The 72,089-nt window shown below is 48.1% G+C and overlaps 2 protein-coding genes across 2 annotated transcripts; both read right to left on the reverse strand.

Moving 5' to 3' along the window:
• Window positions 1-32,559: 32,559 nt before the first annotated feature.
• LOC123054908 (receptor-like protein kinase BRI1-like 3) lies at window positions 32,560-35,975 on the reverse strand. The gene is made up of 3 exons (XM_044478783.1): window positions 35,859-35,975; window positions 33,463-34,869; window positions 32,560-33,378 (listed from the first exon to the last, which is right to left on the reverse strand). Exons 2-3 carry the CDS (start codon window positions 34,820-34,822, stop codon window positions 32,819-32,821), a joined length of 1,920 nt encoding a protein of 639 aa, XP_044334718.1. The 5' UTR covers window positions 34,823-34,869; window positions 35,859-35,975; the 3' UTR covers window positions 32,560-32,818.
• A 6,808-nt stretch (window positions 35,976-42,783) lies between these two features.
• LOC123054907 (disease resistance protein RGA5) lies at window positions 42,784-47,568 on the reverse strand. Its single transcript, XM_044478782.1, has 3 exons — window positions 45,443-47,568; window positions 43,221-45,314; window positions 42,784-43,093 (listed from the first exon to the last, which is right to left on the reverse strand). Exons 1-3 carry the CDS (start codon window positions 47,515-47,517, stop codon window positions 42,994-42,996), a joined length of 4,269 nt encoding a protein of 1,422 aa, XP_044334717.1. The 5' UTR covers window positions 47,518-47,568; the 3' UTR covers window positions 42,784-42,993.
• Between the last annotated feature and the right edge of the window lie 24,521 nt (window positions 47,569-72,089).

Here is a 72,089-nt window from a genome sequence, read left to right on the forward strand (position 1 = left end):
GGGTATTCTATTGATCCACTTGATGTATGTTTTGGTGATCAACTTGCGGGATCCATGACCTTGGGAATCTATGCATAGGGGTTGGCACACACGTTTTCGTATTGACTCTCCGGTAGAAACTTTGGGGCACTCTTTGAAGTTCTTTATGTTGGTTTGGATAGATTAATATGAGATTGTGTGATGCATAGCGTATAATCATACCCGCGGATACTTGAGGTGACATTGGAGTATCTAGGCAACATTAGGGTTTTGGGTTATGTGTGTCTTAAGGTGTTATTTTACTACGAATTCTAGGGCTGTTTGTGACACTTATAGGACTAGCCCAATGGATTGATCAGAAAGAATAACTTTGAGGTGGTTTTGTACCCTACAATAATCTGTTCGTTTGTTCTCCACTATTAGTGACTTTGGAGTGACTCTTTGTTGCACATTGAGGGATTGTTATATGATCCAATTATGTTATCACAGTTGAGATAACTTGCACTAGTGAAAGTATGAACCCTAGGCCTTGTTTCGAAGCATTGCAATACCGTTTTCGCTCACTTTTACTACTTGCTACCTTACTGTTTTTGTTGGGGAACGCGGTAATTTTAAAAAAATTCCTATGATCACGCAAGATCTATCTAGGTGATGCATAGCAACGAGAGGGGAGAGTGTGTCCACGTGCCCTCATAGACCGAAAGCGGAAGCGTTTAGTTAACGCGGTCGATGTAGTCGAACGACTTCGCGATCCAACCGATCCAAGCACTGAACGTACGACACCTCCGCGTTCAGCACACGTTCAGCTCAATGACGTCCCTCGTACTCTTGATCCAGTTGAGGCCGAGGGAGAGTTTCGTCAGCATGACGGCGTGGTGACGGTGATGATGAAGTTATTGACACAGGGCTTCGCCTAAGCACTACGATGATATGACCGAGGTGTGTAATTGTGGAGGGGGGCACCGCACACGGCTAAAACAATTGTCAACTTGTGTAGGACTCCCCCTTTTCCTAGTCCTACTAGGAGAAGAACGAAGGAGGGCGAGGAAAAGGAAGGAGGGGGCGCCGCCCCTCCCCCTAGTCCAATTCGGACTAGGCCCAAGGGGGGGAACGCGGCCAGCGCCTGTCCACCCCTCTCTCTCCCTTAGGCCCAATAAGGCCCATTACTTCTCCCGTGGTTCCGATAACCCTTCCGGCACTCCGGTTATATCCGAAACTTCTCCGGAACACTTCCGGTGTCCGAATATAGTCGTCCAATATATCAATATTTATGTCTCGACCATTTTGAGACTCCTCGTCATGTCCGTGATCATATCCAGGACTCCGAAAAATCTTCGGTACAACATATCACATAAACTCATAATGCCAATCGTCATCGAACGTTAAGCGTGCGGACCCTACGGGTTCGAGAACTATGTAGACATGACCGAGACACATCCCGGTCAATAACCAATAGCGGAACCTGGATGCTAATATTGGCTCCTACATATTCTACGAAGATCTTTATCGGTCAACCCGCATAACAACATACGTTGTTCCCTTTGTCATCGGTATGTTACTTGCCCAAGATTCAATCGTTGGTATCATCATACCTAGTTCAATCTCGTTACCGGCAAGTCTCTTTACTCGTTCCGTAATACTTCATCCCACAACTAACTCATTAGTCACAATGCTTGCAAGGCTTATAGTGATGAGTATTACCGAGAGGGCCCAGAGATACCTCTCCGAAACACGGAGTGACAAATCCTAATCTCGATCTATGCCAACCCAACAAACACCTTCGGAGACACCTGTAGAGCACCTTTATAATCACCCATTTACGTTGTGACGTTTGGTAGAACACAAAGTGTTCCTCCGGTATTCGGGAGTTGCATAATCTCATAGTCTGAGGAACATGTATAAGTCATGAAGAGAGCAGTAGCAATGAAACTGTAACGATCATAATGCTAAGCTAACGGATGGGTCATGTCCATCACATCATTCTCCTAATGATGTGATCCCGTTCATCAAATGACAACACATGTCTATGGTTAGGAAACATAACCATCTTTGATTAACGAGCTAGTCAAGTAGAGGCATACTAGGGACAATATGTTTTGTCTATGTATTCACACATGTACTAAGTTTCCAGTTAATACAATTCTAGCATGAATAATAAACATTTATCATGAAATAAGGAAATAAATAATAACTTTATTATTGCCTCTAGGGCATATTTCCTTCAGTCTCCCACTTGCACTAGAGTCAATAATCTAGTTCACATCGCCATGTGATTTAACACCAATAGTTCACATCTGTATGTGATTAACACCCATAGTTCACATCGCCATGTGACCAACACCCAAAGGGTTTACTAGAGTCAATAATCTAGTTCACATCGCTATGTGATTAACACCCAAAGAGTACTAAGGTGTGATCATGTTTTGCTCGTGAGAGAAGTTTAGTCAACGGGTCTGTCACATTCAGAGCCGTATGTATTTTGCAAATATTCTATGTCTACAATGCTCTGCATGGAGCTACTCTAGCTAATTGCTCCCACTTTCAATATGTATCCAGATTGAGACTTAGAGTCATCTGGATCGGTGTAAAAGCTTGCATCGACGTAACTCTTTACGACGAACTCTTTATCACCCCCATCACCGAGAAACATTTCCTTAGTCCTCACTAAGGATAATTTTGACCGTTGTCCAGTGATCTACTCTTAGATCACTATTGTACCCCCCTTGCAAACTCATGGCAAGGTACACAATAGTTCTGGTACACAGCATAGCATACTTTATAGAACCTATGACTGAAGCATATGGATTGACTTTCATTCTCTTTCTATCTTCTGCCGTGGTCGGGCTTTGAGTCTTACTCAACTTTACACCTTGTAATACAGACATGAACTCCTTCTTTGACTGGTCCATTTTGAACTCTTTCAAAAACTTGTGAAGGTATTTACTCATTGAAAAATCTTATCAAGCGTCTTGATTTATCTCTATAGATCTTGATGCCCAATATGTAAGCAGCTTCACTGAGGTCCTTCATTGAAAAACTATCATTCAAGTATCCCTTTATGCTATCCAGAAATTCTATATCATTTCTAATCAACAATATGTCATCCACATATAATATTAGAAATGTTACAGAGCTCCCACTCACTTTGTTGTAAATACAGGCATCTCCAAAAGTCTACATAAAACCATATGCTTTGATCACACTATCAAAGCATTTATTCCAACTCCGAGAGGCTTGCACCAGTTCATAAATGGATCGCTGGAGCTTGCACACTTTGTTAGCACCCTTTGGATCGACAAAACCTTCTAGTTGCATCATATACAACTCTTCTTCCAGAAATCCATTCAGGAATGCAGTTTTGACATCCATCTGCCAAATTTCATAATCATAAAATGCAGTAATTGCTAACATGATTCGGACAGACTTAAGCATCGCTACGAGTGAGAAAGTCTCATCGTAGTCAACTCCTTGAACTTGTCGAAAACCTTTTGCGTAAAGTCGAGCTTTGTAGATAGTAACACTACTATCAGCGTTCGTCTTCCTCTTGAAGATCCATTTATTCTTAATGGCTTGCCGATCATCGGGTAAGTCCACCAAAGTCCACACTTTGGCCTCATACATGCATCCCATCTCAGATTTCATGGCCTCAAGCCATTTCGCGGAATCTGGGCTCATCATCGCTTCCTCATAGTTCGTAGGTTCATCATGGTCTAGTAACATGACTTCCAGAATATTATTACTGTACCACTCTGGTGCGGACCGTACTCTGGTTGACCTACGAGGTTTGCTAGTAACTTGATCTGAAGTTTCATGATCATCATCATTAGCTTCTTCACTAATTGGTGTAGGAATCACTAGAACTGATTTCTGTGATGAACTACTTTCCAATTTGGGAGAAGGTGCAATTACCTCATCAAGTTCTACTTTCCTCCCACTCACTTCTTTCGAGAGAAACTCCTTCTCTAGAAAGGATCCATTCTTAGCAACGAATATCTTGCCTTAGGATCTGTGATAGAAGGTGTACCCAACAGTTTCCTTTGGGTATCCTCTGAAGACACACTTCTCCGATTTGGGTTCGAGCTTATTAGGTTTAAAACTTTTTCACATAACCATCGCAGCCCCAAACTTTAAGAAATGACAACTTTGGTTTCTTACCAAACCACAGTTCATAAGGCGTCGTCTTATAGGATTTTGATGGTGCCCTATTTAAAGTGAATGCGGTTGTCTCTAATGCATAACCCCAAAACGATAGCGGTAAATCAGTAAGAGACATCATAGATCGCACCATATCCAATAAAGTACGGTTACAGCGTTCGGACACACCATTACGATGTGGTGTTCCAGGTGGTGTGAGCTGCGAAACTATTCCGCATTGTTTCAAATGAAGACCAAACTCGTAACTCAAATATTCGCCTCCACGATCAGATCGTAGAAACTTTATTTTCTTGTTATGATGATTTTCCACTTCACTCTGAAATTCTTTGAACTTTTCAAATGTTTCAGACTTATGTTTCATTAAGTAGATATACCCATATCTGCTCAAATCATCTATCAAGGTAAGAAAATAACGATACCCGCCACGAGCCTCAACACTCATTTGACCGCATACATCAGTATGTATTATTTCCAATAAGTCAGTGGCTCGTTCCATTGTTCTGGAGAACGGAGTTTTAGTCATCTTGCCCATGAGGCACGGTTCGCAAGCACCAAGTGATTCATAATCAAGTGATTCCAAAAATCCATCAACATGGAGTTCCTTCATGCACTTTACACCAATATGACTTAAACGGCGGTGCCACAAGTATGTTGCACTATCATTATCAACTTTGCATCGTTTGGCATCAATTTTATGAATATGTGTATCACTATGATCAAGATTCAATAAACCATCAACATTGGGTGCATGACCATGGAAGGTTTTATTCATGTAAACAGAATAACAATTATTCTCTGTCTTAAATGAATAATCGTATTGCAATAAACATGATCTAATCATATTCATGCTCAACGCAAACACCAAATAACATTTATTTAGGTTCAACACTAATCCCAAAAGTATAGGGAGTGTATGATGATGATCGTATCAATCTTGGAACCACTTCCAACATTCATCGTCACTTCATCCTCAACTAGTCTCTATTTATTCTGCAAATCCTGTTTCGAGTTACTAATTTTAGCAACCGAACAAGTATCAAATACCTAGGGATTACTACGAGCACTAGTAAGGTACACATCAATAATATGTATATCAAATATACCTTTGTTCACTTTGCCATCCTGCTTATCCGCCAAATATTTGGGGCAGTTCCACTTCCAGTGACCATTTCCTTTGCAGTAAAAGCACTCAGTTTCAGGCTTAGGTCCAGCTTTGGGATTCTTCATGGGAGTGACAACTTGCTTGCCATTCTTCTTGAAGTTCCCTCTCTTTCCCTTTTCCCTTTTCTTGAAACTAGTGGTCTTGTTTAATCATCAACACTTGATGATCTTTCTTGATTTCTACCTTCGTTGATTTCAGCATCACGAAGAGCTCGGGAATCATTTTCGTCATCCCTTGCATACTATAGTTCATCACAAAGTTCCAGTAACTTGGTGATGGTGACTAGAGAACTCTGTCAATCACTATCTTATCTGGAAGATTAACTCCCACTTGATTCAAGTGATTGTAGTACCCAGACATTCTGAGCATATGCTCACTAGTTGAGCAATTCTCCTCCATCTTTTAGGCAAAGTACATGTCAGAGGTCTCATACCTCTTGACACGGGCATGAGTCTGAAATACCAATTTCAGCTCTGGGAACATCTCATATGCTCCATGATGTTTCAAAAACATTTTTGAAGTCCCGGTTCTAAGCCGTAAAGCATGGTGCACTAAACTATCAAGTAGTCATCATATTGAGCTAGCCAAACGTTCATAACGTCTGCAACTGCTCCTGCAATAGGTCTGTCACCTAGCGGTGTTTCAAGGAAATAATTCTTCTGTTCAGCAATGAGGATACACCTCAGATCACGGACCCAGTCTGCATCATTGCTACTATCATCTTTCAACTTAGTTTTCTCTAGGAACATAAAAAACATAGGGAAGCTATAACGCGAGCTATTCATCTACAACATAATTTGCTAAATACTATCAAGACTAAGTTCATGATAAATTAAAGTTCAATTAATCATATTACTTAAGAACTCCCACTTAGATAGACATCCCTCCAGTCATCTAAATGATCACGTGATCCAAATCAACTAAACCATGTCCGATCATCACGTGAGATGGAGTAGTTTTCAATGGTGAACATCTCTGTGTTGATCATATCTACTATATGATTCACGCTCGACCTTTCGGTCTCCAGTATTCCAAGGCCATATCTGCATATGCTAGCCTCGTCAAGTTTAACCCGAGTATTCTGCATGTGCAAAACTGGCTTGCACCCGTTGTATGTGAACGTAGAGCTTATCACACCCGATCATCATGTGGTGTCTCGGCACAACGAACTTTAGCAACGGTGCATACTTAGGGAAAACACTTGTACCTTGAAATTTAGTAAGGGATCATCTTATAATGCTACTGACGTTCTAAGCAGAATAAGATGCATAAAGGATAAACATCACATGCGATCAAAATATGTGACATGATATGGCCATCATCATCTTGCGCTCATGATCTCCATCGCCGAAACATCGTCATGATCTCCAAGGTCACCGGCGCGACACCTTGATCTCCATCGTAGCATCGTTGTCGTCTCGCCACCTATTGTTACTACGACTATCGCTACCGCTTAGTGATAAAGTAAAACAATTACATGGCGATTGCATTGCATACAATAAAGCGAAAACCATATGGCTCCTGGCAGTTGCCGATAACTTTGTTACAAAACATGATCATCTCATACAACAATTTATATCACATCATGCTTGACCATATCACACCACAGCAAGCCCTGCAAAAACAAGTTAGACGTCCTCTACTTTGTTGTTGCAAGTTTTACGTGGCTGCTACGGGCTTCTAGCAAGAACCGTTTAACTACGCATCAAAACCACAACGACTTTTCGTCAAGTGTGTTGTTTTAACCGTCAACAAGGACCGGGCGTAGCCACACTCGATTCAACTGAAGTTGGAGAAATAGACACTCACCAGCCACCTATGTGCGAAGCACGTCGGTAGAACCAGTCTCGCGTAAGCATACGCGTAATGTCTGTCTGAGCCGCTTCATCCAACAATACCGCCGAATCAAAGTATGACATGCTGGTAAGCAGTATGACTATTATCGCCCACAACTCTTTGTGTTCTACTCGTGCATATAACATCTACGCATAAACCTGGCTCTGATACCACTGTTGGGGAACGTGGTAATTTGAAAAAAATTCCTATGATCATGCAAGATCTATCTAGGTGATGCATAGCAATGAGAGGGGAGAGTGTGTCCACGTACCCTCGTAGACCGAAAGCGGAAGCGTTTAGTTAACGTGGTTGATGTAGTCGAACGTCTTCGCGATCCAACCGATCCAAGCACCAAACGTACGGCACCTTGGCGTTCAGCACACATTCCGCTCGATGACGTCCCTCGTACTCTTGATCCAGTTGAGGCTGAGGGAGAGTTCCGTCAGCACGATGGCGTGGTGACGGTGATGATGAAGTTACCGACGCAGGGCTTTCCCTAAGCACTATGACGATATGACCGAGGTGTGTAACTGTGGAGGGGGCACCGCACATGGCTAAAACAATTGTCAACTTGTGTGTCCTAGGGTGCCCCCCTGCCCCCGTATATAAAGGAGCAAGGGGGAGGCCAGCCGGCCCTCTAGGACGCGCCAAGGGGGGAGGAATCCTCCTCCTAGTAGGAGTAGGACTCCCCCTTTTCCTAGTCCTACTAGGAGAAGAAGGAAGGAGGGGAGGAGAAAGAAGGAGGGGGCACCGCCCCTCCCCTAGTCCAATTCGGACTAGGCCCATGGGGGGCGCGCGGCCAGCCCCTGGCCGCCCCTCTCTCTCTCTCTCCCTTAGGCCCAATAAGGCCCATTACTTCTCCGGTGGTTCCGATAACCCTTCCGGCACTCCGGTTATATCCGAAACTTCTCCGGAACACTTAAGGTGTCCGAATATAGTCGTCCAATATAGCAATCTTTATGTGTCAACTATTTCGATACTCCTCGTCATGTCAATGATCATATCCGGGACTCCGAACAATCTTTGTTACAACATATCAAATACTCATAATACCAATCGTCATCGAACGTTAAGCGTGCGGACCCTACGGGTTCGAGAACTATGTAGACATGACCGAGACACATCTCCGGTCAATAACCAATAGCGGAACTTGGATGCTCATATTGGCTCCTACATATTCTATGAAGATCTTTATCCGTCAAACTGCATAACAACATACGTTGTTCCCTTTGTCATCGGTATGTTACTTGCCCGAGATTCGATCGTTGGTATCATCATACCTAGTTCAATCTCGTTACCGGCAAGTCTCTTTACTCGTTCTATAATACTTTTTCCCGCAACTAACTCATTAGTCACAATGCTTGCAAGGCTTATAGTGATGAGTATTACCGAGAGGGCCCAGAGATACCTCTCCGAAACACGGAGTGACAAATCCTAATCTCGATCTATGCCAACCCAACAAACACCTTCGGAGACACCTGTAGAGCACCTTTATAATCACCCATTTACGTTGTGACGTTTGGTAGCACACAAAGTGTTCCTCCGGTATTCGGGAGTTGCATAATCTCATAGTATTAGGAACATGTATAAGTCATGAAGAGAGTAGTAGCAATGAAACTATAACGGTCATAATGCTAAGCTAACGGATGGGTCATGTCCATCACATCATTCTCCTAATGATGTGATCCTGTTTATCAAATGACAACACATGTCTATGGTTTGGAAACATAACCATCTTTGATTAACGGGCTAGTCAAGTAGAGGCATACTAGGGACAATATGTTTTGTCTATGTATTCACACATGTACTAAGTTTCCGATTAATACAATTCTAGCATGAATAATAAACATTTATCATGAAATAAGGAAATAAATAATAACTTTATTATTGCCTCTAGGGCATATTTCCTTCAGTTTTTATATTTTCAGATTACAAAAACCTATATCTACCATCCATATTGCACTTGTATCACCATCTCTTCGCCGAACTAGTGCATCTATACAATTTACCATTGTATTGGGTGTGTTGGGGACACAAGAGACTCTTTGTTATTTGGTTGCAGGGTTGTTTGAGAGAGACCATCTTCATCCTATGCCTCCCACGGATTGATAAACCTTAGGTCATCCACATGAGGGAAATTTGCTATTGTCCTACAAACCTCTGCACTTGGAGGCCCAACAACGTCTACAAGAAGAAGTTTGTGTAGTAGACATCACTTTCCCGTGTAAATAGTTTTTCTCGTTCTTGTTTTACTTTCTCCAGAAAACAAAAACTTCAAAAATATGTTAGTGTGTTTCTTTGAAATTCTTTTTCCTTTCTTTGGGTTGAGAGGAGAAGACCACGATGAAAATGATGAGTGGCTCTCATATGCATTATTGTTGATCTAATGAAGAGCCATATTACCTTGTCTTCTCCTTCTTGCAGATTCCAGCTTTGTCCAATGCACGTGCACGCTTATTATTATTCACACCGTTCGGTCGTGCAAGTGAAAGGCAATAATGACGATATGTGATGAAATGATCGAGATGAGGAAAAGCTGGTACGAACTCGACCTATTTTGTTTGTGTAAATATGATTTGTTCATCATTCTTGATTCAGCATGAATGAAACATGTTTGCAATGACAATTAGAGATTATAGTGACTCATGCCATGCTTAATTAGCTAGGAGTTTGTAATGGTTAACCTTGCGTGTCAACATGCTTTTAAAATGGTTGTGATGTAGTATGATAGGATGGTATCCTCCTCTGAATGATTTGAGTTGATTGACTTGGCACATGTTCACGCATGTAGTTGAAACAAAATCAACATAGCCTCCACGATATTTTTGTTCATGGTGATTTATATCCTACTCATGCTTGCACTCAATGTTAATCTCAATGAATGTTTATGACTATTGTCGCTCTCTAGTTGGTCGCTCCTCAATCTTTTGCTAGCCTTCACTTGTACTAAGCGGGAATACTGCTTGTGCATTCACTTCCATAAACCCAAAGTTATTCCATATGAGTCCACCATACCTACCTATATGCGGTATTTACCTGCTGTTCCAAGTAAATTTGCATGTGCCAAACTCTAAACCTTCAAATAAGAATCTATTTTGTATGCCCGAATCACTCATGTAGCGACTGGGGGCTGTCAGTATCTTCCATGCTAGGTGGGTTATTCCACGATGAGTGTTGATTCACTTGTCATTCACAAGAAAGTGGTTGGTATTCGGGATGCCCAGTTCCATGGTCAAATCAAATCAAAATATAATTTCAAACAAAACTCCCCCAGGACTGTTCACTACTGGAATCAGCTAATTTGCCATCTGCCAGCTCTTTGCCGTCTGCTAGCTGACAGCAAAGAAGCTCTTTGCCATCAGCTACCCAAAAGCAGATGGCAAAGAAATGGCAGACGGCAAAGAAGCTCTTTGCCATCTGCGATCTCTTTGCCGTCCGCTGGCAGACGGCAAAGAGAGAGGTGGCCCCCACCCCCCGCCCGTTTGGAAAAAACTTAACGGCCCACCTCTTTGCCGTCTGCCAGCAGACGGCAAAGAGGCAAAAGGGCGGACGGCAAAGAGGTGGGTACCTAACGGCCCGTACCCCCCCCCCCCGCCCGTTACTCTGTTCTCTCCTCTCCTCGCCAAACCCCGCCACCACTTCCCACCCCACCACCGTCGCCGCCGCCCGCCGCGCGCCGCCGCCCCCACCACTCGCCGCCGCCCGGTCGCCCCACCACCCCGCCGCCCCACCGGCCCCCCGCCCCGTCGCCACTGCCGCCCGGCGCCGTCGCCCCCGCCGCCCCATCGCCGCCGCCGCCCCGACCCCCCGCCGCCCCACCGCCCCGTCGCCCCCCGGCCCCCCGCCGCCCCAGGCCGCCCCCGCGCCCCAGCCACCTCCTCCACTGCCCCGCCCCCCTCCTCCACCGGCCTCCTCCTCCACCGGCCCTGCCCCAGGTGAGCCCCCCTCCTTTTTTTCTTTTTTTCTGTTTTTTTCTGTTTTTTTTTCTTTTTAGTTTTAGTTTTAGTTTAGATTTAGTTTTAGTTGTAGTTTTAGGTTTAGTTTTAGTTTAGTTTTAGTTTTAGGTTTAGTTTAGTTTGAGGAAAGAAGAAGAAGAAGAGAAAAAATAGGAGAGGAGGAGAAGAAGAAGAGGAAAAAGGAAAGGAAGAAGAAGAAGAGGAGGAGGAGAAGAAAAAAGAAGAAGAGGAAGAAGAAGAAGAAGAAGAAGAAGAAGAAGAAGAAGAAGAAGAAGAAGAAGAAGAAGAAGAAGAAGAAGAAGAAGAAGAAGAAGAAGAAGAAGAAGAAGAAGAAGAAGAAGAAGAAGAAGAAGAAGAAGAAGAAGAAGAAGAAGAAGAAGAAGAAGAAGAAGAAGAAGAAAGAGGAGAGGAGGAGAAGAAGAAGAGGAAAAAGGAAAGGAAGAACAGGAGGAGGAGAAGAAAAAAGAAGAAGAGGAAGAAGAAGAAGAAGAAGAAGAAGAAGAAGAAGAAAAAAGAGGAGAGGAGGAGAAGAAGAAGAGGAAAAAGGAAAGGAGGAGGAGAAGAAGAAGAGGAAAAAGGAAAGGAGGAGGAGGAAGAAGAAGAAGAAGAAGAAGAAGAAGAAGAAGAAGAAGAAGAAGAAGAAGAAGAAGAAGAAGAAGAAGAAGAAGAAGAAGAAGAAGAAGAAGAAGAAGAAGAAGAAGAAGAAGAAGGAAAAAAGGAAGAAAGGGAAGAAAAGGAAGAATAGGAAGAAGAAGAAAAGGAAAAAAAAACCGACCCGACACGGCACCCCGACCCGACACGGCACCCCGACCCCGACCCGGCACCCCGACACGACACCCCGACCCCTAGACCCCGACCCCGACACCCCGACCCCGACCCCGACACCCCGACCCCGAGCCTGACCCGACACCCCGACCCCGACACCGACACGGCACCCCGACCCCGACCCGGCACCCCGACCCCGACCCCGACCCCGAGCCTGACCCGACACCCCGACCCCGACACACACACGGCACCCCGACCCCGACCCGGCACCCCGACCCGACACCCCGACCCCGAGACCCCGACCCCGACACCGACACGACACCCCGACATCGACACCCTGACACCACACCCACCCTTACCCCGACACCGACACGGCACCCCGACCCCGACCCGGCACCCCGACCCGACACCCCGACCCCGAGACGGCACCCCGACCCGAAACCCCGACCCGACACCCCGACCCGACACCCCGACCCGGCACCCCGACCCCGAGACCCCGACCCCGACCCCGACACCCCGACCCCGAGCCTGACCTGACACCCCGACACCGACACGGCACCCCGACCCCGACCCGGCACCCCGACCCGACACCCCGACCCCGAGACCCCGACCCCGACCCCGACACGGCACCCCGAGACCGACAAGACACCCCGACCCCCGACACCTCCCGAAAAGGTGTTCTTTGGCCTTCCAGAAGCCGACGGGGTCATATATTTGTGAATTATTAGTTAGGTCATATGTTTTTCGATTTTGTTATGAAAAACATCATATATAATTGTGTTGATCGGGTAGTTTTAAATGTGCAGTTGTTTCATCGCTGCGAGATTTGGTGCTCAACGACCTCGCCGTGCGTTTGACGAGCTCTGCCCCTTCGTTCGTGGGTGAGCACAAATGACATGTCCTCCTCCCCCATTAATTATTTGATCTATTCCGATGAAACTTGATAGCTAGCTATATATGTGTCTTGAATCATCAGTATGCGTAACCAATATGTGTCTCCTGTTCGAAAGCGTCATAGTTATAAATATGCATGCATTTGCATATTTATAACCTTGATTCTTTCGAATTGTCCAACGCTATCCATGGACAGCCCGAGTATGTTTAGATTGGGTTCGTTTTCCCATATGCTTTGCTCCGGATCCGACGCATAAATTTCGTCAGTGCCTCCCCTGTTGTTCTCCGAATACACATCCTCTCTGTTTATTGCAGAGACGTGTATCGGGAGAACAGCGGGGAGGTGCTGCCGAAATTTTGCGTAGGATCCGGAGCATAGCATGGGAAAATGAACCCAATCTAAACATACTCAGGTGGGATTAGGACCTATCATTACCTATTAGAGTGTAGGTTGCATGGACGTAATAAAATTGACAATGTAGATCAACTGATGAATATATACATGGTGAATTATATATATATTTGTTGTGTGTCTAGTAGCTCTGAAAGTCAAGATGAGTGACCGTGCGTGGATGTACACCGGTCACACTGGTCAGAACAAATGGAGCACTGAATGGTTCACAAAAACCAAGGGGTTTGTGCGAGCCGCATTTGCAAATGGCCAGAGGAAAACCTGGTGCCCCTGTTTACGGTGTGGCAATTGGGAAAAGAGGACAGAGGCTGAAATGGGCAAACACCTGCAGAAGAGTGGTTTTACGCCCGATTATACGGTGTGGACATTTCATGGTGAGTCTGCCCAACGTGACCGAGCTGAGGTGGATCGTCGTCGCACCGACGAGCATGGTACCGGGATGGAAAACATGGTGCAAGACTTTGATGATGCTCGGGATTCGGACGAGGAGATGGAGCAATCTGCAAAGGCCTTCAATGAAATGTTGGAGTCTTCAAAACGTCCGCTCCATGAGCACACTGAGCTTTGTCAGTTGGATGCCATCTCACAAGTAATGGCTCTGAAGGCTCAGTTCAACTTGGGCAGAGAAGTTCTTCTTTGTCGCAAGTTTTCTTGCTTCGACATGCATAGACAGTTCCTGAATCCTCGCCATAAGTTCAGGGAAGACAAGAAGAACTTCATCAGAGGTAGAGTTGTCAAAAACTCTGCACCACCTGCATTGACAGGCCAACAGACCCTGATCAGTTAAACGCTCTCGAGCCAGATCCAGAGCGTCCAGGGTACTTCAAGGGGTATAATTCTAAGCACGCCTGGACTCACAAAACATGCTTATGGGATCTGCCTTACTTCAAAGACCTCCTTTGCCCACACAACATCGACGTGATGCACACTGAGAAGAACATCGCCGAGGCACTTTTTGGTACATTGTTCGGCATAGATGGGAAGTCAAAGGATAATACTAAGGCTAGAGTCGATCTGGAGGCGCTATGTGATAGGCCGTTACAAAACATGAAAGAACCGAAAGGAAAGCATAACTGGACGAAGCCAAAGGCATGGTTCAATCTTGGAAGGCCAGCTATGAAGGAAATTATCTTGTGGGTGAAAATGCAGTTGATGTTCCCCGATGGGTATGCAGCGAATCTACAGAGGGGAGCCAGTCTTGATAAATTGAAGATATTTGGTCTCAAGAGTCATGATTGGCACATATGGATTGAGCGGGTAATGCCGGTGATGTTGCGTGGCTTCATCCCTGAGGATGAATGGCTAGTACTGGCAGAACTCAGCTATTTCTTCCGTGTTCTTTGTGCGAAAGAACTATCGCCTGGCGTGCTAGAAGAAATGGAAGAGTTGGCGCCGGAGTTGATCTGCAAGTTAGAGAAGATCTTTCCACCGGGCTTCTTTAATCCAATGCAACATTTGATTTTGCATCTCCCGACCGAGCCAAGATTGGGGGGCCCGTGCAAAATCGTTGGTGCTACCCAACTGAGAGGATGCAGAAGACGCTTCGACAAAAATGTAAAAATAAACGTAGAATTGAAGCATCGATGGCTGAGGCATTCATCACTGAGGAGGCGGCAAACTTCGTGACAGCACACTACGAAGCCAAAAATCGTCATTTGCATAATCCGAAGCCTCGGTACAATGCTAACGACCCTAAAAAGGGTGGATCCAACCTCAGCCTATTCAAAGGGAATCTCGCACCAGCCAGTGTTTCAAATCCAGTATCTTTGGATAACGAACAATGGCGGACCATTTCGTTGTATATCTTCAACAACCTGATAGAAGTGCGGCCGTACATCGAGTAAGTTCTTGGTACATAGTTTCGCAACTTCTATTTCCTTTGAACTGCTCTTATTCCTGGATATTTCATACAGTCGATACGTCGCCTTATTCTCGTATGGAGCGGTGATCCAAAAGGATTCTGTCGAAGAGTATGAGCTTCTCGCAAAGCAAGGAGGCGGCTATCCCGGTTTCATCTCTTGGTTCAAACAAACGGTAATTTCTATTAGACTTGTAGGCTAATTTGTAGGCGGCTATCCCGGTTTCATTCGCTAATTTGTGCGTAATGCAACAATCCTTTCATATTAAACTTGTAGGCTAATTCAAAGTCTATGGACGCCGAATTGAGACAAGTCGCTAATGGTTTTGACTATAAGGTCCGTTCATTTGACAAATACGACATCAACGGGTATTGCTTTCGTACCTATGGCAAAAAGCTATCTATGGCCGACCGAAAGTCTACAAATTGTTGTGTATTTGCTATCGGCGAAGGAGGTACCGAGTATTATGGGAGAGTTGAAGCAATTTATGAACTTCTATTCTATGGTGAAAACCCACCGAATGTCGTAGTCTTCAAATGTTATTGGTTTCAGCCGAAGGAGACTAGAAGGACTCATGAAAATATAGGGCTAGTTGAAATCAACCAAAGCACCCATTTAGATGTTCCTGATGTCTATATTACGGCTCAACAGGCGACCCAAGTATTCTATCTACCGTGGGCCTGCCAAACTAATCCAAATCTGAAAGGTTGGGATGTCGTTTATGAAGTGCCGCCACGTGCTAGACTATCTCCCCCAAAGGAAGAGGATTATGAACCTCACATTAACCCAGACACATATGAAGGAGAATTCTTCCAAGAGACACGTCTTTCCAAAAAGCGTTTCAAGAACCGCTATACTTCACCCCAAAACATTGAAGTAGACAGCGACAGTGAATCCGACATCACCCCAGAGGAGGAACAAGAAGAGCCGGAACAAGAAGAGGTTACTGCTGCGGATGACCTGTCATTGCTTGACCGATTATGTCAAGGTGGCCTTCCACATGTTGATGCCACTGAACCCTATGAGCCCGTCATTGATTATAGTGATGATGATGATTATGCATTTATTGATGATACTGATCGAGATTATTAGTAGTGTCAGGTATTAAAAAAATTTATGTTGTACTTGATGATGATACACTTAAGTGATACACATATTATTATTCATGTCGGTCTTTCTTTTATGTTGTACTAATTTCGTTTACTGTTTGTCATGGCAGGTGTTGAAATATGGTGGGCGCTGGTCGGGAGCGCGCCAAGGCCCCTTCTTCGTCGGCGCGTGGTCTGAGGTCTTCCATTCCAGACGCACCTCTCCGCCGAGCGTTGCTGGACAGTATGGCCACACCGCCAGGCCCTTCTTCGTCGACCGCGGTGCCCAGCAGGGGACGAGGTAGGAAGAGAGGAGGTGGGGCACGTGGTCGCGGGAGAGGAGGTGGGGCACGTGGTCGTGGTCGCGGGCCTTCCTCGCCGCCACCCCCAGCTGTTTCACCTGAGCACGTGACTGCTAGGGTGGACTCGTCCGAGGAGGAGGCTACACGGACTCCGGTCCACGAGCCTCCGGTCCACGGGTCTTGGGCCCACGAGCCTCGGGTCAACTGGCCTTCGGCCCACGAGACCCCGGAGGAGCACACGTCCGGATGGGGTACCTGGCCGGATCAGCCTGAGGAGCCGAGTGGCCATGCTGATGATGGCGGGGAGCCGACTGATCTTGAGGAGGAGGGGGGCACCGTCTACCAGCGTGGTGCTACACGGCTCCCATCCGTGCCGGCGACCTGCGAGCAGAGGTGGTTGATTTTCCCTGATGGGGAGAGGTACGTAAGTGCATTTAATATTTTTGTACCTTCTGCATTCACGTTTCTTCAAATAACTAATGCATTGGCCTTGTCATGCTGCAGGGGTTGGGACCACCATCATAGTGTCCGCCGGCCCAACTCCGTCCTTGGAGTTCTTTGCCGGCAAAACTTCCCGGGGTTTGTCACGTTGCCTGGTGAGGGTAGGCTTCCAGAGCTTGGATTGAGCTGGGAGCACTACGTGGCTGCCCCGGCCCCGCCGGATGAGATTATCGACGGTGTCGTGTGCGACACGAGGGCAGACATGGTGATCAGAAAGTTCTGGGTAATTTCTCCTTTACACATTTAAAAAACTTCAACTAGCTAGTTATTAATTGTACTAATCAATATTGTCTCATTTGATTGCAGACATTCTACAGGTGTGAGGAGGGATACGAGGAGGACGCGGCACATGTTATCGAGAACGTCTGCAAGCGCCTACTCCAGAACTTACGGCACGAGGCTCGGGTGCAGGCTGTTCGAGACTACTACGCCTTGCGTGGTATCAAGAAGACCAAGCCGGCGTGCCGCGATAAGTTCCTGAGTAAGGAGCAGTACATGAAGGTAATTCTTAAGGCTTTCTACTTAAGTTCCTTCATTTAGTAATTCTTAGCCGTAGCGCTCAAGTTTCTATTTGCTAACTTAGGCGCCTCCGAGATGGTGTGCGGATCGGATGGATTGTTGGGAGGTGTTGGTCGATGAGTTGTGCTCAAAAGAATGGCTAGCCCTCCATAATGAGGCCAACGACAAACATGCCCAAATGGAAGGTGTGCCACACCATCAAGGCAGCTCCAACTTATATCAGTTCGGGCGCAACTGGGTATGTGGTTTGCTTCATGATTCATGCAATTCATTCATCATGCTAGCTTGAGCCCTTTAATTACTAATTTACATTGTTTCTCTCTTTCAGGCACGCCACAATAAGGTGGATAAGGTGCCAGAGGTGTACGACCTGTATGCCATGGCCCACACTGCCTCTTTCAAGAAAGTCAAGGCTTTCTCTCAGTCTGACCTCGATGATGCAAACAACTTCACCAACATATCCTCCCACAACAAGCTCGTGAGATATAGAGATGAGGGGAAGGCGAGGAAAGGGGAGGACTTTAACCCGAGCCAGGGTCCCATTGATCCAGAGCTGGTGATGATATCTGGTGGCGGGAGGTCCCATGGCTCCATAGCCATTGGAGATGGACTTATCCGTTGTCCTAGCACTCTCCCGGAGATCAAGGCGCGCCAGTCGAGCTCCGCTCCTGAGATAAGGCATCGTGAACGGCCAGTGCAACTCGCCATCAAGGTTAGTGATACGTACTCAGTTATCTTTCTCCATTACATTGTGTGCGCTTCCATCAATGATTACAAATGGTCATGTGAGTGGTGTTGCAGGCTGCTATACAGACTGAGAGAGATAGAACGGAGAAACTTCTGGCGGAGGCAGCGGAGAGGCAGCGGGAGATGGAGGAGAGGACGAGAAAGATGATGGAGGATGAGAGGGCACGGAATGACATGCAGGCAAGGGCCATGTACGAGCTCCTTGTGGTCAGTTTCTTCTGCAGATTACTTGCTAGTCTTAACATTTGAGTCTCATTACTAACTAGTATGACTCTGTTGTGAAAACCAAATGTGCAGTCTGTGTGCGAGAAGTCCGGTCAGCCCGCTCCGCCGATGCCAGTGATTGCTCCTGGGAGCACGGTGAGTTTAATTTGAATGGACATTACTTGCTAGTCTTAACATTTGAGTGTCATAATGCTAACGAGACATTGGAAATGATCTTTGGTGCAGCTTAACTCCAGAAACGCATCGCACGATCCTTCTCCAGGTAGCGGCACTAGCCACCCCGCTCCTACACCTCCCTGATCACGGTAAGTTTCTCTAGTGTTTTGCTTAACAAATGCATAAAGACCTAGACTTAGCTTTATTTCCTCCAATATGCTTACCATAATGACCTAGAGTTAGCTTCTTTTCCTCCAAAATGACTTAATAAGCTTACTGACCTCATAAACCATCCATTTTACCTAAGTTAGCTCTAAAACGATATGTACTTAGCTAACTTATGTCAAAAATTGCATAATTAGCTCATAAACGACCCATTTCACCTAGGTTAACTCATAAACGACCCATTTCATCTAGGTTAACTCATAAGCGACCCATTTCACCTAGGTTAGCTCATAAACGACCCATTTCACCTAGGTTAGCTCATAAACGACCTATTTCACCTAGCTTAGCTCATAAACGACCCATTTCACCTAGGTTAGCTCATAAACGATCCATTTCACCTAGGTTAGCTCGTAAACGATCCATTTCACCTAACTTAGCTCCAAAAGATCCATTTCACCTAGGTTAGCTCATAAATGACCCATTTCACCTAGGTTAGCTCATAAACGGCCCATTTCACCTAGGTTAGCTCATAAACGACCCATTTCACCTATGTTAGCTCATAAACGACCCATTTCACCTAGGTTAGCTCAGAAACGACCTATTTCACCTACGTTAGCTCATAAACGACCCATTTCACCTAGGTTAGCTCATAAACGATCCATTTCACCTAGGTTAGCTCATAAACGATCCATTTCACCTAACTTAGCTCATAAACGATCCATTTCACTTAAGATAGCTCATAAACGATCCATTTCACCTAGGTTAGCTAATAAACGATCCATTTCACCTAAGTTAGCTCATAAACGATCCATTTCAACTAATTTAGCTCATAAATGATCCAGTTCACCTAAGTTAGCTAATAAATGGCATATACTTCTTCTTCTATTCTTTTTCTTCTAGTCTAATTCTTCTTCTAGTCTTCTTTTTCTAACTTTCTTATTTGTCATTTTGCAGGTTTCGTTCACTTCACGGAAGCCAGCTTCCTATGATGGATTGCTTGTTTTTTCCTTTGATGCACTTCTTGTATTCTGCTCGCTTGCTATGATGAAACTAGATTGCTATGATGAAACTTTGCATATTGTAATATGTATGGATCGATGGAACTATGTGCAACCTACTATGTATGTATGGATGGATATATATCTGCTGGATATTTATTATGTTGGATATATATGTGCCGGATATTTATTGTGAAAGAGTCCTGTGATATATTTGCTGTGATAATTGTTGGATATAAGAAAAACAGAATAAAAAAGAGGCAGTGCAGGCTCTTTGCCGTCCGCCGCGGACGGCAAAGACACCTTTGCCATCGGTGGCAGACGGCAAAGGGGGCACGTGGTGCCCACCTGTGCTTCCTGGGAGATGGGCCATTTGGCAAATTTGCCTACCGTGGCGGACGGCAAAGCTAAGCTGATGGCAAAGACTTTGCCTTTGCCGTCCGCCGTAGCAGACGGCAAAAAACAGCGGGCGCTGACGCATTGCTGACGTCAACTGGCGGACGGCAAAGAGGCGCTCAAATTTGCCGTCCGCTGGCGGACGGCAAAGGCCGCCGTTAGCCGCCTAACGGACTAACGCTGGCGGACGTCCAGTATTTTTGCCGTCCCTCCTCTTTGCCGTCCGCCGCTGTAGGCAAAGGACTCTTTGTCGTCCGCCATAAAAAGCAGACGGCAAAGGACCTGTTTACCGTAGCCTACTTTGCCGGAGCCTTTTGCCGTCCGCGGCTGACGGCAAAGGCCTTTGCCGTCCGCCGTTCATGCCTTTGCCGTCCGCCGTGGCAGACGGCAAAATAGCTGATTCCTGTAGTGGTTCTTGGTATGGACGGTACCCATTGTTTCGGATCAGTCGTGGAGTGTGCTTGTTGGTGGAGGGGGAGTAAACAACTTTACCATTCTGTTTGGGAACTGCCTATAATGTATCTAGTATGGAAGATACCGAGATCTTTGGGTTGTTATGTTGACAATGAAAGCATACCGCTCAAAATTATATTCATCTCTGTTTTAAAACTCGAGCTCTGGCACCTCTGCAAATCCCTGCTTCCCTCTGCGAAGGGCCTATCTATTTACTTTTATTGCTGAGTCATCATCCTCTTATAAAAACACCAATTAGAGAGCACCACTGTCATTTGTATGCATTGTTATTAATTGATATTGAGTATGACTGTGACTGGATCTCTTTTACCATGAATTACAATGTCTAGTCAGTCCTTGATCTTCAGGGGTGCTCTGCATTTATGTTTTGCGGTCTCAGAAAGGGCTAGCGAGATACCATTTTGTTATATGATATCATGATTGTTTTGTAGAAGTGTTTTCATCCGAGATTTATTATTATTGCTCGCTACTTGATTATGCCATTGATATGACTAAATGTGAGACCTAAATGTTATTGTGAATATGGTTAGTTTATAATCTTTGTTGAAAACCTGAATGTTGGCTATACATATTTGCAACAACAAGATCAAACAGAGTTTGTAAAAGTTTTTCTTTATCACTTTCAGTTGGTCAACTGAATTGCTTGAGGACAAGCAATGGGTTAAGCTTGGGGGAGTTGATACGTCTCCATCGTATCTACTTTTCCAAACTCTTTTGCCCTTGTTTTGGACTCTAATTTGCAAGATTTGAATGGAACTAACCCGGACTGGCGTTGTTTTCAGCAGAAGTGCCTTGGTGTTCTTTTTGTGCAGAAATAAAAGTTCTCGGAATGACCTGAATATCTACGGAGATATATTTGGAATAAATAAAAAATATTGGCAAAAGAATCAACCAGAGGGGACCCACCACGTGTCCACAAGGGTGGAGGGCCCTTGGGCGCGCCCCCTGCCTTGTGTGTCCCATGGACCTCCTCCGACCCTACTCCAACTCTATATATTCACGTTCGGGGAAAAAATTAGACAGAAGAATTCATCGCGTTTTACGATACGGAGCCATCACCGCCTCCCGTTCTTCATCGGGGGGGGCTGATCTGGAGTCTGTTCGGGGCTCCGGAGAGGGGGATCCGTCGCCTTCATCATCACCAACCTTCCTCCATCACCAATTTCATGATGCTCGCCGCCGTGCGTGAGTAATTCCATCGTACGCTTGCTGGACGATGATGGGCGGGATGATATTTATCATGTAATTGAGTTAGTTTTGTTAGGGTTTGATCCCTAGTATCCACTATGTTCTGAGAATGATGTTTTATGACTTTGCTATACTTAATGCTTGTCACTAGGGCCCGAGTACCATGATTTCAGATCTGAACCCTTTATGTTTCCATGAATATATTTATGTTCTTGATCCTATCTTGCAAGTTGTAGACACCTATTAGGAGTTATGATCCGCATACCCCAAGGTGACAATAATTGGGATTCTTTCTGGTAATTACCGTAGTTTGAGGAGTTCATGTATTCACTAAGTGCTAATGCTTTGGTCCGGTTCTCTATTAAAAGGAGGCCTTAATGTCCCTTACTTTCCATTAGGACCCCGCTGCCACGGGAGGATAGGACAACAGATGTCATACAAGTTCTTTTCCATAAGCACGTACGGCTATATATGGAATATATCCTACATTATATTGATGAATTGGGGCTAGTTCTGTGTCACCCTAGGTTATAATTGTTGCATGATGAATGCCATCGAACATAATTATCCATCATAGATCCATTTCCTATGAGCTTTTCACATATCGATCTTTGCTAGTACTTTTCTGTTGCCACTATTACAATTGTTACAAAACTGCTGTTGTTACTTTTGCCTCCGTTACCGTTACTTCCATACTACTTTGCTACTAAATACTTTGCTACAGATATTAAGTCTTTCAGGTGTGGTTGAATTGACAACTCAGCTGCTAATACTTGAGAATATTCTTTGGCTCCCCTTTTGTCGAATCAATAAATTTGGGTTGAATACTCTACCCTCGAAAACTGTTGCGATCCCCTATACTTGTGGGTTATCACATCCCGCTTGTCCTCCTTCTTGGAGTTGGTCTTCCCCTGCGGTCGTGCCTTCTCGCCCTCCCCAACCTCCTCCACGCCTTTCTTCCCCCCACGCGCCATGAGGGCGGCATATTGCGCCTTAAACTTCTCCTTGTCTTTGATGACCCTCCAACAATGGGAGAGGTTGAAGGACTTGCCTTCGTGGTGGACCTTGAATGCCTCCAAAGCTTGGAATGCCTACCAATAAATTGCATACAAGCATATTGGCAAATGGATATGGAAATGGACATGCAAGCCTAAACGGAATGACACAAAGAGGGGCGCTTGCATGCATATCATGTTTTGCATGCCGATGCCGCTCACGGGTGTGCCTTGATGCTCTCAAGAGTGGCACGAAACTTGTTGCACTCTTGTTGGATCACCTTCCATCGCTTAGAAATGGATACCCACCCGCGCGTGCTTTGCATTTGGTACGGCTGAAACTTCTTGCGTTCATGGAACTCACGATGGACACGAGTCCAAAAGGTTGATGCCTTTTGTTCAGCGTCGGTCTAGGGGTCTTGCCCAATGTCCCTCCAACACTCACATAGGAGCTTGTCCTCGGCCGTCGTGTATTCCTTCGTCCACCTTCTCTTGCACTTCGGCTTCTCCGCTGGCTTGGTTGGCGAGCTCGTCCTCGAACAAAGGCTCCCCGTTGATGTCTAACTCATACTCTTCCTTGAGGTTGTAGTCCTCCTGAAACTCGTGGTCGAGCGGGAAGCCGTCCAGGTCCAGGCCGACCTGATATTGCATGAAGGCCGCCCGCATGCCAGCTTGATCAAAGGTCGACGGTGTGAACGGCCCTCGGTCGTCCTGACTTTGTGTCTCATCGGGATTGTAAGCGGTCGTCGTACCACCCCCAAAGATGATGTTCTGCATGAAATCGTCGTCGCTAGCCGTCGGCATTCTGTCAAACAGGTTGCGCGCGCTGGGGAGCATGTCGGCTGGTTTTGATGTGTACTTGCATATGCCAGATCATAGACCACTTGTTGGTTTCATTGTGTTCATAAGAAGTCCGGCCCTCCTCATGCAGCCAGGCCTCCCGGGTATGCTTCTTCCTGAGTATCATACGATAAGCCGACCGCACGCTGAATCTTCCTCGAGACTCTTCATGCCAAGCCCAAAAATCTTCAAATCGGCATGTGCACAGCGGAATTCTGAGGATTGCCTCTGCATCAAAATGAGTAAAAATAGTCCGGACCAAGCCCTCATTCCAGCTTGCTTATGTAACATCTATGAGCTGTGCCACTCTCTCCGGAGGGTTCAGAACAAGAGCTGTGATAGGGCGCTTGAAACTATATCTTGGGATCCAGTTGTGTTGCCATATATTTGTAGTTTCTCCATCACCAATTCTGTGTATAACCCCTTGTGACAAGATATCTCGCCCATCCAAAATTGCCCGCCATATCTGGGACGGGTGCGTACCCAGTTCGGCCTGAAGTAAAGAGCAATGCGAAAAGTAAACCACCTTGAGAATCCAGGCACTCAGAGATGTGCTATCTGTTAGGGTCCTCCAGGCCTGCCTTTCTAGAAGTGCAAGGTTGAATATCTCCAAGTCTCGGAAACCTAGACCTCCCAAATGCTTAGGCATGGTCATGATATCCCACGCCACCCAATTGGGTTTCCTCTTCCCTTACTTAGAACCCCGCCAAAATTGTCGGATGCTAGAAGTGATACTGTCACATAGACCTCGTGGCAATCTGAAGCAAGACATTGAGTAAAGTGGGATTGCTTGTGCAACGGATTTAATCAACACTTCTTTACAAACAGTGGAAATTAACTTCTCCATCCATCATTTAATCTTTTCCCAAACTCGATCCCAGAGATATTTAAACGTACCATTCTTCGAGTGGCCAACATCAGTCGGCATACCAAGGTAGCGTTCACTCAAAGATTCATTGTGTACCTGCAAGTTGTTTTTGACAGTTTTTCTCAACTGTGGAGGACAACCCTTGCTGAAGAAAATTGAAGATTTCTCATTGTTGATCCTCTATCCAGAAGCACTACAATATGTATCAAGTAGGTTTGACACCTCAACTAATCCTTCTCCACTGGCCTTGAATAGCAACAGGTTATCATCTGCAAACGGGAGGTAGTTAACGGTGGGAGTCGTAGGAGCCACCTGGACACCTGTCAAAGACCACTGAGAACTTGATTTAAGGAGGCATGAGAGGCCCTCAGCTGCAATCAAGAATAAGTAGGGGGGATCGGGTCTCCCTGCCGGTTACCTCGTGTAGGCTTAAAAGATTCCAACTTTTCACCATTGAAACACACAGAGAATGAAACTGAAGATACCATGCCATGACAATATCTATCCAACGGTGATTGAATCCCAGTTTTGTCATGATACCTTTCAGATAGGCCCACTCCAATCTATCGTATGCCTTCATCATATCCAACTTTAATGCAAAAAAGTTGTTGGATTTGGCTCTCGACCGCTTCATAAAGTGCAAACATTCATAAGCACATATAATGTTGTCTGTGATAAACCTTCTAGGGACAAAAGCAGACTGTTCCTCAGAGATTATGTTAGGCAGAATTACTTTCAATCTGTTCGCTATCACTTTAGAGGCTATTTTATACAGAACATTGCAAAGACTTATGGGCCAAAATTGAGCAAATACCGTGGGATTAGTTACCTTGGGAATCGGGACCAGCACAGTGTCATTTATAGATTCTAGACTCTCCTTGCGGCTCACAATTCTGAAAACTATGTTTGTTAGTTCATCCCCGCACACGTCCCGGTGTCTCTGATAAAAGTGGGCAGGAAATCCATCGGGCCCCGGTGCTTTAGTGGGAAACATCTGAAATAAAGCAACCTTGACCTCCTCCTTGGTGTATGGCGTACACAAATTGGTGTTCATCTCGGCTGTTACCTTTCGCGGCACATGCTCCAGCACCGCCTCCATGTTCTACACTCCTTCAGAAAGGTATAAGGACTGATAAAAATCATTCGCTAGCGCCTTTAGCTCTTTTGAGTCGGATATCTCCACACCTAACGAGTTCTATAGCGCCTTGATCATGCTTTTTTCGCTGAAGGCTAGCTGGAAGGTGGAATTTTTTTTGTGTTTTTGTCTCCCGCAGACAGCCACTCGACCCTAGCTCTCTAACACCACATGATCTCCTCCCTGTGGTACATTTCTATCAAACGCTCATTAATCTTTAGCTCTGCATGGGAAGGTCATGTTCTCAACGGATTGTTCTTGAGTTCATCAAGTGACTGTTTTAGTTTCTTTATCTCTTTCCTCACGCTCCCAAACGTGTCACGGCTCCACCTTCCCAGATCCTTCACGAGATCTTGTAGCTTATGATGCAACTCTTCCGTGTAAGGAGGACCAGCGCCCCATCCCGTATTTATCACGTCACGAAAATTTTCATGTGTCTCCCACATCGTCTCATATCTGAACGATCGCTGGACCTGATCGACAGTCCTGACATCCAGTTCTAGCAACTGCGGGGCGTGATCAGATGTGACACCCGTCAAGTGTGTGACCGAGGCCAAGGGATACCTAGCCAACCATGGCGCATTCACCAAAGCTCTATCAAGTCTGCATCTCGTATACTTTCCTCCTGCTACTTTCTTCTCAAAAGTCCAGAAATTGCCTCTGTATCCCAAGTCAAGCAACATGCAAACATCTAGGACCTCTAGGAAAGCTTAAATCTAAGCATTTCTACGCTGCCGAACACCTTGATGCTCATCTTGATGTAACACTTCATTGAAGTCACCCACACAGAGCCAAGGAAGAGCACTCAAAGTACTAATGTTTTTCAAAGTTGGCCAGGTTTGATGCCTCATATGTGTTTGTGCCTCCCCATACACGCATGTCAACCTCCACTTCTCTGTACCTTGTTCCTTAATAGAAACATCAAGATGATAAATGGAATAACCGAGAATTTTAACTTTTATTGAATTGTTCCAAAACAAACCTAGCCTCCACTTCTACCTTGACTACTAACAGCATAAGAATTATCAAAACCCAACATGCTAGCTAATGCTTCTACCCTAGCACTTTCCAATTGTGTTTCAACAATGCATAAAAGGGTATATAGGGGCAAATTGCATCGCGAAATTGTGAAGCTCCTGAACTGTCGCTGCTTTGCCTGCACCACGGCAGTTCCAACAGAAGATATTCATTGGGCCCGGCGACGCTGCTCGAAGGAGCCCGCCAAAGATGACACGCTCTTGCTGCTACTTCTTGAGCTTGCATTGGTTTTTTCCTTGAAGAGGCAAGGGTGATGCAGCAAAGTAGAGATAAGTATTTCCCTCAGTTTGAGAACCAAGGTATCAATCCAGTAGGAGACAATGCACAAATCACCGAATACCTGCACAAACAATCAAACAAACTTGCACCCAACGCGATAAAGGGGTTGTCAATCCCTTCACGGTTACTTGCAAAAGTGAGATCTGATAGAGATAGATAAACGGTAAAGTAATATTTTTGGTATTTTTGGTTTATGGAACGGAAAGTAAAAGATTGCAAGAATAGTAGATCGGAAACTTATATGATGGAAAAGAGATCCAGGGGCCATAGGTTTTACTAGAGGCTTCTCTCAAGATAGAAAATAATATGGTGGGTGAACAAATTACTGCCGAGCAATTGATGGAAGAGCGCAAAGTTATGACGATATCTAAGGCAATGATCATGAATATAGGCATCACGTCCGTGTCAAGTAGACCGAAACGATTTTGCATCTACTACTATTACTCCACACATCAACCGCTATCCAGCATGCATCTAGAGTATTAAGTTCATAAAAGAACAGAGTAATGCATTGAGTAAGATGACATGATGTAGAGGAATTAGCTCAAGCAATATGATGAAAACCCCATCTTTTTATCCTCGATGGCAACAATACAATACGTGCCTTGTTGCCCCTATTGTCACTGGGAAAGGACACCGCAAGATTGAACCCATAGCTAAGCACTTCTCCCATTGCAAGAAGAACCAATCTAGTTGTCCAAACCAAACCGATAATTCAAAGAGACTTGCAAAGATATCAGATCATGCATATAAGAATTCAGAGAAGATTCAAATAATATTCATAGATAAGCTGATCATAAATCCACAATTCATCGGATCTCGGCAAGCACACCGCAAAAAGTATTACATCGAATAGATCTCCAAGAACATCGAGGAGAACATGGTATGGAGAATCAAAGTGAGAGAAGAAGCCATCTAGCTACTAGCTATGGACCCGTAGGTCTGTGGTAAACTACTCACGCTTCATCGAAAGGGCAATGGTGTTCATGTAGAAGCCCTCCGTGATTGAATCCCCCTCCGACAGGACGCCGGAAAAGGTCCCTAGATGGGATCTCACGGGTATAGAAGGTTGCAGCGGCGGAAAAGTGTTTTGTGGATGCCTCTGTTGGTTTAAGATATATGGAAATATATAGGCAAAGAAATTAGGTCAGGGGGTGCACAAGGGGCCCACAAGGGTGGGGGCGGGCCCTACCCCCCTGGGCGTGCCCTCCATCCTTGTGGCCGCCTCGTGGATCCTCCGACTTCATCTCCAAGTCTCCTGGTTGTCTTCTGGCCCAAGAAAAATCATCGCGAAAGTTTTATTCTGTTTGGACTCCGTTTGATCTTCCTTTTCTACGAAACTCAAAAATAGGGAAAAACAGGATTTGGCACTGGGCTCTAGGTTAATAGGTTAGTCCCAAAAATAAAATAAAATAAAATAAAATAGCATAATAATGCATATAAAACATCCAAAACAGATAATATAATAGCATGGAACAATAAAAAATTATAGATACGTTGGAGACGTATCACTTGCCATGACCGACATTTTTCTCCAAGTCATTCTCCCCTGCATCTACATTCATTTTGGCTCTCTTTGGTTCTTGTTTACTGCTTGGGCTAGGGGGAACAGATGGGATGGGTAGTGCTAATGTCGCCCCATGACTCACAACATTTGCTTCGTCGTTGATAGGTTGCCTTGCATGTTGCACCTTGGCTGGCGCCCTCTTTCTGTTGTTATCCGCCTCGGCCATGACGGCATCGGCTATAGTGCCAAAGTCCTCCTCCCCGTCGCTGCCCTTATCTTGATCAAAGCGAGCGTCGGTTCCACGTCCACCACGGCCTCCCCGACGTCCTCCTCTGGTCCACGGCCCCTTCCCGGGCACTGTCCAGTGTGCATGACCCAGGATGCCTTAAGATCTTTGAAGACTAACAATGACGGGGGGGGGTGTATGCCATTGCCATGTTCTTTAAACAAATGCCCCAGCATGCCACAGATCGCACACCAGTCCGGGAGTTTCTCATATTTTACCCTGTATATTTGGCGCTTCCCATCCCTTATCATAGAGACTACATTCTTCAGTGGCTTATTGACATTGATCCGGACCCAGACACGATGGAAATTGCCCGCGAAATCTTGCGATTGGGGTTCGGCGTATAGAACTTCGCCAACCTTTGCTGCTAGAGATGGCACAAGATGAGCATACAAGGGTGGAACATCATGGATTTGCACCCAGATCTCGATAGTATCAAGCTGGACTATACACGGCTTTGCGAAGCCATCATACGGTTTGAGAATAACAACATCCCCCCGAAAGTTCCACGGAGCATCACGTGTTACTCTCTCCCAATCTCCCAAGCAAGAGAACTGCACCGTATATACATTGTCTTGGTGGCTTGAACTGGACCTCCTGGGCTAGATCCCATGCAACTCTCATGTTCTTGAAGAACAAATATTGGTTGTAGGTCTTGGCCGTGTGAACCCTAACAAGCGCTATCCAGCGCGCCGCCTCAGATGGTACCTCCTTCTCATCGAACACCACATCGTCGAGATCCTCCTCCCAAAGACCAAGCTCCTTCATTAGTGCTGCCACATCGTCCGGCTCCGCAGGTCCCATCGAAGCCGACCCCAAAGCTCCATCTCATGCCATGATTTCTCGAACCCTAACCCGATCGAAAACAAATCGGGCCTTGCAGGTAACCCTAGAACCTCCCCCTCCCATAGCCCCGCCCAAGGCCGATGAGCGCCCCGACGCCCCCAATCAAGGAGAGAAGGTCAGGGATCATGGCGGAGACAGGGAAGACCAAGTCTCAACGGCGGCGATCGCGATCGTCCCGAGAGAAAAAAAAACTCTAGCTAGAGGGAACGCAACAGCAGAAGTAAGTGCACGGCTAGCGTCGTTTGGGTTGCTAGCATGGGCAGCCCTGCCGAGATGCCACCTGCCCCAGAATGATATTCGAGCAACCCCTCGCGAGCTGGGCGTTCGTATGGGCTGGCCCATCTATCGCCATTTTTTTTCTTTCATTTTTTTCTTTTGATTTTTCCCCTTTCCTTTTCATTTTCTCTTTATTATTCTTTACCTTTTCACTTTTTGTTGCCAACTTTCTTTTCAAATTTGCGAACAATTTTTTGTCCATCGAATTCAAAACAAATTCATCATTGTGAATTTTATTCAAAACATGTTCATCAAACCCAAATTGTATTCATTGAATTCAAAATAATTTCATCCATTTTCCAAAGCAAATGTTTTTGAAAACAAATTTTGTTCATCATGTTCAAAAAATGTTCATGGGATTCAAATTTGTTCATCAAATACAGAACAATGTTCATCATTATTAAAAAATGCTGATAAAAACTGTTCATCAAAATATAAGAAATGTTCATGAAAATTCAAAAGATGTTCTTTTTTTTTGAAATCACGGACATTTTTTAATTAAAGAAATATTTTGACAATTCACAACTTTTTATGTTTTAAAACCTTTTTGATCCCAAATGATTTTAACAAGCACATATGCCCGTGCGTTGCAACGGGAGATTTTTTTTGCGAGAAGCATCGGGACAGATAATTGATGTGTCCATCAAAATGGTCTCCATACAATAGTAGGGCGATAGAGCGGAGAGTTGTGGTGTTCCCGCGGGTCATGTTTGGCCCGCGAGATCTTTATAGTAGTGGGGTTGGTGGGAGTGGCGGCCACTACGCAATTCGTACAATTTTTTTCTTCAGGTCCGCCTCCTTGTCGAGGTTGTGGTGACCTCCTGATTTGTTTTAAAACATGTGAGCATTTTTTTTGAAAAAAGTTAATTTCTAGAAAAAGTAAAACAAAACTTGAAATAGGAAGATTTTATTAAATTCACAAACACTTTTTGAAAAAAGGACCATTTTTAAGGCGGAGAAGCGAACATTTTTCGAATTTGTGAACAATTTTTTAAAAAGGAAACTTGTTTTGAACATTCAAATCAGTTTTCAAAAATGTCTTCTTAATCACGAACATTATTTCAAATTTGTGAACAATTCGATAAAATGAATATTTTTAGAATTTCTATGATTTTTTAAATGAAATTTATTTTAGAAATCTAGAAAAACTTTCAATTTTTTTGAAAAATGCGAACATTTTCCTAATTTCAAAAAAATTGAACGAAAATAAAAATTTACATTTCCAAATGTTTTTGAAATTGCGAACAAAATTTTAAATTCTAAGATTCAACAAAAAATAGTAAAATCCGAAATTTTGGAAAATTTATAAAATTAATTTATGGGAAAAGGAAAAAATAAATTGGAAGATAAAAAATAAAAATAGAAAAAGAACACAGAAAAAATAGAAATGGGCCGGCCCAACATTGGGCGACCGATGGGAAGCTCCAACTATATGCCGCGCCGTGTGACAAATAAGGTTTCCCAGCTGCGTACTCAGGATATAAATGGGTAGCTTTTCTGGGCTGAGTGCGTGAGGGCCATGTACGAAATTCTGGACAAAACTTTTTATTTTTTAGCAGATGGATCAAGAAAATTTAGTACCACCTCGGATATAAGAAAAATATTTTCGGTGGTGAACGGATGAAAAAATTGAAGAAACGCACCTTGCTTTATTAGTAGGTATAGATTTGGAATAATAAAAAAAACAAAAGCAAAAGTAAAAAAAGAAACAAAACTGAGGGTGTCTACCCACGCAAATGGGACGGTCCTATCTGGCGTGCCGAGAAGGGAGGTGTGCGTTCGCATGGGACGAGACTTGCCTGCTCCCTTCCCATGCTCACATCCGTGCTCCCGCATACGTGGCTTGATTTGATTGGAAGAAAATAAGGCCTGGCCCCACCCCTGAAAATCAGGGGGGGAGATGATTAGATTAGAAAAGAAAAAGGGAAAAGAACAGCCGTAGGATGAAGTGGGAGCACGGATGGGAGCATGGAGAGGGAGCAGGCAAACCGGATCCGTTCGCATGACCCCTAGCACGCACCGCGCCATATAGGAGGTCCCACTTAAGGCGCCGCTTAGGATTTGCTATTTTCTTTTGAGGCGGAATGAAGCTGTCACTCGCCGAAACAGGCCATCTATTTCTAAAACCCAATAAGCAATTAACCGGCCCATGTAATCGATTTACCGGCACCTAAAAAAAATGTAATACATTCACTTGGTCTCCTGGTGTCTGGAGCTGAACGGAGCCGCACATGGCCTGTAGTTTTTCTTTTCCTCAGCTCGACTGCAGACCTGAAACTACTCAAAAAAAGACTGCTGACCTGAAACCGCAGAACCAAAACGGCTCCTGTCTCCTGAGACGGTGGGCAGCGGCAACCGCCGAAGTCGTGGGGCTGGGGCGGGAAGCGGGGCGAACTGGACCCCCGGGCTAGGGCGCCGTGGCAGTACAGAGGAGGAAGCGGTCTGCATTGCGCGGGCGTGCGGCGACTGGCGAGCCGGCTGCCGGCTGCCGGCCAGTGGCAGACTGCGCTACTGGCCGGTTCCCAGTCCCGGTGGAAGTTCTCGGCGTGGCATTGAGCCACGCAGCGCAGCCTCGACCTCGGGCACGAGCAGACCTTACAGTGAATCAGCTACAGAGGGTAAGTAAATCCCCTCTTCGTGAACTGTGACTGAAAAAAGATCGTATCTGTGTGCGATTCGAAAATATCCCCTCTGCGTTGATTCGAAAATATGTGAATTGTAATTTAATTTAATTGTAGGCTTATTTGTCAAATTTGCGATATTTGTACATGGCATTCAAATTGTGAGAGCTAAGCGTGGCATAGAATAATGCAGAGTATTTATGCCAATAACATGTATGATAGGCGATCGATTACAAATTTGCACTGAAAAACATTCTTTTCCAAGACAGTAGTTCTCCAGGATAACAAACTGATTTGAGTGCAATTGCGACCAAGCAGCTTTCACTCAAATTGATGTGCGGGGTTCTTGGTCAGGATTGTTGGATCTCCTCGATCTGCTGCACGACATAAGACATTGCAGGCCTCCAGTCGGCATCTTGACTGCAACAGTTTAGGGCGAGCTGCAGAAATCGCAACATGCAGTCCACTTCTCCGTCCTTCTGCTGTTGTCCTAGGAGCTCCACGTCGAACACCTCCTCTGTCCACTCCTCAGGTGTGATGGAACACACCCACCGTGCCAAATCTAGTCCCTTCTTATTCTGTATGCTCTTTGCTGGAGCCTTGCTGCTGAGAAGCTCCAGCATTAGGATGCCAAAGCTGTACACATCAGCTTTCTGGGAGACTGACCTATTGTGATTGACCTCAGGAGCACAGTAGCCGGAGGCGCTGGAATACACACCAAGTGTTATCAGGCCATGCTCCGACACACATGCATCGTGGGTGCCGGTGAGCAGAATGTTGGAAGACTTAATGTTGCCATGGCAGCTCGATGGTCCAGCTAAGTGGATAGCCTCCACACCGCGCGCAGCAGCAAGTGAGATAGCTGACCGCTGCTCCCAGTCCAGCAGAGATGGGCCGGAGTCTCTGTCACCTAGATTAACACATCATGAATCAATGATGCATAAAAAACATTAGAAATTATGAAGGCAAGCATATGATAGCATTGTTACATTACCGTGGAGCACTTTTGCCAGGCTACCCATGGGGATGATATCATACACTAGCAACTGCTCTTCCGTGCTATAGTAATACCACCGTAGTGGCACAATGTGTTTGTTCTGGATGGCGCCAATCACCGTGATATGCTGCTCGAAATCCGCCTTCGGCAAATGCATACCCTTCAGCCTCTTGACCACCAACTCATAACCACCTTCAAGCGTTGCTTTGTATGTTGTCCCGACGGTACCCTTGCCCAGAATTTCAGCTGACCCCCGAAGCAGGTCTTCCAGCTCGAACGATTGGCCTGCCACTGTCGACCTAACAATAAAAGTTCCAACATTTTGGGTACTGCTGCTGCTTTCTAGTGATGGTGTTTCGGCTGGAGCTAGTTTATTTTTCCTCCCCAAAGGAAAAAAAGCTAGTCTTCCTTGTACCTGATGTGGAGCTTTTCTAAGTTTGCGAAGACGTTCTACAACTTCTAACATCTCAGGACGTTTGTTGAGTTCCATCTTCAAGCATTTACCAGCCAACTTAGCAATCTCATCGACAGTCTTCATGTCACTTGATGTTGCAATTTCAGGATCAAACATCTCCCTCACCCTCCTAAACCCTTTTGAAAGAGATTGAATAAAACTTTCAACCAAGCCGATCTCCCCATTCTCTGTTCTTGCTTTTTTTCTCGTTATGAGCTCCAGAAGCACAACTCCAAAACTATAAACATCACTTTTTGCTGTGAGGCGACCATTCTGAGCAAATAGAGGGTCCATGTAGCCTATACTTCCTATCACATTTAGAGTATATAAAGTATTTTCAGTGTTGACTAGTCTTGATATTCCAAAGTCTGATATTTTTGCTCTGAGTCCATCATCCAGAAGTATATTAGCAGGCTTGATATCACCATGAATGACCTGAGTATACATTTGTGAATGCATATAGCCCAACGCTTCTGCACATTCAATGGCAATTCTTAGCCGTGTATCCAAAGCAATGTGAATGCTATCGCCGTGAAGGATGTCACTCAGATTTCCTTTAGGAATATACTCCGTGACCACCATTAGGGCATTTTCATCAATACAGTAGCCGACTAATCTGACGACATTCTTGTGATTGATCTCACGGTGGACGAGCAACTCTTTGGCAAAATCTTCTTTTACATTGCAGATAAACTTCTTGACTGCAACCATACTTTTGTCCTCAAGGACTCCTTGATAAACTTCTCCGAAGGCACCTCTACCCAGTAAAGTCTTATAGTTGTCAGTAAATCTGTTTATCTCATTTTCTGTAAAACATTTCACATTATGATTGCTACGTGCTATCCATTTTGATCTGTGCTCTTCATGGATAAGTTGTGTTACTATATTTTCTGGATGATCCATCTTTGGAAGTAGTAGCGAACTTATTCAACGTTGGAAGACAATTTGACCTAGAAACAGTTTTGGTAGTGGTAAAAGTCAAATTTAATCCAACATAATAATCAAGGAAACAAAATAAACGAAGCACGTAAGAGTGCTTAATTTCCTTGGATTAATCATCCTCTCGGTGCCGAAGATAACCAATCTGGATTTCTAGTTTACATATTTACACAACTTTGCAGAGAATCACGTGTGTTTATGACTAGAGGACGTACCACGTAGGAAAGAGTATAACTTATAGTTTCATATGTATTGTTAATTTGGAGAGTGGCGTTTTGGCACACGGGAGCACGTGCTCCTGATTTTTAAAATGTGTTTTGAACGTATTTTGAAATGTCAAAATATTCCAAAAAAAAATTGATGCATACATCTTGATATTGTACATGCTCACAAAGCCGTTTCGTGGAAAACTGACAAGTTATGTGTCGTGTTTGAAAAACACAAAATTTGGTGTTAAAAAGTGCTTTTCATAAGACATATTTTTGTCTTTTTTACACAAGCCACAGAAAATGTTCGTTTTCTCCGAAACTTGACGTGCACACATATAATGTTGAGGTGTATGCACCAAATTTCTGTTTGGGATTTTTTCACACTAATATTTTTTCCGGTGGCAGGAGCACACGCTCCCACGTGCCAAAGCGAATTACTAGTTAATTTGTAGCTTGTTGGGGGCTGGGTGTTCTATGATCTGAATGTTGTAAGCTGGTGATTTTGGATTTTTGCAAAATTTCAGGCTCCAGGCAAAAATCCTCACCCGGGGCCATGGGCCTATTCTCTAACAATATTTGTTGTTCATTTCTGCCATGGATTTTAATAACAGCTCCATGATATGATTTGGGCAATTCTACATAATTGCTTCCTAGCCGGAAAAATGAGACAGTGTTTTAAAAATGAAGAGAACATGTTGAAATCGATTAAACAAAGAAGTGAAGAATTCAAAACCCAAAGTGCTAATATCTAGGGGGGGAAACAGAGAGAAGTAAAAGACATGGAGACATACCACTTGAGGAGAATGGACACCGTAACATAGCAGAGTCAATGGAGCCTTCTTTCGTTAGTGGTCGCGCCGATCGCCATGGAATGGATCTGTAGAAGAAAGAGCAGAGGTATGTATGGCTAACCATTCAACCCGCAGGATATGGAACACTCTCGGGCCACTCCCTCTTGAGATTATCCTGACCGTCGGATCTCGGCTGGGAGTCATATGGGCCGTTTATTTTGACTGGTGGTTTCGCTTTTGTTTGACTCTACTCGAGCTAAGTCCATGCTTTGGCTGCCACTGGGCCATACCTGAAACTACGACCGTATCGTAGACGGGTGACTTTCAGTTGGTGAGAAAAATGACACGCTGTGCCCGACGCTCTCTCGGCCGGCTCGTTCTTTTTTCCCATCTCGCGCGGGCGCCGTCGCCGTCGGCGTCACCACGGGTTGTCCATTTCAGTCTTTCACCGTCGCGCGCCCATGTTCCTGTCTCCTCCGCGTCTCCACCCCCCTCGCGCAGTACGCATCCATTGCCTGCTCAAGCCAATGTTGACCTTTGTACCCGATATGGACAGCTCGTTCCGGGCCGTGCCGACGCCGTTCCAGCCGTCACATGCGCAGGCGCGATGTCCACATTATCCCGCATCCGCTCAGGCAAAAAGCAAGCTGTACGGTTTTTCCCGCGCGCGCCATTGAAGCATTATAAGAGCATCTACAGCCGGGCATTTCAAACCCTTCTCAAACGTCCGAGGTGATCGGCCAGTCACGGACCAGTCACGAAATTTTGGCCCAGCCGAGCGCCTCAAACGCCTGGCTGGCCGGTGACGATGACATGTACCTAGGGTAGGGTCTTAGGCCTGACCTAGACACCCTACCTAAGGACACTACTCTAGGGTTAGACATTCAGAGTCCAACAGTGAGTACCGACTGAAATCACCTTGAAGTGCTATTCACTCGACAGAAGATTTCACTCGGATACCCCAATTCCACTCGACCACTATAGAGTCACTCGACCACATGAAGAATCACTCGGAGTACAGAAGATCTAAAGCCACCTCATGATGGCAACGGTCAGACGTTCACTCTGTAGTCATAAAGATCATTAATAGCTGGCGTTACCAGTAATGCCTCTGTCTTAACTCACATTGAACCCTGTGTAACTGAGGGCTACGAGGGTCCTGGCGCACTCTATATAAGTCACCCCTCCTCAGGCACAAGGGTTCGCACGCCCTGTAACTTCCACGCATAATCCAGTCGACAAGCCTCCGGGCACCGAGACGTAGGGCTGTACCTCCTCCGAGAGGGCCCTGAACTCGTAAACTTACGTGTACAACCTCACTGTAGCTAGGACCTTGCCTCCTCCTACATACCCCCTATTCTTACTGTCTGACTCACTTCCACGACAATCGGCACCCCTCATAACCAGCCCAAATATTGTCGGACAAGGCCCGCACTCCCCTCCGCCACCCAAGCTCATCTTCGGTGCCGTCCGATCGTCTCCGGCATGATGGGTAGCGGATCTGAGTCCTTCACCTCCAAATCCGTCAACCCCGAACTCATCCCACGCGGCCCCGAGGAGGAGATGGTTGTCTGGCTTGCGCTCCGCCACTCCCGAGAGGAGGCCCGTGCATGACAACGCTCGAACTCCTTCCGCCGGGAATCGATTGTGTCCGCCCAAATGGCGCATGGATCCGGCGCTGGGCCAGCCGTCGCTACCTCACAAAGAGTGGTGCGGTCTGTCAGGAATCGGAATGCGGTGGCGGACGTGCAACCCCTCCGTTGGCGCGCGGAGGTCATGGACGCACCGTGGGCGTCGTCCGGCGCAACCATGGCGCGGCGTGCCCGCTGTGCGAGGCAGCGGGCGTGGGAGGCGGCGGCAGCGCTCGAGGCGGTGGACGTCAGCGAGGCGGAGTCGCATTGTCCGGCGCCCCGTACGGTGCAGCAGTTCGGGCGCCGCAACCGTGTCGTGGTGGATGTCGCCGACTCGTGCCAGGATAGATCCATTATCGATCGGACGTCCACCGGCACCCAACGAGTTCCGAGTTGCGACGAGGAAGAGTAGGGCATGGGAGACGGAGGGGCCTTGAGTCCCGTGAGCCGGCTCGTGTCCCATGCCCTACTCTTCCTTGCCGCCGACCAGACCAACACTCTGGGGAGCGCAGCCGGCTGCCGGACACGGACACGTCGACCGAACAAGCTCCGCTTAAAGATCGCTACGTTGCATGTAATAATATGAATTTGAGATTTCTAATTTGAGATATCCAGATGTGAAATGCATTATTTAAGAGCATCTACAGCCGGACCTCTCAAACCCGCTTCATACGCCCCGGCGGGCCGCCCAGTCACTGCCTAGTCACGATTTTTTGACCCAGACGGGCCCCTCAAACGGCCCTCAAACGCCCGGGCTGACCGGCACCCCCCATATCCAGCCCAAATATGGGGCGGATATGGGGCACTCGGGCACGTCAAACCCGTCCCATGCTGGCCCACCCGACCCCACATAAAATCATCCCCATCCGCTCGCTGGGCCAAACCCTAGACACTTCACTCCCCCTCCGTCCACTCCCCTCCGCCACCCGAGCTCATTTTTGGCTCCTTCCGATCGTCTCCGGCATGGCGGGTAGAGGATCCGAGTCATTCACCTTCAGATCCGTCGACCCCAAACTCATCCCACGTGGCCCCGAGGAGGAGATGGCCGTCCGGCTTGCGCTCCGCCGTGCCCGAGAGGAGGCCCGTGCACGGCAACGCTCGAACTCCTTCCGTCGGGAATCGATTGCGTCCGCCCAAATGGCGCATGGATCTGGCGCTAGGGCAACCGTCGCTGCGACACAAAGAGGCGGTGCGGTCCGTCTGGCATCAGAACGCGGTGGCGGACGCGCAACCCTCAGTTGGCGCGCAGAGGTCATGGACGCACCGTGGGCGTCGTCCGACGTAACCTTGGCGTGGCGTGCCCATCGTGTGAGCCAGAGGGCGCGGGAGGCGGCCGTAGCGCTAGAGGCGATGGACGTCGGCGAGGCCGAGTCACATTGTCTGAAGCCCCGTACGGTGCACCAGTTCGGGTGCCGCAACCGCGTCGTGGTGGATGTCGCCGACTCGTGCCAGGATGGATCCATTATTGATCTGACGTCCATCGGCACCCAACGGGTTCCGGGCTCCGACGAGGAAGAGTAGGGCATGGGAGGCGGAGGGGCCTTGAGTCCCGTGAGCCGGCTCGTGTACCATGCCCTACTCTACCTTGCCACCGACCAGACCAACACTCTGGGAACGCAGCCGGCTGCCGGACATGGACACGATGACCAGACGAGCTCCGCTTAAAGATCGCTATGTTGCATGTAATAATATGAATTTGAGATTTCTAATTTGAGATATCCGGATGTGAAATGCATTATTTAAGAGCATCTACAGCTGGACCTCTCAAAACCGCTTCATACGCCCCGGGGGGCCGCCTGGTCACTGCCTAGCCACGATATTTTGACCCAGACAGGCCCCTCAAATGAACCTCAAACGCCCGGGCTGACCGGCACCCCCATATCCAGCCCAAATATGGGGCGGATATGGGGCGCCCGGGCACGTCAGACCCAGCCCATGCTGGCCCACCCGACCCCACATAAAATCATCCTCATCCGCTCGCCGGACCAAACCCTAGCCACTTCACTCCCCTCCCCTCCACTCCCCTCCGCCACCCGAGCTCGTTTCCAGCTCCTTCCGGTCGTCTCCGGCATGGCAGGCAGCGGATCCGAGTCATTCACCTTCAGGTCCGTCAACCCCAAGCTCATCCCACATGGCCCCAAGGAGGAGATGGTCGTCCGGCTTGCGCTCCGCCGCGCCCGGGAGGAGGCCCGTGCACGGCAACGCTTGAACTCCTTCCGCCAGGAATCGATTGCGTCCGCCCAAATGGCGCATGGATCTGGCGCTAGGGCAGCCGTCGCTGCCTCACAAAGAGGCGGTGCGGTCCGTCTGGAATCAGGACGCGGTGTCCTACGCGCAACCCCTTCGTTGGCGCGCGGAGGTCATGGACGCACCGTGGGCGTCGTCCGACGCAACCATGGCGCGCCGTGCCCGCCGTGCGAGGCAGCGGGCGCGGGAGGCGGCGGCAGCGCTCGAGGCGGTGGACATCGGCAAGGCGGAGTCACGCTGTTCGACGCCCCGTACGTTGCAGTAGTTCGGGCGCCGCAACCGCGTCATGGTGGATGTCGCCGAATCATGCCAGGACGGATCCATTATCGATCTGGCGTCCACCGGCACCCAACGGGTTCCGGGCTCCGACGAGGAAGAGTAGGACATGGGAGACGGGGGGCCTTGAGTCCCGTGAGCCAGCTCGTGTCCCATGCCCTACTCTACATTGCCGCCGACCAGAACAACACATTGGGGAGCGCAACCGGCTGCCGCACATGGACACGACGACCGGACGAGCTCCGCTTAAAGATCGCTACGTTGTAATAATATGAATTTAAGATTTCTAATTTGAGATATCTGGATGTGAAATGCATTATTTAAGAGCATCTACAGCCAGACCTCTCAAACCCGCTTCATACGCCCCGGCGGGCCGCCCGGTCACTGCCTAGTCACTATTTTGTGACCCAGACGGGCCCCTCAAACGGCCCTCAAACGCCCGGACTGACCGGCACCCCCATATCCAGCCCAAAATGGGGCGGATATGGGGGCGCCCGGGCACACCCGCCACGTCAAACCCGGCCCATGCTGGCCCACCCGACCCCACATAAAATCCTTCCCATCCGCTCGCCAGACCAAACCCTAGCCACTTCACTCCCCTCCGCCACCCGAGCTTGTTTCAGGCTCCTTCCGGTCATCTCCGGCTTGGCGGGGAACGGATCCGAGTCATTCACCTTCAGATCCGTCGACCCCAAGCTCATCCCACGCGGCCCCGAGGAGGAGATGGCAGTCCGGCTTGCGCTCCGTCGCGCCCGGGAGGAGGCCCATGCATGGCTGCACTCGGACTCCATCCATCGGGAATCCATTGCGTCCGCCCAAATGGCACATGGATCCGGCGCTAGGCCGACCGTAGCTGCCTCGTCGGAGGCTGTGCGGTCCGTCTGGCGTCCGAACGCGCTGACGGACGCGCAACCCCTCCGCGGTGGCGCACCGATATTCATGAGGCACCGTCGTTCCACAAGGCCATGGTACGACATGCCTACCATGCAAGGCAACAGGCGTGGGAGACGGCGGCAGCCTTCGCGGCGGCGGACGTCGGCAAGGCGGAGTTGCATTCTCCGGCGTCCCGTATGGCGCATCAGTCCGGTGCCACAACCGCATCGTGGTGGACGTCGGTGGCTCGTCCCCGGACGGATCCGTCATCGATCTGACGTCCACCGACACCGTTCGGGTTCGGGGCTCCGACGAGGAAGAGTAGGGCATGGGAAACGGCGGGGCCTTAAGTCCCGTGAGCCGGCTCGTGTCCCATGCCCTACCCTACCTTGCCGGCGACGGCGGGGCCTTGAGTCCCGTTAGCCGGCTCGTGTCCCATGCCCTACCCGTGAACGGCGGATCCTCAGAGCGCAGCAGGTCGCCGGACATGGCCAGGGCGGAGCCGGGCGAGCGGCGAGTGGAACCGGACGAAGCTCCGGTCAAAGAACGATGCGTTGCATGTAATAATATGGATTTGAGGTTTCTAATTTAAGGTATCCAAATGTGAAATGCGTTTTTTGAGGGGTGACGGGTCATTGTCCGCGGACGTGCCCGGGCGCGTCCGCGGGCGTACGAGGAGTTGGATTTACCAAGTCCGGCTGTAGATGCTCTAAGACGTGACCGATGATCGTCCGCGGACGCGCCCAGAGGCCTCCACTGGTGTTTGAGGGTCGGATTTGCGCATCTTAAGACGCGCTGGGAGACCTGTATGCCAACCCGCAGCCCAGTGCGGGGGACACCACTACTTCAGACAGCAGCGCTGGGTGGAGGCGGGGCCACTGGGAAGGAGTTATGGTTTGCCATGAGAGCAAGTATAATAAGCTTATGTAAGCACGTTGTAAGGGTCAAAAAATTATTATTTTTTGCTGACATGGAGGGGAGAGAAGAGGAGAGAGAAGAGGAGCCGGCTACAGAATAAGAATCAGCTGCAACACGTGCTCCTAGACACTATGTGAGAATGGGAGGTGGGCCATGTATTAATGAAGTAGCACATCTTTGTATCTTACTATTATACTCAAAGCCTATAAGGTTGGCTATAGATGACAAGGCAATGTCATATAGCCATCAGCTCGCTGTATTATTAACCATTCTCTGAATTGCACCAAAGAAAAAAAATAGTCGTGGTTTGCCATGGAGCCGCCGCAACGGCAGAAACAAATGAGGGCACGAGATCGCCCTCGACTAACGGCGCACCGCACTCGTGCCCGGCTGGCTCCCGCAGAGAAGCTCTTGTGCCACATGCTAGTTTTTGGCGAATCTGAACTTGTCAACTAGCTCAGCAGCCTTCAAATAAAATTATAAAGTGCGCTCTACAAGCTTTTTGGAAGTTTTCTGCTATGACTGAGATTTAACGAAGTCTTAGTCGATGCTATATGCGTTAGATCTTACGTGGAAATTCGTGTAAAATTTTCTTTCTTCCTTTTTATATGTTCTATCACTTGACTGAGACTTCGTTAAGTCTCAATCGACTGAGATCTAGCCACGTCCTTTCATATATGACTTTACAATGACTCTGCTGGAGTTGCTCTTATCAAGTACAGGGGCCTAATATCCCTGCAAGCCCCATGCTTTTTTTTTTGAACCGTGGTACCCCTTTCCATTGCAATAACGGAAACACAACTATTCTAGACATAATCAGGAAGAAGAGAAAAAGGGTTGTACGACTTACAAGCCCTATGCTTTTCTTGTGGCCGGGTTGTACGAGTCGAGCATTGTTTTGTTGTGTCAGTTTGCTGCTGCTCTTTGGGATGGGGCAAAGTTCAGTTTGATATTCAACTGTGCAGGAAAAATCTGAGAAATGCTAAACAATGGTTGCTGAGCCTTCTGGACAGATGCAACGACTTACAAGCTGTGGTAATTGGCGTGGTGTGCTGGCATATTTGGGATGCACGAAATGAAGTCAGAAACTCTGAGGTTACAGCTTTGCTAGAGAGTAACAATATAAAAAAAATCTTGCTTATGCGGATATGATTGCCACTCATCGCCTGATTTCAGTGAAACCGGTGCAGTCACCAAGGTGTGCAGTCCTGATGGAAGTCGAGAAATGGCGATCTTTTCCTCTTCTTCGAGCTGGGCAGACGCGAAGAAGATTCCGGTGACGTTGAAATCCTGAGAACAACAACCATTTAGCTTCGTTACAACATTGGGGGATTAAATCTGGTTAGTTGAGAAATCGAAGTGGAAGTAAAGCAGGGCATAGTTGATAGTTCCCTGTTTTGAGAAGGAACATTTGTACCTTTTATCAGCTGGCTCCTCCAATGTCGTGTCGTTTTCATCTGGTTGTTCCTCCAGAATGTCATCTGGTTGTTGTTTCTGTTTTGTGCTTATGTCAACATCGGAACTATAACCCACCAATTGCATGTTGATTGTAGGATTGCTTGGATGGTTACTAACGACGGTCCTTGAGGCATACTCTAAATCAGAAGCTGCACCCCCAAATTTTGTGGAAATCTCTTTAAGCCCAGGCATATGTTCAATGTTAATAACTGCAGTACCATGTTGATGCTGTACTTGGCCCGAACGAGAAAAGAGAGGGTGTCCCATTGGTGGGATGGCATTGAAAACTAGCTTGAGCTTCAAGAGATTAGGCATTGCATTCGCCTCAAATTTTAGGCAAGCTATACCGGTCGTGAACCTCAACTTGAAGTACTTGAGAACTGAGAACCTGGCCGCCTTTTCAAAGATGATCTTGTGAGTGGGTGCCGTCTCCACATACAGCGACAGAGCAGTGAGGGCACACAATCCTCCGAGAGTATCAACACAAATCATTGTTAGTTCCCTCACCGGAATCTTCAAAATGGATAGGTTGCCATGTTTCTCAACCCACGGAGGAATTCGTGAAAATATGCAGCAGTTGTGCGGCGAGAACTCAAATCTTTGGAGAAGGGGGGGAGGTGCCATGTGATCCCATGGAATGATTACTTTTGAAGCGCCAGGAACCACAAAATTTTTAACTGAGGAACCGTGAGCCACTACTATAGTTTTCAGGTTGCCATGTCCTCCAATTAAAGAACCCAGACCTTCCATGCTTCTCTTCAGATGGTCGGAAGAAGGCGGTGTAGAAGAAGAGGTGAGATGAAGATCCTGCAGGTAGTTCAACTTGCCAAGGGTCCACAGACTGATGACAGAGTCATACATGCTACCAATCCATTCCATCAGACTTGTGCCAACAGTAAGAGTCAGGTGCAACAAGTGTGGGAGATATATAATATCCCACGGAACAGCAGTGACTCTTGTTGCATCCATAACATCCAATGTTTGCAAACATTTCAGCCCCCACATACTGTTTGGTAGTTTAATGCAGACATCACTTGCAATCTTCAAATATCTCAGCTGAAGCAGTACTGATATCCCAGTGAGGTCTATGGGTTCGAGGTTACCACGATGACCTGATAGTTGAAGGTTCAGAACACGGAGAACCTTGAACTCTCTAATACAAGGCATACACTCGAATAATCCAAAAAAAGTAAGTGACCGAACTTGTGACTTTGTAATGTTTGGTGGTGTCTTCGCATATTTTGCATCGCCAAAGATGAGGGATAGTCGATGAACCTTATGAGAAATTGCTATATTCTTTCGATTGCAATCTACTACGACAATGAAATTCTCTTCTGCAGACTTCTGTGCAATAAGATCACGCACTACATCATGAACTGTACAGGATAGTACCTTATTGTTGTATAAAGGTTGGATGAATCTTCCATCAATAAGTGCATCGAAATAGATTCCTGCAATTTTCTCTATCATTTCTTGATCTTGATCTTTCCCTTTATCTGAAGCAATAAACCCTTCAGCCACCCATTGCTTTACCAGATCATCCTTCGGGATTATGGAGCCCCCTGGATGCATATGAAGATACAGCAAACATGTCCTCAGATAATGAGGAAGATTATTGTAGCTGAGGTTCAGTACTTGTCTCGTTATTTCTGAAGTAGGACTTGACCACAGTTTGGACCTCAACGAATCCCGTATGTATGTCAGCAAATCCAGTGACACTGCTGTCTGATTGGCCAAATGACTAGCTATGTTGATTGTCGCTAGCGGCAAACCACCACAGGTATCAACAATTTCGTTTGAAACTTGTTGGAATTCTTCAGGACAGTCACTTTCAGAACCAAAAAGCCTGTTAAAAAATAGCTTTCTTGAGTGATCATCGTCGAGAGGTTTCATCTCGAAAACATGCTCTGAGTGATCACAGCAACATGTTAATGCAACATCTGCAATTTGTGTAGTTATTATAATTCTGCTGCTATGGTTCCCCTTCGGAAAAGCATATTTAATGACATCCCATACTGATGCATCCCACAAATCATCAATAACAATTAGATACCTGCATGCCAATATTTCATGCATATCAGATATATAGTGTCAGGCTAATAGTAAAATTGATGTTTGTTGGGTTAGCATAAACTAAACTAAACTAAAATAAGTATCATTAGGGAACTGGGTTAAGAGTACCTTTTATCTTGAAGATGTCTGCTGATATTGTCACTGATGCCAAGCTCATTACGACTGGCAGCTAGTGGCTGCTTCTTATGGTGGAGTTGCGAGAACAAGTCACGGAGAAGTCTCTTCATATCAGGCTTTTTGGAAACTCGGATGAAAGCTATGCAATCGAATTGCATCCCAATTCTGTTGTACAACACTTTGGCAAGTGTAGTTTTACCCAGACATCCAGATCCATGAATAGACACCACCTTCAGCTGCTGCTGATCTGCCGCATTGTTAGCGGACAATGAGTTGATAAACTCATTCATCCGGCCATCGATTACTATGTGATTATCGGTTTCTTCATAGGGCACTGGAAGCATACGGCCAGTGGACACGAATGTACGCCTCCTCAAGTTACTGCAGCAATGGAGCATATACCTGTCGTGCCGTTCAATGGCATCTTGGATGTAGGTCCTGAACTGTGATATCATTTTAAGTACCGCAATGTTCTTGGGCCTCTTGGGAAGACGACGAGCAGTGATCATGACATGAATATTTCTGCAGACCGATCTGATGTTGTCATGGTCTGACACTCGAGACACATATGTTATTCGCTTGCACCACTTGAGCCTCTTTGGAATCCTAACATAACTGGTACTAAACTTCTGCTTCTTCTTCTTCTGTTTTTTGTTCTGCTTCTTGTTGTTGAGACAGTCTATGTAATCCTCAATGTCGTAAGACAGGTCGCGCGCCTCATTCATCCAGCACTTGGCCATTGGGGGAGGGTCCTCCACCTCTGACAGTTCATCAAGGTAGGAGCTTATCTCGTCAACATCATCTTTGAGGAGGCGCATCCCATCTTTGACCCTCTTGGAGGAGCATCCGTGAGGAGACGAAGGAGCTAGCAGCAGTATGTCCAGCTTCCCAATAAGAGCTCTCATGGCACCAAACGAAGCACTGATGACCCAACAATGGTCATGTTGCAGGCTCTGATGGCGGTGGAGCTCCTTGCCATGCGGCTCCGAGTGATGGTGGTGGGGGTGATTCTGCTGCCCTCGGTGGTGCGTGGGCGCAGCGACCATCTTCATGCCGCTCTGGAGCGCGTCCGCGCGGGGCCCGACCTCGATGTCCTCCCGGATCGACGCGACGGACAGCACGGCGCCGTCGGCAGGCTCGCCCGCGAACTTCCCTTCGCCGGAGGCGCTAGCCTGGTGCTTCTGCTGCTTGCGGTGGTGCGTGGGCGCGGCGCCCATCGTCATGCCCCTCTGGAGCGCGTCCATGCGGGACCCGACCTCGATGGCCTTCTTCCGGATTAACGCGGCGGGCACCACGGGGCCGTCAGCCAGCTCGCCCTCGAGCTCACCTGACCCGGAGGCGCCGGCATGGTGCTTCTTCCGCTCGCCGTGGTGCGTGGGCAAGGCGCCCATCATCATGCCGCTCTGGAGCGCATCCACGCGGGACACTACCTCGATGGCCTTCTTCCGGATTGACGCGGCGGGCAGCACGGGGCCGTCACCCAGCTCGCCCTCGAGCTCCCCTGCCCCGGAGGAGCCGGACTGGTGCTTCTTCCGCTCGTGGTGGTGCGTGGGCGCGGCGACCATGGTGGTCATGCCGGTCTGGAGCGCGTCCACGCGGGACCCGACCTCGATGGCCTTCTTCCGGATTGACGCGGCGGACAACGCGCCGGCTTCGGCCTCGGGCGAAGACTGTGCCAGCGCGGAGATCTCGTCGGGGAAATTGAGCCGCGCTGACCTCCCGCGCAGGTAGAACACGGCCGTGTCGTAGGCGCGCGCCGCCGCCACGGGCGTCGCGTAGGACCCCAGCCAGATGCGCGTCCGCTTGTGCGGCTCACGGATCTCCGCCACCCACTTGCCCCACTTGCGCATGCGCACGCCGCGGTACTGCTTCCTCGGCTCCAGCGGCATCGCCATCGCCATGGGGATGGGCGGCGCCACGGCCGCCTTCACGTTGTGCTCCTCCTTGGCCGCCGCCGCCGCGGCCGCAGCCGCCAGAGGCGCCATGGCCGCCGCCGCAGCCGCAGCAGCAGCCGCCGACCCCGCGGAGCCCTCGCTGGAAGACGACGAGCGGTACTCGCCCTGCATGAGCGAAGCTGCCTACCTAAGCTAGCCGGCCGCAGCCTTGGCTACACTCTCCCCCGCTCTCTCCCCTCCCTCCGTGCAAAACGGTGACCTTGCAGCCGGTTTGATTTGAGTTTTTCTATAATTTGATTAGAGGTTTGTTTGCGATAATGATAAACAGCTCCGGAGATGGGAAGAGGACATCGACGGCAGCAGTGTACTGTTGTTTGGAAGAGACCCTCAGGCTGTCAGGCATCTTTAGGCATCATGGTGATGGTGAAGGGCATACCCTATGGTCGGATTGAGAGATCCAGGGCGTGTTTGGTTGCCCGCACCGAGCCCAACCAGGCCCGCGCGGGAAGGGAGAGGCCTGTTTGGTAGCCTGGTTTTCCTGTTGGGCCTGCACCGCATGATTCTTAAAGCATCCCGGAGCCTGGCTCGCTGGAAACCCTGGGATCGGCAGTTTCTCGCGAGTCAGGCTGAGTGCGGCGCGAGGTCGCACGGGCGGGAGCAAGGCGCGGGCGAGGGGCGATGGCGGGAGATGGAAATCTGGCGCGCCGTCCCCGCGCCAAATTAGGCTCACCCCCCTTTCACTCGCTCACCCATAGCCACTGCCCCCCTTTCTTCGCTATTGGCTCACCACCGGCGGCGGCTGCGATTTCAGATCTGCGCTATAGGCGGCGGCGACGGAAGAGGCGGCTGCGTTTGCGGCGGATCTGGTGCTCCCCTTGCTGTTGGCCACCGTCTGGTCGACCTAGTCTGTGCCATGGCTCCCCCTATGCCGTCCTCGTCTCCGATGCCGGTAAGCAGCACCCCCTCCCCCCTTTGTTAGCTCACTGGTTAGGCCGTTAAGCTAGGTGTAGGATCGATTTCCCACTGAACTATGTCGATGTCGACTAGGTTATGGACGCACGGATGAGGCTGATAATCCAGGCAGCAACACTGATTAGTGTGATTCAGGCATGGGTCATGTTCATGCACCAGAGAGCTGTTCGTCGTGCTGGGAGACCGTTGATCCGCTATGGTCCATTGTTTCCCCGGGAACAGGAGAGGATCCAAAATCTGAACTACATCTACAACTGCAATGACGTCGAGGCTCTGTCGATGCTTAGAATGAAAAGAGCACCATTTGCCAGGCTTGTCGAGACCTTCAGGAGCAGGGGCCTGCTACATGATAGCATCAACACCAGTGTCGAAGAGCAAGCGGCCATGTTCCTCCATGTTGTTGGCCATAACCAGAGGTTCAGGGTCATTCACAATACGTTCAGGAGGTCAATAGAGACCATCTCTAGGTACTTCAAGCATGTGCTTTATGCTGTTGGGGAGCTTAGAGGAGAGATGATCAGGAGACCATCTGGCCAGACACCACCCAAGATTCGTGGAAGCCCAAGATGGTATCCATACTTCAAGGCGAGCATTGACAATATACACTTTTCATGGCTTGATATGCTTGTATTGTTCAAGTTCAGCACTAACACAGGCTAGTGATGCCATTTTCAGGACTGCATTGGGGCAATAGATGGTACTCATGTCACTGCCAGAGTTCCTAGGGCACAGTCTGCAGCATACAGGGGGAGGAAGCACTACACAAGCCAGAATGTGCTTGCTGCTGTTGACTTTGATCTGAAGTTCACATATGTGCTGGCTGGCTGGGAGGGGTCAGCGCATGATGCTAACATTCTCACTGACAGCATGAGTCGACCTGATGGGATCAACATCCCCGACGGCAAGTTCTACCTTGGAGATGCTGGCTATGCATGTCGGCCGGGTATTCTTCCACCCTTCAGGAAAACAAGGTACCATCTCAACGAGTTCTCTGGTAGGAACTATCCTAGGATTGCACAGGAGCTGTTTAATCTCAGACACTCCAGCCTTAGAGTAACTGTTGAGAGGGCATTTGGAGCTCTGAAGAATAGGTTTAAGATCCTGGATCAGAAGTCATTCCACACATACTCGACTCAGGTTAAGCTAGTTCTTGCTTGTTGCATTCTGCATAACTGGATCCTCCAGTGGGGCTTTGATGAACACGTGCCTGAGGAGGAAGAGGTCGAGCCTGACGATGTTAGCTCTGGCCATGGTGTGGAGGCATTTGACAATGACGCTTGGAAGAACAAAAGGTTGGAGTGGGCTGAGGCAATGTGGCTTAACAAAGGTCAGTGCAGGATTTGAAGAAGAGGAAGAAGAAGCAGCAGCAGCAGAAGCACAGAAGAAGAGGAAGAAGAAGAAGCAGCAGCAGTAGCAGAAGAGGAAGATGAAGATGAAGAGGAAGATGAAGCAGCAACACCGATGAACTATCCCCTATTTAGCCAATGGCTCCTAATAAATTGAACTGTCATTTGATTGTAGTTAGGATGAACTGTCATTTGTTTCACTAGCTCGCACAATGCTCAGATTGTGTGGTAAGGTCACCACTAGTTAGAAGTGGTGACAACACCTTATGCAGGTTGCAACCAAACACCATGTGATATGTGCACCTAATGCAATGCGGGCAACCAAACGCTGGGTCAAAAATGGTTGTCTCATGCAACTAGGGGCATGCTGGCAACCAAACTATGTGCATCTGGGTTTTTTTGCCCTGCATCCCCTCAAACCGGCTCAATAGAACCAGGCTCGCCGGGCCAGGCTGAGTCGGGAATGTTACCAAACACACCCCCAGTGACATGTCCTGCTGAACAGTCCCGTAACAATGCCCCCATCTCTAGACCGTCCGATTAGGAATCGATGGACAGATCAGTATGAACAGAACCATGCTACAGTGATGTGTCTACAGTGTTTGGTCTGCAGGGGATCTCTCCATAGTGCGTCTCCAGTGTTTTGTTGCTATGGTACTAAATCTGGGATGTCCATCCTTGATCTAACGGGCATGTTACAACGTGACATACTATGTCCCCGTTGCTCGGATCTGGCAAAAAAAGGTGTCCGACAAGACGACCCTATATCCCCTTTCCTTTTCAAAGAGAGCATTGGCTCAGTGATTGGGCATGTGATTGTGCAGCCTAAGGCCAACCGCACTGCATGATCTTAAACGGACGTTTGTTTCGTCCGATTTTCATCCGTTTGAGATGGCAATAGGGTCGCGTTCGCCGGGATTTGTGGATGGGTGCACGGCCGCATTTTGGCGCATCTCGTCTAGATACATTTTTTGCATCACATATCTTATTATTTTCATCATTGATTTTTGATACATTGAAGCACATCAGCAAATCTTCACTAGAATATTAACCAAAGAAAACAAAAAAACACAAGAAGACATTTTAGAAGATATCCAACTTCCATAACTGCTTCCGTAAGTTGGATTGGTGTCTTCTCGGTGCATTCATTGTTGATCTGCCTTGTCCCGATCTTGCACGCTTCTTTCTTCTTCAAGTCTAAAGAAATAGACATTGCTTCTTCACATCTAGTCTCATCTCTAGCCTTCATTCTAGCAACAAGTGTACTAACATCTATTAAATTGCACTCTATCAATAGATCAATTTATTCTTCTTCTCAATACCAAAAGTTGCATTCATCCTAGACAATAAATATCTGAGTGTAAGCAAAACGAGATGAATCCGGTAGCACAACTGAAGGTAAATTAGCACATCCCCCATCGTTGTAGACACGCGGTGCAAGACCTTCCGTGGACAGTCGTCGCACTTTATGAGCGGCAACAGTGCGCCGACGAGCCTTTGGGCGAGCACCGAGCCCGGACGACGACCGTTGCTGTATTTGTCGGTGAACCGGCGACGGGGCCGATCCGAGCAGCTAGAGGCCGAGTCAGAACCTGCATGCGGCCTGGGGGCATTGCCGGGGCTGTGCGGTCCGGTACCCGGCCAATCCATGACACGGCGTGGCCTCCGGCAGCCGATGCGAGCTCAAATCTGACCGGATCCGCTTCAAATCCGACCGCCGGATGCGCTGAAATCAGGCGCCGCCGGAGTTGGACGGGTCCGGGCATCGAGAAAATGGGGGCTGCGAAAGGGGAGGGGGCGGGCTTCGCGGCCGTGCTGGACAACGCACAACCGAGAAAATGGCGGCTAGGGACGGGAGTGGGCGGGGGTGGGGTGCGGCTGGAGGGGGGAGGGGAATAAAAAATAGACGCATGTGTCCCCAGTGGGAGGGCCAGGGGAGGATATGAGCAAGCGCCACGCGCCATCCGCGCTTGTCCGTTCCGCTGCAAATGCGACCCAAAGTTGAGCCAGGAATGGGTCGAAAGCGGACAAAAACGACGGCGGTATGTTTGCTACTGCGCGTTGTGCGTGTGACGACCGGATAGTTAAGCTACAGTGAACCTCCGCTAATGATGTCACGTCACCACGATCAATGTTGTTAATCTCGCGATGATTCACATCCCGTTTGAATTCCAATTCAAAATCAAGTCAAATGGTAAACGTTTCCAAACGTTAAAACTAAAATGTTCTGGATATGACAAATAAATCACAAATAAGATTGGTGGAGGATTCACATTTTTATAAAATGTTTAACTACCCTAAAATAAATTAAACAGTAGCAAAAAGAATTATTTAAATACCTTTTTAAATATTAATAAATTATTAAACTAATTTATCGCGGGACTAAACCTTAGGTGGTAGTAGTATGTTTGGTTATACTAACTTAGGAGTTACTTCTACATTTTCAAGGTTAAATATAAAATAAAAACAGAAAGGGAAATAAAGTAAATAAATAAAAGAAAAGAAACAAAAAGATAAAAGGAAAACACCCCCCGGGCGTCTTGGCCCAGCTGGCCAATCGGCCGGCCCAACCTAGGGGCCTACTTACCCACCCCAACCCTAACCTACCCCCACTACCACCCACTCCCCCCATTCACCCCACTCTCCCTGGCGCCTCCCACTCTTCCCCGATCTGGACGCGCCGCCACCCAGAGACCTCGTCGCCCATCGCCGCCCCGACGTCGCCGCAACCTCGCCGGACCTCCCCACCGGCCTACCTCCTCCACGTCGCCGTCGACCCCGTCCCCCACCCCGAGCACTGCTGCCCCGTTCCCTGCGACCCCCTTGTGAGCCGCCCCCCTTTCCCCTCTCCTCCTCTTCCTTGCGCCGTGCTCACCCGCAATCCCCCGCACGCACCGCTCGCCGTCCCCGCAGGCTCCGCGACTGCCTGGCCTCGCCTTCCCGAGCCGCAGCGCATGCGCACGCGCGTCGCCCGCGCCTCCCATCGCTTCTGCGCACGTCCTCGCCCCCTGCGCGGCTCCCTCGCCCACGCGCCTTCGCCTCGCTCGCTCGCGCGCCTCGCCGCAGCCCCGCTACTTCGGCCACGTTCCCTGCCCCGCGCCGCCCCTGTCCGTCGCGCGTGCTCACCGCCATCTCCACCCGCAGCTAGCGCCGGCCACGGCGCCGCCCCTTGTCGCTGCTATCGGCTGCCAGCGCCCCGCCGCGCCCGGCGGCCTTGCCTCCACGCCCGGGCGGGTTGCGCTGCCCCCGGGTTCGCCCTGTCCGGCACCCGCACCCACACGCCCGCTAGCGCCCGATCCGCTAGGCCCCCTGGGGCCAATGACAGGGGGGACCCGCCCCAGAACAGTTTAAAAATAATAATAATAATAATAAAATATACTAAAAATAATAAATAAATAATTAATAAATTAATTAACTTATCCTAATTAACCTGTTAATTAAACTAATTAATTAGGTTAATTAGTTAACAGTCAATGACAGTGGGACCCACGTGTCAGTTTGACCAGTCAACGGTCAAAGTTGACCACTGACGTCATGATGACGTCATTAAGTGATAGTCGATTTAATTAATTCTGTTAATTCTAAAAATGAATTAAAAACTTCGAAAATTAATATAAAATAGTCCGTAGCTCGGATGAAAATACTTTGTACATGAAAGTTGCTCAGAACAACGAGACGAATCTGAATACGCAGCCCATTCGTCAGCCACACGTCCCTATCATAGCGAATGTGTAACATTTCACCTCCGGTTCATCTGTCCGAAAACGCAAAACACCGGGGATACTTTCCCGGATGTTCCCCCCTTCGCCGGTATCACCTACTATCGCGTTAGGGCACACCTAGCACCGCTCTTTGTCATGTCATGCATCGTCATGCTTATGTTTGCATTATATTTATTGTTTCTTCCCCCTCTACTCTTCGGTAGACTACGAGACCAACGTCGCTGCTGCCCCGGCCGACTATGGTGTTGACGACCCCTCCTTCTTGCCAGAGCAACCAGGCAAGCCCCCCCTTGATCACCAGATATCGCCTATTCCTTCCCTCTACTGCTTGCAGTAGAGTAGTGTAGCATGTTACTGTTTCGGTTAATCCTATTCTATTGCACAACCTGTCATTGTTGCTACAGTTGTTGATACCATACCTGCAATCCTAAATGCTTAGTATAGGATGCTAGTTTATCATCAGTGGCCCTACATTCCTGTCCGTCTGCCATGCTATACTATCGGGCCGTGATCACTCGGGAGGCGATCACGGGTATATATTATACACACATGCTATACAGATGGTGACTAAAGTCGGGTCGGCTCATAGAGTACCCGCAAGTGATTCGGAGATGGGGGCTGAAGGGGCAGGTGGTTCCATCCAGGTAGTGATGGGCCTGGGTTCCCGACAGCCCCCTGATGGTTACCTTGTGGCGGAGCGACAGGGCAGGTTGAGACCACCTAGGCGAGAGGTGGGCCTGGCCCTGGCCGGCGTTCGCGGTTACTTCAAAATAACACGCTTAACGAGATCTTGGTATTTGATCCGAGTCTGGCCACTGGCCTGTACGCACTAACCAACTACGCGGGAGCAGTTATGGGCACTCGACGTCGTGGTATCAGTCGAAGCCTTCTTGACATCAGCGACTGAGCGGCATGCGCCGGATTGGACTGGAACGCCTGCTCTTGTATTAGGGAGGCTATGTCTACTTCCGGCCGCCCGCGCAACATGCAGGTGTGCAATGGGCGATGGGCCCAGACCCCTGCGTGCATAGGATTTAGACCCGCGTGTTGACCTCTCTGTTGTGCCTAGGTAGGGTTGCGACGTGTGATCTTCCGAGGCCGGGCATGACCCAGGAAAGTGTGTCTGGCCAGAGGGATCGAGCGTGTTGGGTTATGTGGTGCACCCCTGCAGGGAAGTTTATCTATTCGAATAGCCGTGTCCCTCGGTAAAAGGAAGACCCGGAGTTGTACCTTGACCTTATGACAACTAGAACCGGATACTTAATAAAACACACCCAGACAAGTTCCAGAGACATCTCGGTGATTGCTTTCTCACAGGGCGACGAGGGGAGGATCGCCGGGTAGGATTATTCTATGCGATGATACTTGGTGAACTTCAATCTACTCTCTTCTACATGCTGCAAGATGGAGGCTGCCAGAAGCGTAGTCTTCGATAGGACTAGCTATCCCCCTCTTATTCTGGCATTCTGCAGTTCAGTCCACCGATATTGCCTCTTTACACATATACCCATGCATATGTAGTGTAGATCCTTGCTTGCGAGTACTTTGGATGAGTACTCACGGTTGCTTTGCTCCCTATTTCCCCCTTTTTCCTCTTCTTCTCGGACGGCGCAACCAGCTGTTGGAGCGCAGGAGCCAGACTCTGATCGTCTCCAACGTATCTAAATTTTTTGATTGTTCCATGCTATTATATTACCTGTTTTGGATGTTTATGGGCTTTACTATACACTTTTATATCATTTTTGGGACTAACCTACTAACCGGAGGCCCAGCCCAAATTGCTATTTTTTTTGCCTATTTCAGTGTTTCGAAGAAAACGAATATCAAACGGAGTCCAAACAGAATGAGACCTTCAGGAGCGATCTTTTTGGAATAAACGCAATGCAGGAGACTTGGGGTGGACGTCAAGAAGCAGACGAGGCGGCCACGAGGGTCCAGGGCGCGCCCTAGGGGGGTGGGCGCGCCCTAGGGGGGTGGCACGCCCCCACCCTCGTGGGCCCCTCGTGGCTCCCCTGGCCGACTTCCTTCGCCTATATATATCTACATACCCCGAAAACATCCAGGAGCACCATGAAACCCTATTTCCACCGCCGCAACCTTCTGTACCCGTGAGATCCCATCTTGGAGCCTTTTCCGGGGCTCTGCCGGAGGGGGAATCGATCACGGAGGGCTTCTACATCAACACCATAGGCTCTCCGATGAGTTGTGAGTAGTTTACCACAGACCTTCGGGTCCATAGTTATTAGCTAGATGGCTTCTTCTCTCTCTCTGAATCTCAATACAATATTCTCCTCGATCTTCTTGGAGATCTATTCGATGTAACTCTTTTTGCAGTGTGTTTGTCGAGATCCGATGAATTGTGGATTTATTATCAAGTTTATCTATGAGAAATATTTGAATCTCCTCTGAATTCTTTTATGTATGATTGGTTATCTTTGCAAGTCTCTTCGAATTATCAGTTTGGTTTGGCCTACTAGATTGATCTTTCTTGCCATGGGAGAAGTGCTTAGCTTTGGGTTCAATCTTGCGGTGTCCTTTCCCAGTGACAGCAGGGGCAGCAAGGCACGTATTGTATTGTTGCCATCAAGGATAAAAAGATGGGGTTTATATCATATTGCTTGAGTTTATTCCTCTACATCATGTCATCTTGCCTAATGCGTTACTCTGTTCTTATGAACTTACACTACTAGGGAAAACCTTATACACAGAATCTTAGCAGCAGCGTGGCACAAAAAGAGGCGCTACTGCTAATTAGCAGTAGCGAGGTTATGAAAAGCGCGCTGATGATGAAAATTTAGCAGTAGCGCTTGATGGATAAACCGCGCTGCTACAAAAATGTACCGACAGAACCCAGCAACCTCAGTTTTCCAGCAGCGCGGTGGCGTGATGCGCGCTACTGCTAAAGCAATAGTAGTAGCGCGGTTTTTTGTCACGTCGCTGCTGCTAATTTTGAAATTGTCCACACGGTTGGCCCGTTTAGTAGTAGAGCTTTTCTGGAAAGCGCGCTGCTGCTACATCCTTAGTAGTAGCGCTCTTTTCCTCCCGCGCTACTACTAAGGCGCAGCCCCCATCACCTTTTTCCCACCCGTCCTCCCCTCCCCCATCTCCTCTCCTCCCTTTCCCCTACCTCCCACATCCCTCTCTCACTCTTCTTCTTCCTCAACACTTCTCCCCCCATTACTCTCCCTCTTTTACCTACCTTTCTCTCTCTTCATTACTCCTAGCTAACTACACCACCTCCATTAATGCATCTCCTTTATATTTTTTCTTCCCTCCACTAGTTGAAGTTATCTCCTCCCAAATTAGCTAGCTAGGTAGATGTAGCATTTATTCAAGTGACCTATTTGCCCCCTAACTAGATCTATCTTTGTCAAGAAGAGCTTTGTGCACTTTTGATCTCCCTACATCATCATCTCCACCGTGTGCTCGATCTCGAGATAGAGGTGATTAAAATTTCATGCTTTTGCAAAATGGAAATATGTGTATGTGTGTGTGATATGTTAATTGGGCAATATTATGGAAATTGTGTGTGTGGCATGAGTTGACGCCAAATTGTGCTTTTGAGTTGCCTATGTTTTGCCGAAATGTCGATTTATTTCCGTTTCGGCGAATTCCGGGCAAACTCTAGATCTATATATGTCCTATTTTTAGGGAAGGTCATGCTGACTTTTTGTATGACTTTGATGCATGCACGCATTTTTATAATCAATTTGTTTTTTATTACCGTGCAGACGTTCATGATGGTCAGTGGAACGATGGTGGACAGGTGGTTGCGGTCGGTGGTTCAGGACATGAAAGAAAATAACCGAACATGCAAAGGAATAGTTTGGCTCGACCCCTATGACGATGGTCATGTCGAAGCGCACCTGCTCATGACTGGTTTCAAGGATGGCTATACTCGGTGGATAATTGAAGATGAGGATGACGATGTTGAGGACGCCGACGGGGCAGGCAATGATGACACGGGGCAAGACGAAGAGATGATCGATAATGGCGGCGGGGAAGAGGCCGGACATGGCGGCGAAGAAGGGGCCGGACATGGCGGAGGAGAAGGGGCCGGACATGGCGGCGGAGAGAACGGCGTGGACTCCACGCAGCAGAGTTCTTCAGTACTAAGTTCAATCGTGTGGGACCCTCATGTGCAAGCACTGCTTCACAAGGAGACGAGTACTGAGAGAGCTGCTTCTAGAGAGGAGGCTAAGCTGGAGCAACTGGTGGTAGACTCGAACACTCCATTGTATGATGGTTGCAATCCTGAGGTGACCCGCTTGAGTTTCACGCTCCAACTCCTGAAGACGAAGGCTAAAAACAAATGGACCGACACTAGCCTCGATGAGCATCTCAAGTACCTAAAGGATGTTCTTCCCACGGGGAATCTATGTCCTACTAGTGTTGATGAGGCCAAGAAGATCGTGTGCCCTCTTGATCTGCCGCACGTTAGATACCATGCATGCATCAACGATTGCATAATTTATCGGAAGGAGCACGCAAAAAAACAAGCTGTCCGGTGTGCAATGCTTCTCCATACAAGAAGGCCGGGAAGAAATGTCCCCAGAAAGTTGTATGGTACTTACCGATCACTCCCCGTCTCCAGCGGTATTTTGTAAATCCCAAGGAAGCAAAGCTAATGCGCTGGCACGCGGAGAGGAAGAAGCCCGACGATGGAGATGATCCGAAGCTGAGACACGTCAAGGATGGAAGCTAGTGGAGAGCATTGAACAACTTCTATCGGTATTTCGAATGTGATGCAAGGAACATCGTGATCGGCGTGTGTACCAATGGCATGAATCTGTTTGGCAACCAGAACACCAACCATAGCACATGGCCCGTGTTTGTATGGATGTACAACCTCCCCCTGGTTGTGCATGAAGTCGAAGTACATTCACATGAGCATGCTTATTCAAGGGCAGAAACAACCAGGATATAATATTAATTTCTATCTGGGGCTACTTCAAGAGGAGTTAGACACGTTATGGAAAACACCGGCCAAGACATGGGACGCCAGCAAAGGCGAGTATTTCTACATGAGAGCCGCGCTGATCACGACGGTGCACGACTATCTCGGTTACGGATATGTCGCAGGCCAGGTGTGCCATGGATATTGCGAATGCACGCGATGCATGGATGATACGACGTCTCAGCAGCTAACGTCAAGGAAAGATGGCGGGTATGGGAAAATCGTGTACATGGGGCATCGAAGATGGCTCGAACAGGACAACCCGTGGAGAAACCATGGAGATCTATTCAATGGTCACGCTGAGCATCGAGGACGTCCACGTAAGCGGAGCAGTGCCAAAATCGATGAGCTGTTGAAAAACTAGAAGGAGTGCCCCGCGCCGGGAAAGACGATGAGAAAGGCACCGGAGCCGCTGCTGAAGGTATGGAACACGAGGTCTGTGTTCTGGGACTTGGAGTACTGGCACAAACTCGATACACCTCATTGCCTTGATCAAATGCATATCTGTAAGAATGTCCTTGAGAGCTTGCTCGCGACACTGATGAACATGCCGGATAAGACCAAGGATGGGCCGAAGGCAAGAAAAGACTTGCCAGATTTGAATATCAGGGAAGATCTGCACATGCCGCCCCGTAAAATGTCAGATGAGACAGAGATGGAGACAGAGGCACGTGAGAAGAAGGGCAAGAAAATAAAGAAAGAGGATTATTGCCCCCTTCTTGCTTCACCTTAAGTCAGGCTGAGATCGGTCAATTCTTTAAGTGCCTTACCGGAGTCAAAGTTAGTTCTGATTACTGTGGCAAGATAAGCAGATATCTAGACACGGACAAGAAAAGGTTCAGCGGGATGAAGTCCCGTGACTGTCATGTGATGATGACGCAGATACTACCTATTGCCCTTAGAGGGATAATGGACAAGCACGTCCGTGACACGCTTATTGGTCTCTGCAACTTTTTCGACGTCATCTCTCGAAAGTCGATCAGTGTGAAGCAGCTCCGAAGGCTACAGGAAGAGATTGTTGTGATACTGAATGAGCTTGAGATGTACTTCCCGCCCGCGTTCTTTGACGTGATGGTGCATCTGTGTGTCCATATTGTGGACGACATAATAGACCTGGGGCCGTCATTTCTGCACAACATGATGCCGTTTGAGAGGATGAATGGGATCATCAAAGGATTCGTTCGTAACATGTCCCGTCCAGATGGAAGCATCGTCCAGGGCTATCTGACACAAGAGTGCATCTCTTTCTGCGAGAATTTTCTATATGGCGCAGACCTGCAGCCGCCTGGTGTTAGTGTTGGTTTGCCCGTTAACAAGCACGATGGGAGGCTTGAAGGAGAAGGTCACTCCAACGGTCGCAGGGAACTGCACGTGGCATACTCAGATCGACGCAACGACTTTGATAGAGCAAACTTGGTAGTGCTACAACACCTAGACGAGGTAGATCCTTTCGTGGCACTGCACAAAGAAATTATCGCAAAGAAGTATCGTGACCGGGGGGTATGCAGGACGGACGCCGAAGTTACTAGAGAGCACAACTCCACTTTCCTGCATTGGTTCAAAGAGCATATTATTGCTAATCCCCCGGAGGAGGGCTCTAAGGATGAATTGCTCATATATGCCTTAGCACATGGCCTCGCCCAACCTCGTAACCTATCAGGCATACGATATCAATGGATACACGTTCTATACGGAGGCCAAAGATATGGACAATGATGATCAGAACTCAGGGGTGACGATGGAATGCATGACCGGCAGCGACAATGGCGCAACTGAAAGATTTTACGGAAGGGTCGAGGAGATCTGGGAGCTTGACTACGCTGGACTGCACAACACGACGATGTTCCGTGTCAGATGGGCTAAGAATGTCGAAAGAGAAAACCGGAATTTCACTACCATGACTATACCCGACGCCAAGAGCGCTACCGTGAACGCTATCGCAAAAAACGAGCCATGGTTACACGCTAAGCACGTGACACAATGCTTCTTCATAATCGACCCGTGCAATCCCAGCCGTGTTGTCGTGAGGAGAGGCAAAAGGAACATCATTGGAATGGATGGAGTCGCCAACGAGGAAGACTACGATCAGTACGGCAACCCAATGAGGGAAGATGACGATGATGATGAAGTATACGTCAAAAGAAGAATCAATACTACATTACCTACAAAAAATCGTACTCCATGGAATAGGCAAAGTCATAATGAGGGCTCAATTATTCTTCAACGAACAAGAAGGGAAAGAAGCTGACTCAAAAACGAAAACGTCAACGCTGAGGAACCGTATGTTATCGGTCAAATGATGTAATATATATATATATATGTGTGTGTGTGTGTGTATATATATATATATATATATATATATATATATATATATATATATAGGGAAAATCCATCCTACCACCCGGTGGTAGTTACCCCACATTTATCATATAGTACCATGTGGTACTATATATACTATTATTTTATTTTAAATATGTTCATATATTATATCTAAGATATTTCAAAGCAAGTTACATGAAAAAATTGCATATGAGCCCATAGTTTTTGTTATATTTGTGAAATACATACATATTTGTACGTAAAATAGAGCATACTCAAAACATGGTACATACTACCTAAAAATTAGTATATATACTACCTAATCATTGTTATATACTACATACTACATGTACATACTCTCGGTTTCGATAAATACTACATACAACATAGAAAACGTAAGTGGTGGTAACTACTACTGCTTGTAGAAACATTTGTCCTATATATATATATTATATATGTTCCTATTTTGTATACACACTTAATTAGCCATTATTATGCATGTGTCCAATGATGTAATATATATGTTCGTATTTTGTATACATATTTAACCATCAAATGATGCAATATATATCGCCTTCCCTTCGTTCACTACTCTCGAAAAAAAGTGGGAGAAAATAAAGGAAAAGAAAAAGGAAAACCGGTTATAGTAGTAGCGCTTGACTGAGAAAGAGCTACAACTAGTCAAGGTAGCAGTAGCGGTTTCCATATAAAACCGCTATAGCTGCCTGTAATAGTAGTAGCGCGTTTGGTCTAAACGCGCTACTGCTACGTCCACTTAACCCAAAATCCCCACTCTCTCTGCTTCATCCCGCCTCTTTTCCCCCCAAATCCCCACTCTCTCTTCCCCCGTCGCACCGCCGCGCCCCGGCGCTCGCCCCCAGCCCCGACGCGCCACGCCCCCTCCTCTGCTTCCTCCCCTCCCAACCTCGGCCGTCGTCGGGCCTGCCTCCTTGCCCCTGCACCCTCTGTAAACCCCCCTCTCTCTCTGCTAGCTAGGGTTCTTCGGTTAATTTACTTCGGTTTTAGTTAGGGCAGTAGGTTAATTAGGTTATCTATTTAGTTATGAATTTAGCTAGGCTGAATTTAGGTAGGCTGAATTTAGGTAGGCTGAATTTATATGCAAATTTGAACTGGACATGTGATATGTGGACATGTCATGTTTTGGACATGTCATGTTTGGAATTTGGACATGTCATTTGGACATGTGATGTTTTGGTTCAATTTTGGTAAATGATCCGAGTGGCCTATGTTACGCCAGAATGTTGATTCATTTCCGTTCCGGTGAATTTCAGGTGCTCGATATGTCCATTTTTTAGCAAAGGTCATGCCGAAATTTTCCGTGAATTTTGGATGATTTGTGCTAGATAGTAGGCATATCGAGTGCTGGCACATAGATTTCTTTTTTATGTCAGTTCTCATTTTTTTTCATACTTTTAGAAATAAACGAGGAGACTTAATCATAGGAAACATGTCGAACAACAAAGAAACTGGGCCTTCTGACCAAGATGCAGACGAGATGGATTATGAGGGTGAACAAGAGTACCTCGACTATTTGACTGCTAAGCAAGGTTTGCAGGTCGGCCTCGATGATGGTACTGACGCCGACATCGATACCGACGGCGCCGGCACCGATGGCAGCGCCGAGACCGGCGGGGAAGATACCGGCGGGGAAGGTACCGGCGCCGATGCCACTACCGAAAAGAAGAAGCAGAGGATACAAAAACCTAACAAACTAGGGATTGGACGACTAATGATCACAAAGATGGCACCTGGCAAGTTTGAGCCATTAGAGCCGAAGAACCTCGCAAGTGCTTTGGGAACCAAGTAGGATGCATCCTACGGGAATGCACGAGCATCAACGACGATGACTTAAGGAGTAAAGAACATTTGACGCAGTTGCTCCTGACGAAGTTGCACAAGAGATTCAAGTTCCCCGACCGGGATGATAACATAGAACAACCTTGGGATGATCCAAAGATGAAAAATATTAACAATCACGCCATGGGCATGTTCAGCAATGATTTGGCCTCCTGGAAAGGGAGCGTGAAACGAGCTATTGAGGCTGAGGAACCCCTGTCCAAGATTCTGGAGGAAAATCCGACACTTACGGAAGAGGAGTTCAAAAAGTTCAAGGACACTTGCGCTACCGAGGCAGCCAAGGCTAAGGCTGCGAAATTCAAGAGCCTTCAGCAAAGGAACACGGGGAAGCATCGCCTCGGAAGCCGTGGCTACCTCGGTAAAAGGCCCATATGGGATAAGGAGGACGCGAAACGTGAAGCCGCGGGTCTCCCAGACCCCTTCGCGAAGTTCACCAACCCCTTGGAGCGTGACTTTATCAGGGCTCGCTACAAGTGGGACAAGGAAAAAAAATGTTTTTTACACGCAACAGATCACGAGGAAATTGATTAGACTATTGGTAATTATTCTTTTAGCACCTTACATTTAGCTCCATATCTAGTCGACTACACATTCCTAAACGGTTCACACTCATTCTGCAGGAGAAGCAACACCAGCTTGCAACCGAAAGCCCTACTTCTCCGATGAGGCCCAAGTGGGACACCCCTCTCAACCGGGCCTTGAACGAACTTAAGGGACTCCCTTTGGGCCAACGGCCGCAATATGGTCATGTGCACGGCGCTGGAGACGGCGCCACGTGGAAGGTGTTTTACAACGAGGGTCCGGAGGCCAAGAAGCAGAAAAAGAAGTTTAGTCAGGCGGACATCAACACGAAGGTGAAGCTTGCGGTCGAGAAAAAAGCAGCTGAGGACGCGAAAAAACAGCCGAGGAGAAAAATGAGTTGCTACAGCAGGCAGTCAATGCAGCTGTAACTGCCTGTAGAAATGATTTTGCTACTAACTTGGTTCCAGCTATCATCAACTGGACGAAGGAAAATCCAGACAAGACGGTACATGATTTCCCGATGCCCAGTTTCGTCGGGAGCAACTCCATGAACAACAACAACACCGCACCATCACTTGCTCACGCAACGGGCCTCCTCTCGCAGTCGCTCCCGCTCATAGCAGCCCGTCCTCAGTCTCTGGCGCGCTAGGTGGGCCTTCGTCTTTGGCTGAGCTCGACGCCGTCACGGTAATTACATGTCGCACCAACATATATATATATATATATATATATATATATATATATAATATTCCATTTTCGTTGCCTTTCGGATGTTTTACGCCACAGACATATGTGTTTGCAGGGCAAAGAAACCCCGTGCACCATACTCTACTTGATCAAAGGCCAGAAGGTGGACGTGGGAAAGGGGATGATAATGAACCCCTTGCAACCCACGTTCCACAACCAGCCGATCCCCGCTGGGCACTTCAGGGTTAGCTTGTCCAGTGTGAAATCGGGGCACGAGGCTTTGCCTCCTCCAGTACAGCATGTGGGAGAGGACGACGAGACCCCGCCGCGGATTGGAAGCTGCAAGGGTTGGGTGCTGCTATGGCCGAAGAATCTTATTCGTCTGGAGCCGGCCGAGAGCACACCAATAGCCACACATCAACAAGCATGTGCGGAGACCACCACCCCGCCTACGCAATTACCAGCTCCTGTAGTGCCGGGTGAGAGCGGCGGACGACGTGGTGAAGGGGGTGCAATAGTACTGGCTGATGTAATCGGTCCTGTAGAACAGAGAATGGATGATGAGACGGAGGTCGACCCTATGGGTTTCCTCAATACAAACGCGTATGACTGTGACATAGATATGATGAGTCAACCATATGATGAATCAGGCTATCAGCATGCTAATGAGGATATGGATGATATGCCCGGGCAGAAAGGTCGTTGGAAGGATTGCAAAAAGTCTCTCTTCATGAATTCCTCACAGGACACGCCGGAAGATGCCGCCTCAACACATGCTCAACTAGCCGGGAGTCGTACAGTGCTTAGCCCGGGAACCCTGGGGCAGGGGTTAAGGAAGGGTCTAGAAGGTGTGCCCAAGAAAAAGGAGAGGAAGAGATCGGGGAAGATAACTGCCTCCAAACAAGCCAGAGCACATAGCAGCCTGACGATGGATTCTGAAGAGCGTGTACCCGTGAAAGGTGCGGCCATGTTCCATCTCATGGGCGAGCCGATGCTACTGCCGAAACCGCTGGAGGCACTATCAGGGGATCTCAGGAGACTGCACGACCATGTGTTGTCAACTGAGAAAAGCCTACTTGCCTGAAAGGATCCAGGATATCCGACATACGCGGCTCGTGTGCTTGAGGGGAAGTGCTACGTCAACACACGGCCCGCGGAGGTATTTGTCGGGACCCCGATTCTAAGTCACACCGATCTAGCATGTAACACCTCATATCACTTTGCGGCCTCAGGCACGGTATTCCCACGGGTGTCGCCTTACCATGGCCCGGTACCGTTTGCGCCTTTTGGCTCACGTATATGACAATGTCGCTAGCATCCATATGATAGAGAACCCGGGCCGACATGGCTAGTCGTGAACCCAAAGCGGCACTAACGTATGGGGACATGCATACATGAATCAACATCGAGCGTGTCGGTCAGCAGCGTGTGAATCCGGGCTATAGCACTGGGCTAACAGGACTCCGGGAACCCGGGCTGTAGCAGGCTAGGCAGGACTCCGGATGTCACCGCGTGACATTTCCCCGAAGGGACAGACACAGGAACGAAATGAAACACATGCCGGCCAGTCAAGTGTCCAGAGCAGTAGTGCTGGGCTAGCAGGACTCCGGTGAACCGGGCTGTAGCGGACTACTATGGCTCGAGGGGGCACTAGACTACATTTCCCCATAAGAGAGGCTGCCAAGGATAAACAACTAGATTGCCGGATCCCACACATAGCAATACACGTTACACGTACGCATAACATGCAAGTATGTGCTGTACAACATGGCATCACAACATAACGCAAACTCATATAGATAAAAGGCCCAGAAGAGCCACATAGCATTAAATACAAACAGGGGTCACATGACCCATCATTCAGAGCATACAAGCAACGGAAGCATTACATGTCTGGGTACAGACAACTACAAAGGAAAAAGGCTGAGAAGCCTGACTATCTACAAGACCCTCCCAAGGGTTCAAGATCGTAGCTGAGGTACAAGCTACCCGTCGAAGTCCAAGCGGAACTACTAGTAAGACCGAAGTCTCCGCTGCAAAACATAAATAAAGCAACATGAGTACAAAGGTACTCAGCAAGACTTACATCAGATCCTATCATACATGCATTTGTATCAAGAAGGTAGTGTGGAGTTTAGTTGCAGCAAGCCAGCTTTGACTCAGTGGCTATCCTGTTCTACGACTACGAGAAACTTCTTTGAGGTAAGAAGGCGCACACGAGTCCACTAATCACCACCTCAATAAACCACTATGGATTCATTCCCGTCTCACCACGAGAAGCCATCCATAGCACTCACACTTATCTTGAGCATTTTAGAGTATCCATTTCAAGTTGTCTATGTACCACGTAAGCATCCAAGAAGTCCATAACCGAGGACACGGCTATTCGAATAGATCATGATAACCCTGCAGGGGTGTACTGCCTCACACACGCTTTCGCCACTTACCGCCATGTACACGTCATGTACCTCGGCAACCTTCAAGCGGAAGCCTGGCGGGGGTGTCGGCCACGACCTGACTAACCTCACAAGACTCTAGTCCAGGTTTATCGCCTATTCGGGTTCCATCCGCAAGGAGATCCGGCCGGGGTGTCGCTCACGGCCCCAAACGATGTGCGCAGGGTTCCCAAGCCCACCTCGCCGGATGGATCTACGCTTGGTACACCGTGCTACTTGTGCCTAGTCTGTCCCAAGCCCACCTGGCCGGGTGCCACTTGGTAGACTACTAACACTACCTACAAACACCAGAAACTAATTGCAACTCCTGGACAGAGATCAAGTTGGTTAATAAGTCGAGAGGGGTCGAGTTACCGGAACCCAATGTGTGGTAGTAGCTAGTCATTGGACAACATACACAGAACTCAGTGCTTAAGGACGGTTCCAATGAGACAACCCACCATGTACTCCTACATGGCCTCTCACCGCTACCTTTACCAAGTCGTGTTCACACGCTTAACTCTCGGCACCAGAACATATTGTAACACTCCAATTCATTCCCAATGAACCAGACCTGACACAACTCTAAGCAATAGCAGGCAAGGCATGGTAGGAACACAACATGGCTCAATCAACTCCTACCATGCTAGTGGGTTTCAACTATTTACTGTGGCAATGAAAGGCATGCAGAGGAATGGGTTCAACTACCGCAGCATAAAGTAGCAGTTGAATCGTTGTTGTCCTAATGCAGTAAAAGAGAGCAGGAGCGAGAGAGTAGGATTGTATCGGAATGAACAAAGGGGGTTTGCTTGCCTGGTAGATCAACAGGGTGGCACTGCTCCTCAGACAGGTACTCTGCAACACTCTCCGGAGCAGGACCTATCGAGAAGGAACGGTGTCGAAAATCAAAACACAATCATATGCAACAATATGATGCATGAATATGGCATGAATATGTGATGTGTTTTGAGCCAATGCATTTAGCATTCAAGTTGGAAGAGATCCATTTGAACCAAAGGTTCAAATGCAATTCTAATTTAAGTCCTTATATATGCCATTTATATGTTTTCACTTATACAGTAGGTATAAGTTGGTTTGTCATGCATGAAACTAGTATAGATGGATAGATTGCATTTTTCTGATAATTTTTCATATATAAAATATTTCAATCTGAGTTACGGTTGAATTTCTATGAATTTTAGAAGTTTTGGCTATTTTCTGGAATTTGCTGATTTAATTTAAATCCAGAAAATAAATAATTGCGTCAGCACTGCGTCATCATGACGTCAGCGGGTCAACGGTGCTGACCTGGTCAACCTGACGTGTGGGGGCCACACGTCAGTGTCACACGCTTTAAACAGAGGGTTAAATTTATTCTAATTATAGGATTAGGCGCAGGGGCCCACTGTCAGTGTCGCAGGGGGGGTAATTAGTGCGGTTTGACCCGGGTTGACCGGCGGTTGGTCGCCGGCGAGGCCGAGCGCGGCGGAGCTCGTCGGGTTCGTCGCTCCGGCGACCATTTGGGCAGCGGAGGCCACCTACGCGAAGCCCAGGCTCACGCGCATCCAGTGGGACACGCGGAAGACCGTGGGGTGGTCGGAGCTCGCCGGAGCGAAGCTCGCGGCGGTGGCCGGAGTACGGCCAAGGGCGGGCGCAGCGCTGCGGTGCACGGGGAGGCCACCCGAGGGGCTCTGCGGCACCCTCGTGGCACCAGGAGCACGGTGAGGTGCTCGGGGCGAGCTGCGGCGGCTCTTGCCACGACGGTGACATGGTCGGCGGCGAGGCGCTCGCGGGCACGTCGGCTAGCACGGCTACGACGCGAATTCGAGCACGGGGACGGAGGGGAAACGGAGGAGAGCTCACGGAGGTTCGGCGGGCGTGCTCAGCGGCTCGGGGGAGGTTCTGGAGTCGACGGAGCGGCGACGGCGGTCTCCGGTGCTGGAGGTTGAAGGCGACGGCGATTGCGGCGATGTGACGCGTCCCTAGTCGTGTGGGTCGTCGGAGCGGTCGGAGACGAGCAAGCGGAGCGTCTGGGCACAAGGCGAGGGCGAGGTCGTGGCGGTGGGTGCGACACGGCGAGCGGTGGCGAGGGCAGCGCTCGGGCGCGGTGAGAGAGAGCGAGGGAGAAGGCGAGGGAAAAAGTGAGGAGGTCGACCGGATCGGGACGGCACCCGCGACGTCGCCCACCGCGTCGCGCTGGCAGGGGAGAGGGCAGGCAGGCTGGTGGCGTGGCGGCACGGCGGTGCGCGCGCGTCGGCCACACGCCTGTCCGACTGGCGCGAGGACAATGACGACTGGCACTGGGCCAGTGGGCCGGCTGGGCTACTGGCCAGGCCAGGCCTCGGGTGAGCACAGGTAAGCTTTTCCCTTTTTGTTTATTTTCTATTTTTCTGACCTTTGTTTGGTTTAATAAAAATGATAAACAATTTTATTTACTTATGCCAATTTTTGTAGGGGCTAGTGGTATTATTCCAGAACTCCTCAACAAATGGCATAATTTTTGGACAATATAATATATATATAACAATATATATCCAAAGCAAATAATTACTGCATTAATTCCAAATGCCCAAAATAAATATTTATGAGCTCCTAAAAATATTGGTTTGATTTTTATCTCTGTCCAATATTTTCAGAGAGCAACATGAACATTTTCTTGGACCCTTTTGGAGCAATTTTTATTTGGGTCATTTCCAGAAATGATTCTGAGGGTTTCACAGATCCCCATTTCAAGTTTAAATGAAATTTAGACATGATGCACACATGACTAGCTAGTCTAGGTCATACCAGAACTAGGGATGTGACAACTCGCCCCCACTTGAAAGAATCTCGTCCCGAGATTCAGGGGTCGACGGAAAGAAGGTGGGGTACTCCAGTCGAAGACGATCTTCTCGCTCCCAGGTAGCTTCTCTTTCAGAATGATGAGACCACTGAACCTTGAGAAACTTGATGTTCTGACGTCGGGTGACACGCTCTGCTTGATCAAGAATGCGAACAGGGTACTCCCGATATGTGAGGTTATCTTGGAGATCAAGCATTTCGTGGTCCACTCCGCGGATGGGATCCAAGAAGCAACGCCTGAGTTGAGAGACGTGGAAGACATCATGGACTCGAGAAATATGTGGGGGTAGTTCCAACTGGTAGGCAACCTCTCCTCGTTTACCGAGAATGCGAAAAGGACCAATGTAACAAGGAGCCAACTTGCCCTTGATACCGAAACGATGGGTACCCTTTAGGGGAGTGACCCGAAGGTAGGCCTTGTCGCCAACTTCATAAGCCACTTCCTTATGACGACGGTCATACTGGCTCTTTTGACGAGACTGGGCTGTTTTCAAATTCTCACGAATGATGCGAACTTGCTCTTCTGCTTCCTTGATCATGTCCGGTCCAAAGAATTGTCTTTCACCGGGTTCTGACCAGTTCAAAGGTGTTCGACATCTTCGTCCATACAGAATCTCGAAAGGAGCTTTCTTAAGACTGGATTGATAGCTATTGTTATAAGCAAACTCGGCGAAAGGTAGGCATTTCTCCCAATCCATACCGAATGAGATAACGCAAGCTCTAAGCATGTCTTCGAGAATTTGGTTGACCCTTTCCACCTGACCACTTGATTGAGGGTGGAAAGCGGTACTGAAGGAAAGATGGGTGCCCATGGCAGTTTGGAAACTCTCCCAGAAATGAGAAGTGAAGAGACTACCACGGTCTGAATTGATCTCTAGTGGAACACCATGAAGTGACACTATTCGAGAAATATATAAGTCAGCGAGCTGACTAGCAGTGATACTCTCTCGAACAGGTAGGAAGTGAGCCACTTTGGAAAGACGATCAATGACTACGAAGATAGCGTTATTCCCTTTCTTGGTCCTGGGAAAGCCGGTGATGAAGTCCATACCAACTTTATCCCATTTCCACTCAGGAATGGCTAAAGGTTGAAGGGTGCCAGCAGGCCTTTGATGCTCTGCCTTAACGCGACGACAAACGTCACAGTTAGCTATGAACTCAGCAATTTCTCTCTTCATCCTAGTCCACCAGAACCTCTGGCGTAGGTCCTGATACATCTTAGTACTACCGGGATGAATCGTGAGAGGGGATTCATGCGCCTCCTTAAGGATCAATTGCCGAAGATGTTGCTTCTTGGGAACCACCAGACGGTTCTCGAAGAGAACAACACCTCGATCATCTATAGAGAAACTACCAGCAATACCCTTGGCAATGTTTCTCTTGATCCGGGTAATCCCCGTATCATGCTTCTGGGCTTCTATGATATGATCCACAAGAGTAGGCTTCGCCACCAAGGTAGAAAGGAATCCTTGAGGAGCAATGTGAAGGTTAAGCTTACAGAATTCCTCATGGAGAAGTGGTTGGCCCTGCTGCAACATAAGATTGTTGCAATAGGACTTACGACTTAGCGCATCAGCCATGACATTGCCCTTGCCTGGGGTGTAGGTAATCCCTAAGTCGTAATCTGAGATCAACTCCAACCAACGTCTTTGCCTAAGGTTCAAATCTGGTTGGGTGAAGATATACTTGAGACTCTGGTGATCGGTGTAAATCTTGCAACGTTTACCAAGAAGGTAATGTCGCCATGTCTTAAGAGCGTAGACTACGGCTGCGAGCTCTAGATCATGTGTAGGATAATTCTCCTCATGTGGATGCAACTGTCGAGATGCATAGGCAATCACATGACGATCCTGCATAAGAATGCAGCCTAGTCCCTGTCGTGAGGCGTCGCAGTAGATAACAAAGTCTTTAGTGAAATCCGGTGGCACCAGTATGGGAGCAGAAGTCAGGCGTCTTTTCAGTTCCTGAAAGCTATACTCACACTATGGGGACCACTCAAACTTTTTATCCTTCTTGAGAAGTTCCGTGAGGGGTTTGGCTACTTTGGAGAAGTTTTCAACGAAGCGGCGACAATAACTGGCTAGACCAAGGAAACTCCTAACTTGTTTAACTGTTTCAGGTGGAGTCCAATCAAGAACGGCCTGAACTCTCTCAGGATTTACGGCAATGCCCTTACCAGAGATCACGTGGCCTAGGTAGGTCACTTCTGGCAACCAAAATTCGCACTTGGAGAACTTGGCATAAAGGCGGTGCTCTCTGAGTTTTTCTAACACAAGTCTAAGATGTTCGGCATGCTCTTCCTCGTTCTTCGAGTAGATAAGGATATCATCGAGGTAAACCACGACGAACTTATCTAAGTACTCCATGAAGATCGAGTTCATCAAGCGGGAGAAGGTAGCTGGAGCATTGGTTAGACCAAAGGACATGACGGTGTACTCGTACTGGCCATAACGAGTGACAAAAGCCGTCTTAGGAATGTCCCCGTTTCTAATCTTGATTTGGTGGTAGCCTAACCTCAAATCCATCTTGGAAAAGACTGAGGATCCAGCGAGTTGATCATACAGGTCGTTGATCCTGGGGAGCGGATACTTGTTCTTTATCGTGACCAAATTAACGGGACGATAATCTACAACCATCCGGTCCGTACCATCCTTCTTCTTGACGAAGAGGACGGGGCAAGCCCAGGGAGAAGAACTAGGACGGATGGAACCCTTTTGCAAGGATTCATCGAGTTGTTTCTTAAGCTCGGCTAGCTCTAAGGGTGCCATCTTGTAAGGTCTCCTAGAGATTGGGGCGGTTCCTGGGATAAGATCTATGACAAACTCTACATCCCTGTCAGGTGGAATACCTGGCAGTTCCTCTGGAAAGACATCCGGAAAGTCATGGACTACCGGGATATCTTCAAGGTCTGGAAGAGGACTGGCATTAAGAGAATAGAGTTGACGCTTTGCAACTCTGGTGGAGATAGTGACTAACTTACCAGATGGGTGTGTGAGTTGAACAGACCTGGTGTAGCAATCAATCTTGGCATAATGAGCTTTCATCCAGTCCATACCCAAGATGA

The sequence above is a fragment of the Triticum aestivum genome, chromosome 2D (genome assembly GCF_018294505.1).
Source record: "Triticum aestivum cultivar Chinese Spring chromosome 2D, IWGSC CS RefSeq v2.1, whole genome shotgun sequence".
Lineage (NCBI taxonomy): Eukaryota > Viridiplantae > Streptophyta > Magnoliopsida > Poales > Poaceae > Triticum > Triticum aestivum.

Coding starts and splice junctions, on each gene's coding strand:
- LOC123054908 (XM_044478783.1), bottom strand. CDS start 34,822: ATGGATCATCCAGAAAATATAGTAACACAACTTATCCATGAAGAGCAC. Junction 33,379..33,462: donor CCTGGCAAAAGTGCTCCACG/GTAATGTAACAA, acceptor GTGTTAATCTAG/GTGACAGAGACTCCGGCCCA.
- LOC123054907 (XM_044478782.1), bottom strand. CDS start 47,517: ATGCAGGGCGAGTACCGCTCGTCGTCTTCCAGCGAGGGCTCCGCGGGG. Junction 45,315..45,442: donor AGACATCTTCAAGATAAAAG/GTACTCTTAACC, acceptor ATTGGCATGCAG/GTATCTAATTGTTATTGATG. Junction 43,094..43,220: donor GAGGAGCCAGCTGATAAAAG/GTACAAATGTTC, acceptor TGTTGTTCTCAG/GATTTCAACGTCACCGGAAT.